Here is a 68725-nt window from a genome sequence, read left to right as displayed (position 1 = left end):
TTCGTGGCTGTGAGGTGTTTTTAATTTCGTGGCTGTGAGGTGTTTTTATTCCGTGTTTTATCGCTGTGAGGTGTTTTCAATTTTGTGGTGGTGAGGTGTTTTTAATTTCGTGGTGGTGAGGTGTTTTTATTACGTGTTTTTTGGCTGTGAGGTGTTTTTCATTTCGTGGTGGTGAGGTGTTTTTAATTTCGTGGTGGTGAGGTGTTTTTATTACGTGTTTTATGGCTGTGAGGTGTTTTTAATTTCGTGGTGGTGAGGTGTTTTTAATTTCGTGGTGGTGAAGTGTTTTTATTGCATGTTTTATGGCTGTGAGGTGTTTTTAATTTCGTGGCTGTGAGGTGTTTTTAATTTCGTGGCTGTGAGGTGTTTTTATGACGTGTTTTGTTGCTGTGAGGTGTTTTCAATTTTGTGGTGGTGAGGTGTTTTTAATTTCGTGGTGGTGAGGTGTTTTTATTACATGTTTTTATGGCTGTGATGTGTTTTAATTTTGTGGTGGTGAGGTGTTTTTAATTTCGTGGCTGTGATGTGTTTTTAATTTCGTGGCTGTGAGGTATTTTTAATTTTGTGGCTGTGAGGTGTTTTTATTACGTGTTTTATCGCTGTGAGGTGTTTTCAATTTTGTGGTGGTGAGGTGTTTTTAATTTCGTGGTGGTGAGGTGTTTTTATTACGTGTTTTATGGCTGTGAGGTGTTTTTAATTTCGTGGTGGTGAGGTCTTTTTAATTTCGTGGCTGTGAGGTGTTTTTAATTTCGTGGATGTGAGGTGTTTTTAATTTCATGGCTGTGAGGTGTTTTTAATTTCGTGGCTGTGAGGTGTTTTTAATTTCGTGGCTATGAGGTGTTTTTATTACGTGTTTTATGGCTGTGAGGTGTTTTTAATTTTGTGGTGGTTCGGTGTTTTTATTACGTGTTTTATGGCTGTGATGTGTTTTAATTTTGTGGTGGTGAGGTGTTTTTAATTTCGTGGCTATGAGGTGTTTTTATTACGTGTTTTATGGCTGTGAGGTGTTTTTAATTTCGTGGTGGTGAGGTGTTTTTATTGCGTGTTTTATGGCTGTGATGTGTTTTTATTACGTGTTTTATGACTGTGAGGTGTTTTTATTACGTGTTTTATGGCTGTGAGGTGTTTTCAATTTTGTGGTGGTGAGGTGTTTTAAATTACTTGGTGGTGAGGTGTTTTTATTGCGCGTTTTATGGCTGTGAGGTGTTTTCAATTTTGTGGTGGTGAGGTGTTTTAAATTACTTAGTGGTGAGGTGTTTTTATTGCGTGTTTTATGGCTGTGAGGTGTTTTTAATTTCGTGGCTGTGAGGTGTTTTTAATTTCGTGGCTGTGAGGTGTTTTTAATTTCGTGGCGGTGAGGTGTTTTTAATTTCATGGTGGTGAGGTGTTTTTATTACGTGTTTTATGGCTGTGATGTGTTTTTAATTTTGTGGTGGTGAGGTGTTTTTAATTTCGTGGCTGTGAGGTGTTTTTAATTTCGTGGCTGTGAGGTGTTTTTAATTTCGTGGCTGTGAGGTGTTTTTAATTTCGTGGCTGTGAGGTGTTTTTAATTTCGTGGCGGTGAGGTGTTTTTAATTTCATGGTGTTGAGGTCTTTTTATTACGTGTTTTATGGCTGTGATGTGTTTTTAATTTTGTGGTGGTGAGGTGTTTTTAATTTCGTGGCTGTGAGGTGTTTTTAATTTCGTGGCTGTGAGGTGTTTTTATTCCGTGTTTTATCGCTGTGAGGTATTTTCAATTTTGTGGTGGTGAGGTGTTTTTAATTTCGTGGTGGTGAGGTGTTTTTATTACGTGTTTTTTGGCTGTGAGGTGTTTTTAATTTCGTGGTGAGGTGTTTTTAATTTCGTGGTGGTGAGGTGTTTTTATTACGTGTTTTATGGCTGTGAGGTGTTTTTAATTTCGTGGTGGTGAGGTGTTTTTAATTTCGTGGTGGTGAAGTGTTTTTATTGCATGTTTTATGGCTGTGAGGTGTTTTTAATTTCGTGGCTGTGAGGTGTTTTTAATTTCGTGGTGGTGAGGTGTTTTTAATTTCGTGGTGGTGAAGTGTTTTTATTGCATGTTTTATGGCTGTGAGGTGTTTTTAATTTCGTGGCTGTGAGGTGTTTTTAATTTCGTGGTGGTGAGGTGTTTATAATTTTGTGGTGGTGAAGTGTTTTCAATTTCGTGGTGGTGAGGTCTTTTTAATTTTGTGGTGGTGAGGTGTGTTTATTACGTGTTTTATGGCTGTGAGGTGTTTTTTTAATTTCGTGTTGGTGAGGTTTTTTTAATTTCGTGGCTGTGAGGTGTTTTTAATTTCGTGGCTGTGATGTTTTTAATGTCGTGGCTGTGAGGTATTTTTAATTTTGTGGCGGTGAGGTGTTTTTATTACGTGTTTTATCGCTGTGAGGTGTTTTTAATTTCGTGGTGGTGAGGTGTTTTTATTACGTGTTTTATGGCTGTGAGGTGTTTTTAATTTTGTGGTGGTGAGGTGTTTTTAATTTTGTGGTGGTGAAGTGTTTTTATTACGTGTTTTATGGCTGTGAGGTTTTTAAAATTACTTGGTGGTGAGGTGTTTTTAATTTTGTGGTCGTGGTGTTTTTATTTCGTGTTTTTTGGCTGTGAGGTGTTTTTATTACATGTTTTATGGCTGTGAGGTGTTTTTATTCCTCTTTTTATGGCTGTGGGGTGTTTTCAATTTTGTGGTGGTGAGGTGTTTTTATTGCATGTTTTATGGCTGGGAGGTGTTTTAAATTACTTGGTGGTGAGGTGTTTTTAATTTCGTGGCTGTGAGGTGTTTTTAATTTCGTGGCTGTGAGGTGTTTTTAATTTCATGGATGTGAGGTGTTTTTAATTTCGTGGATGTGAGGTGTTTTTAATTTCGTTGCTGTGAGGTGTTTTTAATTTCGTGGCTATGAGGTGTTTTTATTACGTGTTTTATGGCTGTGAGGTGTTTTTAATTTCGTGGCTTTAGGTGTTTTTATTTCGTGTTTTATGGCTGTGAGGTGTTTTTAATTTCGTGGTGGTGAGGTGTTTGTATTGCGTGTTTTATGGCTGTGAGGTGTTTTTAATTTCGTGGTGGTGAGGTCTTTTTAATTTCGTGGTGGTGAGATGTTTTTATTACGTGTTTTTATGGCTGTGAGGTGTTTTTAATTTCGTGGTGGTGATGTGTTTTTAATTTCGTGGCTGTGAGGTGTTTTTAATTTCATGGCTGTGAGGTGTTTTTAATTTCATGGCTGTGAGGTGTTTTTATATTCGTGGCTGTGAGGTGTTTTTAATTTCGTGGCTGTGAGGTGTTTTAAATTTCGTGGTGGTGAGGTGTTTATAATTTCGTGGTGGTGATGTGTTTTCAATTTCGTGGTGGTGAGGTCTTTTTCATTTTGTGGTGGTGAGGTGTGTTTATTACGTGTTTTATGGCTGTGAGGTGTTTTTAATTTCGTGGTGGTGAGGTGTTTTAAATTTTGTGGTGGTGAGGTGTTTTTAATTTCGTGGTGGTGAGGTGTTTTTATTACGTGTTTTATGATTGTGAGGTGTTTTAAATTTTGTGGTGGTGATGTGTTTTTTATTTCGTGGCTGTGAGGTGTTTTTCATTTCGTGGCTGTGAGGTGTTTTTAATTTCGTGGCTGTGAGGTGTTTTTCATTTCGTGGCTGTGAGGTGTTTTTATTTCGTGGCTGTGAGGTGTTTTTCATTTCGTGGCTGTGAGGTGTTTTTAATTTTGTGGCTGTGAGGTGTTTTTAATTTCGTGGCTGTGAGGTGTTTTTAATTTCGTGGCTGTGAGGTGTTTTTATAACATGTTTTATGGCTGTGAGGTGTTTTTAATTTCGTGGTGGTGAGGTGTTTTTATTACGTGGTGGTGAGGTGTTTTTATTACTCGATTTATGGCTGTGATGTGTTTTAAATTACTTGGTGGTGAGGTGTTTTTAATTTCGTGGTGGTGAAGTGTTTTTATTACGTGTTTTATGGCTGTGATGTGTTTTAATTTTGTGGTGGTGAGGTGTTTTTAATTTCGTGGCTGTGATGTGTTTTTAATTTCGTGGCTGTGAGGTATTTTTATTTTTGTGGCTGTGAGGTGTTTTTATTACGTATTTTATGGCTGTGATGTGTTTTAATTTTGTGGTGGTGAGGTGTTTTTAATTTCGTGGCTATGAGGTGTTTTTATTACGTGTTTTATGGCTGTGAGGTGTTTTTAATTTCGTGGTGGTGAGGTGTTTTTATTGCGTGTTTTATGGCTGTGATGTTTTTACTACATGTTTTATGGCTGTGAGGTGTTTTTATTACGTGTTTTATGGCTGTGAGGTGTTTTCAATTTTGTGGTGGTGAGGTGTTTTAAATTACTTGGTGGTGAGGTGTTTTTATTGCGCGTTTTATGGCTGTGAGGTGTTTTCAATTTTGTGGTGGTGAGGTGTTTTAAATTACTTGGTGGTGAGGTGTTTTTATTGCGTGTTTTATGGCTGTGAGGTGTTTTTAATTTCGTGGCTGTGAGGTGTTTTTAATTTCGTGGCTGTGAGGTGTTTTTAATTTCGTGGCGGTGAGGTGTTTTTATTACGTGTTTTATGGCTGTGATGTGTTTTTAATTTTGTGGTGGTGAGGTGTTTTTAATTTCGTGGCTGTGAGGTGTTTTTAATTTCGTGGCTGTGAGGTGTTTTTAATTTCGTGGCTGTGAGGTGTTTTTATTACGTGTTTTATCACTGTGAGGTGTTTTCAATTTTGTGGTGGTGAGGTGTTTTTAATTTCGTGGTGGTGAGGTGTTTTTATTACGTGTTTTATGGCTGTGAGGTGTTTTAATTTTGTGGTGGTGAGGTGTTTTTAATTTCGTGGCTGTGATGTGTTTTTAATTTCGTGGCTGTGAGGTATTTTTATTTTTGTGGCTGTGAGGTGTTTTTATTACGTGTTTTATCGCTGTGAGGTGTTTTCAATTTTGTGGTGGTGAGGTGTTTTTAATTTCGTGGTGGTGAGGTGTTTTTATTACGTGTTTTATGGCTGTGAGGTGTTTTTAATTTCGTGGTGGTGAGGTCTTTTTAATTTCGTGGCTGTGTTGTGTTTTTAATTTCGTGGATGTGAGGTGTTTTTAATTTCGTGGCTGTGAGGTGTTTTTAATTTCGTGGCTGTGAGGTGTTTTTAATTTCGTGGCTATGAGGTGTTTTTATTACGTGTTTTATGGCTGTGAGGTGTTTTTAATTTCGTGGTGGTGATGTGTTTTTATTACGTATTTTATGGCTGTGATGTGTTTTAATTTTGTGGTGGTGAGGTGTTTTTAATTTCGTGGCTATGAGGTGTTTTTATTACGTGTTTTATGGCTGTGAGGTGTTTTTAATTTCGTGGTGGTGAGGTGTTTTTATTGCGTGTTTTATGGCTGTGATGTTTTTATTACATGTTTTATGGCTGTGAGGTGTTTTTATTACGTGTTTTATGGCTGTGAGGTGTTTTCAATTTTGTGGTGGTGAGGTGTTTTAAATTACTTGGTGGTGAGGTGTTTTTATTGCGCGTTTTATGGCTGTGAGGTGTTTTCAATTTTGTGGTGGTGAGGTGTTTTAAATTACTTGGTGGTGAGGTGTTTTTATTGCGTGTTTTATGGCTGTGAGGTGTTTTTAATTTCGTGCCTGTGAGGTGTTTTTAATTTCGTGGCTGTGAGGTGTTTTTAATTTCGTGGCGGTGAGGTGTTTTTATTACGTGTTTTATGGCTGTGATGTGTTTTTAATTTTGTGGTGGTGAGGTGTTTTTAATTTCGTGGCTGTGAGGTGTTTTTAATTTCGTGGCTGTGAGGTGTTTTTAATTTCGTGGCTGTGAGGTGTTTTTATTACGTGTTTTATCACTGTGAGGTGTTTTCAATTTTGTGGTGGTGAGGTGTTTTTAATTTCGTGGTGTGAGGTGTTTTTATTACGTGTTTTATGGCTGTGAGGTGTTTTTAATTTCGTGGTGGTGAGGTGTTTTTAATTTCGTGGTGGTGAGGTGTTTTTATTATGTGTTTTATGGCTGTGAGGTGTTTTTAATTGCGTGGTGGTGAGGTGTTTTTAATTTCGTGGTGGTGAGGTGTTTTATTACGTGTTTTATGGCTGTGAGGTGTTTTTAATTTCGTGGCTGTGAGGTGTTTTTAATTTCGTGGTTGTGAGGTGTTTTTAATTTCGTGGCTGTGAGGTGTTTTTAATTTCGTGGCTGTGAGGTGTTTTTAATTTCGTGGCTATGAGGTGTTTTTATTTCGTGTTTTATGGCTGTGAGGTGTTTTTAATTTCGGGGTGGTAAGGTGTTTTTATTGCATGTTTTATGGATGTGAGGTGTTTTAAATTACTTGGTGGTGAGGTCTTTTTAAAATCGTGGTGGTGAGATGTTTTTATTACGTGTTTTATGGCTGTGAGGTGTTTTTAATTTCGTGGTGATGAGGTGTTTATAATTTTGTGGTGGTGAGGTGTTTTCAATTTCGTGGTGGTGAGGTGTTTTTAATTTTGTGGTGGTGAGGTGTGTTTATTACGTGTTTTATGGCTGTGAGGTGTTTTTAATTTTGTGGTGGTGAGGTGTTTTTAATTTCGTGGCTGTGAGGTGTTTTTAATTTCGTGGCTGTGAGGTGTTTTTAATTTGTGTTGGTGAGGTGTTTTTAATTTCGTGGCTGTGAGGTGTTTTTAATTTCGTGGCTGTGAGGTGTTTTTATTACATGTTTTATGGCTGTGTGTGTTTTCAATTTTGTGGTGGTGAGGTATTTTTAATTTCGTGGTCATGAGGTGTTTTTATTGTGTGTTTTATGGCTGTGAGGTGTTTTCAATTTTGAGGTGGCGAGGTGTTTTTAATTTCATGGTCGTGAGGTGTTTTTATTGCGTGTTTTATGGCTGTCAGGTGTTTTCAATTTTGTGGTGGTGAAGTGTTTTTATTACGTGTTTTATGGCTGTGAGGTGTTTTAAATGACTTGGTGGTGAGGTGTTTTTAATTTTGTGGTGGTGAAGTATTTATTACGTGTTTTATGGCTGTGAGGTGTTTTTATTACATGTTTTATGGCTGTGAGGTGTTTTTATTACATGTTTTATGGCTGTGAGGTGTTTTTATTACGTGTTTTATGGCTGTGGGGTGTTTTCAATTTTGTGGTGGTGAGGTGTTTTAAATTACTTGGTGGTGAGGTGTTTTTATTGCATGTTTTATGGCTGGGAGGTGTTTTAAATTACTTGGTGGTGAGGTGTTTTTATTGCGTGTTTTATAGCTGTGAGGTGTTTTAAATGACTTGGTGGTGAGGTGTTTTTATTACGTGTTTTATAGCTGTGAGGTGCTTTTAATTTTGTGGTGGTGAGGTGTTTTTAATTTTGTGGTGGTGAGGTGTTTTTAATTTCGTTGTGGTGAGGTGTTTTTATTACGTGTTTTATGGCTGAGGTGTTTTAAATTTTGTGGTGGTGAGTTGTTTTTAATTTCGTGGTGGTGAGGTGTTTTTATTCCTTTTTATGGCTGTGAGGTGTTTTAAATTTTGTGGTGGTGAGGTGTTTTTAATTTCGTGGTGGTGAGGTGTTTTTATTACGTGTTTTATGGCTGTGAGGTGTTTTTAATTTCGTGGTGGTGAGGTGTTTGTATTGCGTGTTTTATGGCTGTGAGGTGTTTTTAATTTCGTGGCTATGAGGTGTTTTTATTACGTGTTTTATGGCTGTGAGGTGTTTTTAATTTCGTGGTGGTGAGGTGTTTGTATTGCGTGTTTTATGGCTGTGAGGTGTTTTTTATTTCGTGGTGGTGAGGTTTTTTTTAATTTCGTGGTGGTGAGATGTTTTTATTACGTGTTTTATGGCTGTGATGTGTTTTTAATTTCGTGGTGGTGAGGTGTTTTTAATTTCGTGGCTGTGATGTGTTTTTAATTTCATGGCTGTGAGGTGTTTTTATATTCGTGGCTGTGAGGTGTTTTTAATTTCGTGGTGGTGAGGTGTTTTCAATTTCGTGGTGGTGAGGTCTTTTTAATTTTGTGGTGGTGAGGTGTGTTTATTACGTGTTTTATGGCTGTGAGGTGTTTTTAATTTCGTGGTGGTGAGGTGTTTTTAATTTCGTGGCTGTGAGGTGTTTTTAATTTCGTGGCTGTGAGGTGTTTTTAATTTCGTGGATGTGAGGTGTTTTTAATTTCGTGGCTGTGAGGTGTTTTTATTACATGTTTTATGGTGTGTGTTTTCAATTTTGTGGTGGTGAGGTATTTTTAATTTCGTGGTCATGAGGTGTTTTTATTGTGTGTTTTATGGCTGAGGTGTTTTCGATTTTGAGGTGGCAAGGTGTTTTTAATTTTGTGGTGGTGAAGTGTTTTTATTACGTGTTTTATGGCTGTGAGGTTTTTAAAATTACTTGGTGGTGAGGTGTTTTTAATTTTGTGGTAGTGGTGTTTTTATTTCGTGTTTTTTGGCTGTGAGGTGTTTTTATTACATGTTTTATGGCTGTGAGGTGTTTTTATTCCTCTTTTTATGGCTGTGGGGTGTTTTCAATTTTGTGGTGGTGAGGTGTTTTTATTGCATGTTTTATGGCTGGGAGGTGTTTTAAATTACTTGGTGGTGAGGTGTTTTTAATTTCGTGGCTGTGAGGTGTTTTTAATTTCGTGGCTGTGAGGTGTTTTTAATTTCATGGATGTGAGGTGTTTTTAATTTCGTGGATGTGAGGTGTTTTTAATTTCGTTGCTGTGAGGTGTTTTTAATTTCGTGGCTATGAGGTGTTTTTATTACGTGTTTTATGGCTGTGAGGTGTTTTTAATTTTGTGGTGGTGAGGTGTTTTTAATTTCGTGGCTGTGATGTGTTTTTAATTTCGTGGCTGTGAGGTATTTTTATTTTTGTGGCTGTGAGGTGTTTTTATTACGTATTTTATGGCTGTGATGTGTTTTAATTTTGTGGTGGTGAGGTGTTTTTAATTTCGTGGCTATGAGGTGTTTTTATTACGTGTTTTATGGCTGTGAGGTGTTTTTAATTTCGTGGTGGTGAGGTGTTTTTATTGCGTGTTTTATGGCTGTGATGTTTTTACTACATGTTTTATGGCTGTGAGGTGTTTTTATTACGTGTTTTATGGCTGTGAGGTGTTTTCAATTTTGTGGTGGTGAGGTGTTTTAAATTACTTGGTGGTGAGGTGTTTTTATTGCGCGTTTTATGGCTGTGAGGTGTTTTCAATTTTGTGGTGGTGAGGTGTTTTAAATTACTTGGTGGTGAGGTGTTTTTATTGCGTGTTTTATGGCTGTGAGGTGTTTTTAATTTCGTGGCTGTGAGGTGTTTTTAATTTCGTGGCTGTGAGGTGTTTTTAATTTCGTGGCGGTGAGGTGTTTTTATTATGTGTTTTATGGCTGTGATGTGTTTTTAATTTTGTGGTGGTGAGGTGTTTTTAATTTCGTGGCTGTGAGGTGTTTTTAATTTCGTGGCTGTGAGGTGTTTTTAATTTCGTGGCTGTGAGGTGTTTTTATTACGTGTTTTATCACTGTGAGGTGTTTTCAATTTTGTGGTGGTGAGGTGTTTTTAATTTCGTGGTGGTGAGGTGTTTTTATTACGTGTTTTATGGCTGTGAGGTGTTTTAATTTTGTGGTGGTGAGGTGTTTTTAATTTCGTGGCTGTGATGTGTTTTTAATTTCGTGGCTGTGAGGTATTTTTATTTTTGTGGCTGTGAGGTGTTTTTATTACGTGTTTTATCGCTGTGAGGTGTTTTCAATTTTGTGGTGGTGAGGTGTTTTTAATTTCGTGGTGGTGAGGTGTTTTTATTACGTGTTTTATGGCTGTGAGGTGTTTTTAATTTTGTGGTGGTGAGGTGTTTTTAATTTCGTGGTGGTGAGGTGTTTTTATTACGTGTTTTATCGCTGTGAGGTGTTTTCAATTTTGTGGTGGTGAGGTGTTTTTAATTTTGTGGTGGTGAGGTCTTTTTAATTTCGTGGCTGTGTTGTGTTTTTAATTTCGTGGATGTGAGGTGTTTTTAATTTCGTGGCTGTGAGGTGTTTTTAATTTCGTGGCTGTGAGGTGTTTTTAATTTCGTGGCTATGAGGTGTTTTTATTACGTGTTTTATGGCTGTGAGGTGTTTTTAATTTCGTGGTGGTGATGTGTTTTTATTACGTATTTTATGGCTGTGATGTGTTTTAATTTTGTGGTGGTGAGGTGTTTTTAATTTCGTGGCTATGAGGTGTTTTTATTACGTGTTTTATGGCTGTGAGGTGTTTTTAATTTCGTGGTGGTGAGGTGTTTTTATTGCGTGTTTTATGGCTGTGATGTTTTTATTACATGTTTTATGGCTGTGAGGTGTTTTTATTACGTGTTTTATGGCTGTGAGGTGTTTTATTTTTGTGGCTGTGAGGTGTTTTTATTACGTATTTTATGGCTGTGATGTGTTTTAATTTTGTGGTGGTGAGGTGTTTTTAATTTCGTGGCTATGAGGTGTTTTTATTACGTGTTTTATGGCTGTGAGGTGTTTTTAATTTCGTGGTGGTGAGGTGTTTTTATTGCGTGTTTTATGGCTGTGATGTTTTTACTACATGTTTTATGGCTGTGAGGTGTTTTTATTACGTGTTTTATGGCTGTGAGGTGTTTTCAATTTTGTGGTGGTGAGGTGTTTTAAATTACTTGGTGGTGAGGTGTTTTTATTGCACGTTTTATGGCTGTGAGGTGTTTTCAATTTTGTGGTGGTGAGGTGTTTTAAATTACTTGGTGGTGAGGTGTTTTTATTGCGTGTTTTATGGCTGTGAGGTGTTTTTAATTTCGTGGCTGTGAGGTGTTTTTAATTTCGTGGCTGTGAGGTGTTTTTAATTTCGTGGCGGTGAGGTGTTTTTATTACGTGTTTTATGGCTGTGATGTGTTTTTAATTTTGTGGTGGTGAGGTGTTTTTAATTTCGTGGCTGTGAGGTGTTTTTAATTTCGTGGCTGTGAGGTGTTTTTAATTTCGTGGCTGTGAGGTGTTTTTATTACGTGTTTTATCACTGTGAGGTGTTTTCAATTTTGTGGTGGTGAGGTGTTTTTAATTTCGTGGTGGTGAGGTGTTTTTATTACGTGTTTTATGGCTGTGAGGTGTTTTAATTTTGTGGTGGTGAGGTGTTTTTAATTTCGTGGCTGTGATGTGTTTTTAATTTCGTGGCTGTGAGGTATTTTTATTTTTGTGGCTGTGAGGTGTTTTTATTACGTGTTTTATCGCTGTGAGGTGTTTTCAATTTTGTGGTGGTGAGGTGTTTTTAATTTCGTGGTGGTGAGGTGTTTTTATTACGTGTTTTATGGCTGTGAGGTGTTTTTAATTTTGTGGTGGTGAGGTGTTTTTAATTTCGTGGTGGTGAGGTGTTTTTATTACGTGTTTTATCGCTGTGAGGTGTTTTCAATTTTGTGGTGGTGAGGTGTTTTTAATTTCGTGGTGGTGAGGTGTTTTTATTACGTGTTTTATCGCTGTGAGGTGTTTTCAATTTTGTGGTGGTGAGGTGTTTTTAATTTTGTGGTGGTGAGGTCTTTTTAATTTCGTGGCTGTGTTGTGTTTTTAATTTCGTGGATGTGAGGTGTTTTTAATTTCGTGGCTGTGAGGTGTTTTTAATTTCGTGGCTGTGAGGTGTTTTTAATTTCGTGGCTATGAGGTGTTTTTATTACGTGTTTTATGGCTGTGAGGTGTTTTTAATTTCGTGGTGGTGATGTGTTTTTATTACGTATTTTATGGCTGTGATGTGTTTTAATTTTGTGGTGGTGAGGTGTTTTTAATTTCGTGGCTATGAGGTGTTTTTATTACGTGTTTTATGGCTGTGAGGTGTTTTTAATTTCGTGGTGGTGAGGTGTTTTTATTGCGTGTTTTATGGCTGTGATGTTTTTATTACATGTTTTATGGCTGTGAGGTGTTTTTATTACGTGTTTTATGGCTGTGAGGTGTTTTCAATTTTGTGGTGGTGAGGTGTTTTAAATTACTTGGTGGTGAGGTGTTTTTATTGCGCGTTTTATGGCTGTGAGGTGTTTTCAATTTTGTGGTGGTGAGGTGTTTTAAATTACTTGGTGGTGAGGTGTTTTTATTGCGTGTTTTATGGCTGTGAGGTGTTTTTAATTTCGTGGCTGTGAGGTGTTTTTAATTTCGTGGCTGTGAGGTGTTTTTAATTTCGTGGCGGTGAGGTGTTTTTATTACGTGTTTTATGGCTGTGATGTGTTTTTAATTTTGTGGTGGTGAGGTGTTTTTAATTTCGTGGCTGTGAGGTGTTTTTAATTTCGTGGCTGTGAGGTGTTTTTAATTTCGTGGCTGTGAGGTGTTTTTATTACGTGTTTTATCACTGTGAGGTGTTTTCAATTTTGTGGTGGTGAGGTGTTTTTAATTTCGTGGTGTGAGGTGTTTTTATTACGTGTTTTATGGCTGTGAGGTGTTTTTAATTTCGTGGTGGTGAGGTGTTTTTAATTTCGTGGTGGTGAGGTGTTTTTATTATGTGTTTTATGGCTGTGAGGTGTTTTTAATTGCGTGGTGGTGAGGTGTTTTTAATTTCGTGGTGGTGAGGTGTTTTATTACGTGTTTTATGGCTGTGAGGTGTTTTTAATTTCGTGGCTGTGAGGTGTTTTTAATTTCGTGGTTGTGAGGTGTTTTTAATTTCGTGGCTGTGAGGTGTTTTTAATTTCGTGGCTGTGAGGTGTTTTTAATTTCGTGGCTATGAGGTGTTTTTATTTCGTGTTTTATGGCTGTGAGGTGTTTTTAATTTCGGGGTGGTAAGGTGTTTTTATTGCATGTTTTATGGATGTGAGGTGTTTTAAATTACTTGGTGGTGAGGTCTTTTTAAAATCGTGGTGGTGAGATGTTTTTATTACGTGTTTTATGGCTGTGAGGTGTTTTTAATTTCGTGGTGATGAGGTGTTTATAATTTTGTGGTGGTGAGGTGTTTTCAATTTCGTGGTGGTGAGGTGTTTTTAATTTTGTGGTGGTGAGGTGTGTTTATTACGTGTTTTATGGCTGTGAGGTGTTTTTAATTTTGTGGTGGTGAGGTGTTTTTAATTTCGTGGCTGTGAGGTGTTTTTAATTTCGTGGCTGTGAGGTGTTTTTAATTTGTGTTGGTGAGGTGTTTTTAATTTCGTGGCTGTGAGGTGTTTTTAATTTCGTGGCTGTGAGGTGTTTTTATTACATGTTTTATGGCTGTGTGTGTTTTCAATTTTGTGGTGGTGAGGTATTTTTAATTTCGTGGTCATGAGGTGTTTTTATTGTGTGTTTTATGGCTGTGAGGTGTTTTCAATTTTGAGGTGGCGAGGTGTTTTTAATTTCATGGTCGTGAGGTGTTTTTATTGCGTGTTTTATGGCTGTCAGGTGTTTTCAATTTTGTGGTGGTGATGTTTTTAATTTTGTGGTGGTGAAGTGTTTTTATTACGTGTTTTATGGCTGTGAGGTGTTTTAAATGACTTGGTGGTGAGGTGTTTTTAATTTTGTGGTGGTGAAGTATTTATTACGTGTTTTATGGCTGTGAGGTGTTTTTATTACATGTTTTATGGCTGTGAGGTGTTTTTATTACATGTTTTATGGCTGTGAGGTGTTTTTATTACGTGTTTTATGGCTGTGGGGTGTTTTCAATTTTGTGGTGGTGAGGTGTTTTAAATTACTTGGTGGTGAGGTGTTTTTATTGCATGTTTTATGGCTGGGAGGTGTTTTAAATTACTTGGTGGTGAGGTGTTTTTATTGCGTGTTTTATAGCTGTGAGGTGTTTTAAATGACTTGGTGGTGAGGTGTTTTTATTACGTGTTTTATAGCTGTGAGGTGCTTTTAATTTTGTGGTGGTGAGGTGTTTTTAATTTTGTGGTGGTGAGGTGTTTTTAATTTCGTTGTGGTGAGGTGTTTTTATTACGTGTTTTATGGCTGAGGTGTTTTAAATTTTGTGGTGGTGAGTTGTTTTTAATTTCGTGGTGGTGAGGTGTTTTTATTCCTTTTTATGGCTGTGAGGTGTTTTAAATTTTGTGGTGGTGAGGTGTTTTTAATTTCGTGGTGGTGAGGTGTTTTTATTACGTGTTTTATGGCTGTGAGGTGTTTTTAATTTCGTGGTGGTGAGGTGTTTGTATTGCGTGTTTTATGGCTGTGAGGTGTTTTTAATTTCGTGGCTGAGGTGTTTTTATTACGTGTTTTATGGCTGTGAGGTGTTTTTAATTTCGTGGTGGTGAGGTGTTTGTATTGCGTGTTTTATGGCTGTGAGGTGTTTTTTATTTCGTGGTGGTGAGGTTTTTTTTAATTTCGTGGTGGTGAGATGTTTTTATTACGTGTTTTATGGCTGTGAGGTGTTTTTAATTTCGTGGTGGTGAGGTGTTTTTAATTTCGTGGCTGTGATGTGTTTTTAATTTCATGGCTGTGAGGTGTTTTTATATTCGTGGCTGTGAGGTGTTTTTAATTTCGTGGTGGTGAGGTGTTTTCAATTTCGTGGTGGTGAGGTCTTTTTAATTTTGTGGTGGTGAGGTGTGTTTATTACGTGTTTTATGGCTGTGAGGTGTTTTTAATTTCGTGGTGGTGAGGTGTTTTTAATTTCGTGGCTGTGAGGTGTTTTTAATTTCGTGGCTGTGAGGTGTTTTTAATTTCGTGGATGTGAGGTGTTTTTAATTTCGTGGCTGTGAGGTGTTTTTATTACATGTTTTATGGTGTGTGTTTTCAATTTTGTGGTGGTGAGGTATTTTTAATTTCGTGGTCATGAGGTGTTTTTATTGTGTGTTTTATGGCTGAGGTGTTTTCAATTTTGAGGTGGCAAGGTGTTTTTAATTTTGTGGTGGTGAAGTGTTTTTATTACGTGTTTTATGGCTGTGAGGTTTTTAAAATTACTTGGTGGTGAGGTGTTTTTAATTTTGTGGTAGTGGTGTTTTTATTTCGTGTTTTTTGGCTGTGAGGTGTTTTTATTACATGTTTTATGGCTGTGAGGTGTTTTTATGCCTCTTTTTATGGCTGTGGGGTGTTTTCAATTTTGTGGTGGTGAGGTGTTTTTATTGCATGTTTTATGGCTGGGAGGTGTTTTAAATTACTTGGTGGTGAGGTGTTTTTAATTTCGTGGCTGTGAGGTGTTTTTAATTTCGTGGCTGTGAGGTGTTTTTAATTTCATGGATGTGAGGTGTTTTTAATTTCGTGGATGTGAGGTGTTTTTAATTTCGTTGCTGTGAGGTGTTTTTAATTTCGTGGCTATGAGGTGTTTTTATTACGTGTTTTATGGCTGTGAGGTGTTTTTAATTTCGTGGCTTTAGGTGTTTTTATTTCGTGTTTTATGGCTGTGAGGTGTTTTTAATTTCGTGGTGGTGAGGTGTTTGTATTGCGTGTTTTATGGCTGTGAGGTGTTTTTAATTTCGTGGTGGTGAGGTCTTTTTAATTTCGTGGTGGTGAGATGTTTTTATTACGTGTTTTTATGGCTGAGGTGTTTTTAATTTCGTGGTGGTGATGTGTTTTTAATTTCGTGGCTGTGAGGTGTTTTTAATTTCATGGCTGTGAGGTGTTTTTAATTTCATGGCTGTGAGGTGTTTTTATATTCGTGGCTGTGAGGTGTTTTTAATTTCGTGGCTGTGAGGTGTTTTAAATTTCGTGGTGGTGAGGTGTTTATAATTTCGTGGTGGTGATGTGTTTTCAATTTCGTGGTGGTGAGGTCTTTTTCATTTTGTGGTGGTGAGGTGTGTTTATTACGTGTTTTATGGCTGTGAGGTGTTTTTAATTTCGTGGTGGTGAGGTGTTTTAAATTTTGTGGTGGTGAGGTGTTTTTAATTTCGTGGTGGTGAGGTGTTTTAAATTTTGTGGTGGTGAGGTGTTTTTAATTTTGTGGTGGTGATGTTTTTTATTTCGTGGCTGTGAGGTGTTTTTCATTTCGTGGCTGTGAGGTGTTTTTAATTTCGTGGCTGTGAGGTGTTTTTCATTTCGTGGCTGTGAGGTGTTTTTATTTCGTGGCTGTGAGGTGTTTTTTATTTTGTGGCTGTGAGGTGTTTTTAATTTTGTGGCTGTGAGGTGTTTTTAATTTCGTGGCTGTGAGGTGTTTTTAATTTCCTGGCTGTGAGGTGTTTTTATAACATGTTTTATGGCTGTGAGGTGTTTTTAATTTCGTGGTGGTGAGGTGTTTTTATTACGTGGTGGTGAGGTGTTTTTATTACTCGATTTATGGCTGTGATGTGTTTTAAATTACTTGGTGGTGAGGTGTTTTTAATTTCGTGGTGGTGAAGTGTTTTTATTACGTGTTTTATGGCTGTGATGTGTTTTAATTTTGTGGTGGTGAGGTGTTTTTAATTTCGTGGCTGTGATGTGTTTTTAATTTCGTGGCTGTGAGGTATTTTTATTTTTGTGGCTGTGAGGTGTTTTTATTACGTGTTTTATCGCTGTGAGGTGTTTTCAATTTTGTGGTGGTGAGGTGTTTTTAATTTCGTGGTGGTGAGGTGTTTTTATTACGTGTTTTATGGCTGTGAGGTGTTTTTAATTTCGTGGTGGTGAGGTCTTTTTAATTTCGTGGCTGTGTTGTGTTTTTAATTTCGTGGATGTGAGGTGTTTTTAATTTCGTGGCTGTGAGGTGTTTTTAATTTCGTGGCTGTGAGGTGTTTTTAATTTCGTGGCTATGAGGTGTTTTTATTACGTGTTTTATGGCTGTGAGGTGTTTTTAATTTCGTGGTGGTGATGTGTTTTTATTACGTATTTTATGGCTGTGATGTGTTTTAATTTTGTGGTGGTGACGTGTTTTTAATTTCGTGGTGGTGAGGTGTTTTTATTGCGTGTTTTATGGCTGTGATGTTTTTATTACATGTTTTATGGCTGTGAGGTGTTTTTATTACGTGTTTTATGGCTGTGAGGTGTTTTCAATTTTGTGGTGGTGAGGTGTTTTAAATTACTTGGTGGTGAGGTGTTTTTATTGCGCGTTTTATGGCTGTGAGGTGTTTTCAATTTTGTGGTGGTGAGGTGTTTTAAATTACTTGGTGGTGAGGTGTTTTTATTACGTGTTTTATGGCTGTGATGTGTTTTTAATTTTGTGGTGGTGAGGTGTTTTTAATTTCGTGGCTGTGAGGTGTTTTTAATTTCGTGGCTGTGAGGTGTTTTTAATTTCGTGGCTGTGAGGTGTTTTTATTATGTGTTTTATGGCTGTGAGGTGTTTTTAATTGCGTGGTGGTGTGTTTTTAATTTCGTGGTGGTGAGGTGTTTTATTACGTGTTTTATGGCTGTGAGGTGTTTTTAATTTCGTGGCTGTGAGGTGTTTTTAATTTCGTGGTTGTGAGGTGTTTTTAATTTCGTGGCTGTGAGGTGTTTTTAATTTCGTGGCTGTGAGGTGTTTTTAATTTCGTGGCTATGAGGTGTTTTTATTTCGTGTTTTATGGCTGTGAGGTGTTTTTAATTTCGTGGTGGTAAGGTGTTTTTATTGCATGTTTTATGGATGTGAGGTGTTTTAAATTACTTGGTGGTGAGGTCTTTTTAATTTCGTGGTGGTGAGATGTTTTTATTACGTGTTTTATGGCTGTGAGGTGTTTTTAATTTCGTGGTGGTGAGGTGTTTTTAATTTCGTGGCTGTGAGGTGTTTTTAATTTCGTGGCTGTGAGGTGTTAATTTCGTGGCTGTGAGGTGTTAATTTCGTGGCTGTGAGGTGTTTTTAATTTCGTGGTGATGAGGTGTTTATAATTTTGTGGTGGTGAGGTGTTTTCAATTTCGTGGTGGTGAGGTGTTTTTAATTTTGTGGTGGTGAGGTGTGTTTATTACGTGTTTTATGGCTGTGAGGTGTTTTTAATTTTGTGGTGGTGAGGTGTTTTTAATTTCGTGGCTGTGAGGTGTTTTTAATTTCGTGGCTGTGAGGTGTTTTTAATTTCGTGTTGGTGAGGTGTTTATAATTTCGTGGCTGTGAGGTGTTTTTAATTTCGTTGTGGTGAGGTGTTTTTATTACGTGTTTTATGGCTGAGGTGTTTTCAATTTCGTGGTGGTGAGGTGTTTTTAATTTTGTGGTGGTGAGGTGTGTTTATTACGTGTTTTATGGCTGTGAGGTGTTTTAAATTTTGTGGTGGTGAGGTGTTTTTAATTTCGTGGTGGTGAGGTGTTTTTATTACGTGTTTTATGGCTGTGAGGTGTTTTTAATTTCGTGGTGGTGAGGTGTTTGTATTGCGTGTTTTATGGCTGTGAGGTGTTTTTAATTTCGTGGCTATGAGGTGTTTTTATTACGTGTTTTATGGCTGTGAGGTGTTTTTAATTTCGTGGTGGTGAGGTGTTTTTATTATGTGTTTTATGGCTGTGAGGTGTTTTTAATTGCGTGGTGGTGAGGTGTTTTTAATTTCGTGGTGGTGAGGTGTTTTATTACGTGTTTTATGGCTGTGAGGTGTTTTTAATTTCGTGGTGGTGAGGTGTTTGTATTGCGTGTTTTATGGCTGTGAGGTGTTTTTAATTTCGTGGCTATGAGGTGTTTTTATTACGTGTTTTATGGCTGTGAGGTGTTTTTAATTTCGTGGTGGTGAGGTGTTTTTAATTTCGTGGTGGTGAGGTGTTTTTATTATGTGTTTTATGGCTGTGAGGTGTTTTTAATTGCGTGGTGGTGAGGTATTTTTAATTTTGTGGTGGTGAGGTGTTTTATTACGTGTTTTATGGCTGTGAGGTGTTTTTAATTTCGTGGCTGTGAGGTGTTTTTAATTTCGTGGTTGTGAGGTGTTTTTAATTTCGTGGCTGTGAGGTGTTTTTAATTTCGTGGCTGTGAGGTGTTTTTAATTTCGTGGCTATGAGGTGTTTTTATTTCGTGTTTTATGGCTGTGAGGTGTTTTTAATTTCGTGGTGGTAAGGTGTTTTTATTGCATGTTTTATGGATGTGAGGTGTTTTAAATTACTTGGTGGTGAGGTCTTTTTAATTTCGTGGTGGTGAGATGTTTTTATTACGTGTTTTATGGCTGTGAGGTGTTTTTAATTTCGTGGTGGTGAGGTGTTTTTAATTTCGTGGCTGTGAGGTGTTTTTAATTTTGTGGCTGTGAGGTGTTAATTTCGTGGCTGTGAGGTGTTTTTAATTTCGTGGTGATGAGGTGTTTATAATTTTGTGGTGGTGAGGTGTTTTCAATTTCGTGGTGGTGAGGTGTTTTTAATTTTGTGGTGGTGAGGTGTGTTTATTACGTGTTTTATGGCTGTGAGGTGTTTTTAATTTTGTGGTGGTGAGGTGTTTTTAATTTCGTGGCTGTGAGGTGTTTTTAATTTCGAGGCTGTGAGGTGTTTTTAATTTCGTGTTGGTGAGGTGTTTATAATTTCGTGGCTGTGAGGTGTTTTTAATTTCGTTGTGGTGAGGTGTTTTTATTACGTGTTTTATGGCTGAGGTGTTTTCAATTTCGTGGTGGTGAGGTGTTTTTAATTTTGTGGTGGTGAGGTGTGTTTATTACGTGTTTTATGGCTGTGAGGTGTTTTAAATTTTGTGGTGGTGAGGTGTTTTTAATTTCGTGGTGGTGAGGTGTTTTTATTACGTGTTTTATGGCTGTGAGGTGTTTTTAATTTCGTGGTGGTGAGGTGTTTGTATTGCGTGTTTTATGGCTGTGAGGTGTTTTTAATTTCGTGGCTATGAGGTGTTTTTATTATGTGTTTTATGGCTGTGAGGTGTTTTTAATTTCGTGGTGGTGAGGTGTTTGTATTGCGTGTTTTATGGCTGTGAGGTGTTTTTAATTTCGTGGTGGTGAGGTGTTTTTAATTTCGTGGTGGTGAGATGTTTTTATTACGTGTTTTATGGCTGTGAGGTGTTTTTAATTTCGTGGTGGTGAGGTGTTTTTAATTTCGTGGCTGTGAGGTGTTTTTAATTTCATGGCTGTGAGGTGTTTTTATATTCGTGGCTGTGAGGTGTTTTTAATTTCGTGGTGGTGAGGTGTTTTCAATTTCGTGGTGGTGAGGTCTTTTTAATTTTGTGGTGGTGAGGTGTGTTTATTACGTGTTTTATGGCTGTGAGGTGTTTTTAATTTCGTGGTGGTGAGGTGTTTTTAATTTCGTGGCTGTGAGGTGTTTTTAATTTCGTGGCTGTGAGGTGTTTTTAATTTCGTGGATGTGAGGTGTTTTTAATTTCGTGGCTGTGAGGTGTTTTTATTACATGTTTTATGGTGTGTGTTTTCAATTTTGTGGTGGTGAGGTATTTTTAATTTCGTGGTCATGAGGTGTTTTTATTGTGTGTTTTATGGCTGAGGTGTTTTCAATTTTGAGGTGGCAAGGTGTTTTTAATTTCATGGTCGTGAGGTGTTTTTATTGCGTGTTTTATGGCTGTCAGGTGTTTTCAATTTTGTGGTGGTGAGGTGTTTTTAATTTTGTGGTGGTGAAGTGTTTTTATTACGTGTTTTATGGCTGTGAGGTTTTTAAAATTACTTGGTGGTGAGGTGTTTGTAATTTTGTGGTCGTGGTGTTTTTATTTCGTGTTTTTTGGCTGTGAGGTGTTTTTATTACATGTTTTATGGCTGTGAGGTGTTTTTATTCCTCTTTTTATGGCTGTGGGGTGTTTTCAATTTTGTGGTGGTGAGGTGTTTTTATTGCATGTTTTATGGCTGGGAGGTGTTTTAAATTACTTGGTGGTGAGGTGTTTTTAATTTCGTGGCTGTGAGGTGTTTTTAATTTCGTGGCTTTGAGGTGTTTTTAATTTCATGGATGTGAGGTGTTTTTAATTTCGTGGATGTGAGGTGTTTTTAATTTCGTTGCTGTGAGGTGTTTTTAATTTCGTGGCTATGAGGTGTTTTTATTACGTGTTTTATGGCTGTGAGGTGTTTTTAATTTCGTGGCTTTAGGTGTTTTTATTTCGTGTTTTATGGCTGTGAGGTGTTTTTAATTTCGTGGTGGTGAGGTGTTTGTATTGCGTGTTTTATGGCTGTGAGGTGTTTTTAATTTCGTGGTGGTGAGGTCTTTTTAATTTCGTGGTGGTGAGATGTTTTTATTACGTGTTTTTATGGCTGTGAGGTGTTTTTAATTTCGTGGTGGTGATGTGTTTTTAATTTCGTGGCTGTGAGGTGTTTTTAATTTCATGGCTGTGAGGTGTTTTTAATTTCATGGCTGTGAGGTGTTTTTATATTCGTGGCTGTGAGGTGTTTTTAATTTCGTGGCTGTGAGGTGTTTTAATTTCGTGGTGGTGAGGTGTTTATAATTTCGTGGTGGTGATGTGTTTTCAATTTCGTGGTGGTGAGGTCTTTTTCATTTTGTGGTGGTGAGGTGTGTTTATTACGTGTTTTATGGCTGTGAGGTGTTTTTAATTTCGTGGTGGTGAGGTGTTTTAAATTTTGTGGTGGTGAGGTGTTTTTAATTTCGTGGTGGTGAGGTGTTTTTATTACGTGTTTTATGATTGTGAGGTGTTTTAAATTTTGTGGTGGTGATGTGTTTTTTATTTCGTGGCCGTGAGGTGTTTTTCATTTCGTGGCTGTGAGGTGTTTTTAATTTCGTGGCTGTGAGGTGTTTTTCATTTCGTGGATGTGAGGTGTTTTTATTTCGTGGCTGTGAGGTGTTTTTCATTTCGTGGCTGTGAGGTGTTTTTAATTTTGTGGCTGTGAGGTGTTTTTAATTTCGTGGCTGTGAGGTGTTTTTAATTTTGTGGCTGTGAGGTGTTTTTATAACATGTTTTATGGCTGTGAGGTGTTTTTAATTTCGTGGTGGTGAGGTGTTTTTATTACGTGGTGGTGAGGTGTTTTTATTACTCGATTTATGGCAGTGATGTGTTTTAAATTACTTGGTGGTGAGGTGTTTTTAATTTCGTGGTGGTGAAGTGTTTTTATTACGTGTTTTATGGCTGTGAGGTGTTTTAATTTTGTGGTGGTGAGGTGTTTTTAATTTCGTGGCTGTGATGTGTTTTTAATTTCGTGGCTGTGAGGTATTTTTATTTTTGTGGCTGTGAGGTGTTTTTATTACGTGTTTTATCGCTGTGAGGTGTTTTCAATTTTGTGGTGGTGAGGTGTTTTTAATTTCGTGGTGGTGAGGTGTTTTTATTACGTGTTTTATGGCTGTGAGGTGTTTTTAATTTCGTGGTGGTGAGGTCTTTTTAATTTCGTGGCTGTGTTGTGTTTTTAATTTCGTGGATGTGAGGTGTTTTTAATTTCGTGGCTGTGAGGTGTTTTTAATTTCGTGGCTGTGAGGTGTTTTTAATTTCGTGGCTATGAGGTGTTTTTATTACGTGTTTTATGGCTGTGAGGTGTTTTTAATTTCGTGGTGGTGATGTGTTTTTATTACGTATTTTATGGCTGTGATGTGTTTTAATTTTGTGGTGGTGAGGTGTTTTTAATTTCGTGGCTATGAGGTGTTTTTATTACGTGTTTTATGGCTGTGAGGTGTTTTTAATTTCGTGGTGGTGAGGTGTTTTTATTGCGTGTTTTATGGCTGTGATGTTTTTATTACATGTTTTATGGCTGTGAGGTGTTTTTATTACGTGTTTTATGGCTGTGAGGTGTTTTCAATTTTGTGGTGGTGAGGTGTTTTAAATTACTTGGTGGTGAGGTGTTTTTATTGCGCGTTTTATGGCTGTGAGGTGTTTTCAATTTTGTGGTGGTGAGGTGTTTTAAATTACTTGGTGGTGAGGTGTTTTTATTACGTGTTTTATGGCTGTGATGTGTTTTTAATTTTGTGGTGGTGAGGTGTTTTTAATTTCGTGGCTGTGAGGTGTTTTTAATTTCGTGGCTGTGAGGTGTTTTTAATTTCGTGGCTGTGAGGTGTTTTTATTACGTGTTTTATCACTGTGAGGTGTTTTCAATTTTGTGGTGGTGAGGTGTTTTTAATTTCGTGGTGGTGAGGTGTTTTTATTACATGTTTTATGGCTGTGAGGTGTTTTTAATTTCGTGGTGGTGAGGTGTTTTTAATTTCGTGGTGGTGAGGTGTTTTTATTATGTGTTTTATGGCTGTGAGGTGTTTTTAATTGCGTGGTGGTGTGTTTTTAATTTCGTGGTGGTGAGGTGTTTTATTACGTGTTTTATGGCTGTGAGGTGTTTTTAATTTCGTGGCTGTGAGGTGTTTTTAATTTCGTGGTTGTGAGGTGTTTTTAATTTCGTGGCTGTGAGGTGTTTTTAATTTCGTGGCTGTGAGGTGTTTTTAATTTCGTGGCTATGAGGTGTTTTTATTTCGTGTTTTATGGCTGTGAGGTGTTTTTAATTTCGTGGTGGTAAGGTGTTTTTATTGCATGTTTTATGGATGTGAGGTGTTTTAAATTACTTGGTGGTGAGGTCTTTTTAATTTCGTGGTGGTGAGATGTTTTTATTACGTGTTTTATGGCTGTGAGGTGTTTTTAATTTCGTGGTGGTGAGGTGTTTTTAATTTCGTGGCTGTGAGGTGTTTTTAATTTCGTGGCTGTGAGGTGTTAATTTCGTGGCTGTGAGGTGTTAATTTCGTGGCTGTGAGGTGTTTTTAATTTCGTGGTGATGAGGTGTTTATAATTTTGTGGTGGTGAGGTGTTTTCAATTTCGTGGTGGTGAGGTGTTTTTAATTTTGTGGTGGTGAGGTGTGTTTATTACGTGTTTTATGGCTGTGAGGTGTTTTTAATTTTGTGGTGGTGAGGTGTTTTTAATTTCGTGGCTGTGAGGTGTTTTTAATTTCGTGGCTGTGAGGTGTTTTTAATTTCGTGTTGGTGAGGTGTTTATAATTTCGTGGCTGTGAGGTGTTTTTAATTTCGTTGTGGTGAGGTGTTTTTATTACGTGTTTTATGGCTGAGGTGTTTTCAATTTCGTGGTGGTGAGGTGTTTTTAATTTTGTGGTGGTGAGGTGTGTTTATTACGTGTTTTATGGCTGTGAGGTGTTTTAAATTTTGTGGTGGTGAGGTGTTTTTAATTTCGTGGTGGTGAGGTGTTTTTATTACGTGTTTTATGGCTGTGAGGTGTTTTTAATTTCGTGGTGGTGAGGTGTTTGTATTGCGTGTTTTATGGCTGTGAGGTGTTTTTAATTTCGTGGCTATGAGGTGTTTTTATTACGTGTTTTATGGCTGTGAGGTGTTTTTAATTTCGTGGTGGTGAGGTGTTTTTATTATGTGTTTTATGGCTGTGAGGTGTTTTTAATTGCGTGGTGGTGAGGTGTTTTTAATTTCGTGGTGGTGAGGTGTTTTATTACGTGTTTTATGGCTGTGAGGTGTTTTTAATTTCGTGGTGGTGAGGTGTTTGTATTGCGTGTTTTATGGCTGTGAGGTGTTTTTAATTTCGTGGCTATGAGGTGTTTTTATTACGTGTTTTATGGCTGTGAGGTGTTTTTAATTTCGTGGTGGTGAGGTGTTTTTAATTTCGTGGTGGTGAGGTGTTTTTATTATGTGTTTTATGGCTGTGAGGTGTTTTTAATTGCGTGGTGGTGAGGTATTTTTAATTTTGTGGTGGTGAGGTGTTTTATTACGTGTTTTATGGCTGTGAGGTGTTTTTAATTTCGTGGCTGTGAGGTGTTTTTAATTTCGTGGTTGTGAGGTGTTTTTAATTTCGTGGCTGTGAGGTGTTTTTAATTTCGTGGCTGTGAGGTGTTTTTAATTTCGTGGCTATGAGGTGTTTTTATTTCGTGTTTTATGGCTGTGAGGTGTTTTTAATTTCGTGGTGGTAAGGTGTTTTTATTGCATGTTTTATGGATGTGAGGTGTTTTAAATTACTTGGTGGTGAGGTCTTTTTAATTTCGTGGTGGTGAGATGTTTTTATTACGTGTTTTATGGCTGTGAGGTGTTTTTAATTTCGTGGTGGTGAGGTGTTTTTAATTTCGTGGCTGTGAGGTGTTTTTAATTTTGTGGCTGTGAGGTGTTAATTTCGTGGCTGTGAGGTGTTTTTAATTTCGTGGTGATGAGGTGTTTATAATTTTGTGGTGGTGAGGTGTTTTCAATTTCGTGGTGGTGAGGTGTTTTTAATTTTGTGGTGGTGAGGTGTGTTTATTACGTGTTTTATGGCTGTGAGGTGTTTTTAATTTTGTGGTGGTGAGGTGTTTTTAATTTCGTGGCTGTGAGGTGTTTTTAATTTCGAGGCTGTGAGGTGTTTTTAATTTCGTGTTGGTGAGGTGTTTATAATTTCGTGGCTGTGAGGTGTTTTTAATTTCGTTGTGGTGAGGTGTTTTTATTACGTGTTTTATGGCTGAGGTGTTTTCAATTTCGTGGTGGTGAGGTGTTTTTAATTTTGTGGTGGTGAGGTGTGTTTATTACGTGTTTTATGGCTGTGAGGTGTTTTAAATTTTGTGGTGGTGAGGTGTTTTTAATTTCGTGGTGGTGAGGTGTTTTTATTACGTGTTTTATGGCTGTGAGGTGTTTTTAATTTCGTGGTGGTGAGGTGTTTGTATTGCGTGTTTTATGGCTGTGAGGTGTTTTTAATTTCGTGGCTATGAGGTGTTTTTATTATGTGTTTTATGGCTGTGAGGTGTTTTTAATTTCGTGGTGGTGAGGTGTTTGTATTGCGTGTTTTATGGCTGTGAGGTGTTTTTAATTTCGTGGTGGTGAGGTGTTTTTAATTTCGTGGTGGTGAGATGTTTTTATTACGTGTTTTATGGCTGTGAGGTGTTTTTAATTTCGTGGTGGTGAGGTGTTTTTAATTTCGTGGCTGTGAGGTGTTTTTAATTTCATGGCTGTGAGGTGTTTTTATATTCGTGGCTGTGAGGTGTTTTTAATTTCGTGGTGGTGAGGTGTTTTCAATTTCGTGGTGGTGAGGTCTTTTTAATTTTGTGGTGGTGAGGTGTGTTTATTACGTGTTTTATGGCTGTGAGGTGTTTTTAATTTCGTGGTGGTGAGGTGTTTTTAATTTCGTGGCTGTGAGGTGTTTTTAATTTCGTGGCTGTGAGGTGTTTTTAATTTCGTGGATGTGAGGTGTTTTTAATTTCGTGGCTGTGAGGTGTTTTTATTACATGTTTTATGGTGTGTGTTTTCAATTTTGTGGTGGTGAGGTATTTTTAATTTCGTGGTCATGAGGTGTTTTTATTGTGTGTTTTATGGCTGAGGTGTTTTCAATTTTGAGGTGGCAAGGTGTTTTTAATTTCATGGTCGTGAGGTGTTTTTATTGCGTGTTTTATGGCTGTCAGGTGTTTTCAATTTTGTGGTGGTGAGGTGTTTTTAATTTTGTGGTGGTGAAGTGTTTTTATTACGTGTTTTATGGCTGTGAGGTTTTTAAAATTACTTGGTGGTGAGGTGTTTGTAATTTTGTGGTCGTGGTGTTTTTATTTCGTGTTTTTTGGCTGTGAGGTGTTTTTATTACATGTTTTATGGCTGTGAGGTGTTTTTATTCCTCTTTTTATGGCTGTGGGGTGTTTTCAATTTTGTGGTGGTGAGGTGTTTTTATTGCATGTTTTATGGCTGGGAGGTGTTTTAAATTACTTGGTGGTGAGGTGTTTTTAATTTCGTGGCTGTGAGGTGTTTTTAATTTCGTGGCTTTGAGGTGTTTTTAATTTCATGGATGTGAGGTGTTTTTAATTTCGTGGATGTGAGGTGTTTTTAATTTCGTTGCTGTGAGGTGTTTTTAATTTCGTGGCTATGAGGTGTTTTTATTACGTGTTTTATGGCTGTGAGGTGTTTTTAATTTCGTGGCTTTAGGTGTTTTTATTTCGTGTTTTATGGCTGTGAGGTGTTTTTAATTTCGTGGTGGTGAGGTGTTTGTATTGCGTGTTTTATGGCTGTGAGGTGTTTTTAATTTCGTGGTGGTGAGGTCTTTTTAATTTCGTGGTGGTGAGATGTTTTTATTACGTGTTTTTATGGCTGTGAGGTGTTTTTAATTTCGTGGTGGTGATGTGTTTTTAATTTCGTGGCTGTGAGGTGTTTTTAATTTCATGGCTGTGAGGTGTTTTTAATTTCATGGCTGTGAGGTGTTTTTATATTCGTGGCTGTGAGGTGTTTTTAATTTCGTGGCTGTGAGGTGTTTTAATTTCGTGGTGGTGAGGTGTTTATAATTTCGTGGTGGTGATGTGTTTTCAATTTCGTGGTGGTGAGGTCTTTTTCATTTTGTGGTGGTGAGGTGTGTTTATTACGTGTTTTATGGCTGTGAGGTGTTTTTAATTTCGTGGTGGTGAGGTGTTTTAAATTTTGTGGTGGTGAGGTGTTTTTAATTTCGTGGTGGTGAGGTGTTTTTATTACGTGTTTTATGATTGTGAGGTGTTTTAAATTTTGTGGTGGTGATGTGTTTTTTATTTCGTGGCCGTGAGGTGTTTTTCATTTCGTGGCTGTGAGGTGTTTTTAATTTCGTGGCTGTGAGGTGTTTTTCATTTCGTGGCTGTGAGGTGTTTTTATTTCGTGGCTGTGAGGTGTTTTTCATTTCGTGGCTGTGAGGTGTTTTTAATTTTGTGGCTGTGAGGTGTTTTTAATTTCGTGGCTGTGAGGTGTTTTTAATTTTGTGGCTGTGAGGTGTTTTTATAACATGTTTTATGGCTGTGAGGTGTTTTTAATTTCGTGGTGGTGAGGTGTTTTTATTACGTGGTGGTGAGGTGTTTTTATTACTCGATTTATGGCAGTGATGTGTTTTAAATTACTTGGTGGTGAGGTGTTTTTAATTTCGTGGTGGTGAAGTGTTTTTATTACGTGTTTTATGGCTGTGAGGTGTTTTAATTTTGTGGTGGTGAGGTGTTTTTAATTTCGTGGCTGTGATGTGTTTTTAATTTCGTGGCTGTGAGGTATTTTTATTTTTGTGGCTGTGAGGTGTTTTTATTACGTGTTTTATCGCTGTGAGGTGTTTTCAATTTTGTGGTGGTGAGGTGTTTTTAATTTCGTGGTGGTGAGGTGTTTTTATTACGTGTTTTATGGCTGTGAGGTGTTTTTAATTTCGTGGTGGTGAGGTCTTTTTAATTTCGTGGCTGTGTTGTGTTTTTAATTTCGTGGATGTGAGGTGTTTTTAATTTCGTGGCTGTGAGGTGTTTTTAATTTCGTGGCTGTGAGGTGTTTTTAATTTCGTGGCTATGAGGTGTTTTTATTACGTGTTTTATGGCTGTGAGGTGTTTTTAATTTCGTGGTGGTGATGTGTTTTTATTACGTATTTTATGGCTGTGATGTGTTTTAATTTTGTGGTGGTGAGGTGTTTTTAATTTCGTGGCTATGAGGTGTTTTTATTACGTGTTTTATGGCTGTGAGGTGTTTTTAATTTCGTGGTGGTGAGGTGTTTTTATTGCGTGTTTTATGGCTGTGATGTTTTTATTACATGTTTTATGGCTGTGAGGTGTTTTTATTACGTGTTTTATGGCTGTGAGGTGTTTTCAATTTTGTGGTGGTGAGGTGTTTTAAATTACTTGGTGGTGAGGTGTTTTTATTGCGCGTTTTATGGCTGTGAGGTGTTTTCAATTTTGTGGTGGTGAGGTGTTTTAAATTACTTGGTGGTGAGGTGTTTTTATTGCGTGTTTTATGGCTGTGAGGTGTTTTTAATTTTGTGGCTGTGAGGTGTTTTTAATTTCGTGGCTGTGAGGTGTTTTTAATTTCGTGGCGGTGAGGTGTTTTTATTACGTGTTTTATGGCTGTGATGTGTTTTTAATTTTGTGGTGGTGAGGTGTTTTTAATTTCGTGGCTGTGAGGTGTTTTTAATTTCGTGGCTGTGAGGTGTTTTTAATTTCGTGGCTGTGAGGTGTTTTTATTACGTGTTTTATCACTGTGAGGTGTTTTCAATTTTGTGGTGGTGAGGTGTTTTTAATTTCGTGGTGGTGAGGTGTTTTTATTGCGCGTTTTATGGCTGTGAGGTGTTTTTAATTTCGTGGTGGTGAGGTGTTTTTAATTTCGTGGCTGTGAGGTGTTTTTAATTTCGTGGCTGTGAGGTGTTTTTAATTTCGTGGATGTGAGGTGTTTTTAATTTCGTGGCTGTGAGGTGTTTTTATTACATGTTTTATGGTGTGTGTTTTCAATTTTGTGGTGGTGAGGTATTTTTAATTTCGTGGTCATGAGGTGTTTTTATTGTGTGTTTTATGGCTGAGGTGTTTTCAATTTTGAGGTGGCAAGGTGTTTTTAATTTCATGGTCGTGAGGTGTTTTTATTGCGTGTTTTATGGCTGTCAGGTGTTTTCAATTTTGTGGTGGTGAGGTGTTTTTAATTTTGTGGTGGTGAAGTGTTTTTATTACGTGTTTTATGGCTGTGAGGTTTTTAAAATTACTTGGTGGTGAGGTGTTTGTAATTTTGTGGTCGTGGTGTTTTTATTTCGTGTTTTTTGGCTGTGAGGTGTTTTTATTACATGTTTTATGGCTGTGAGGTGTTTTTATTCCTCTTTTTATGGCTGTGGGTGTTTTCAATTTTGTGGTGGTGAGGTGTTTTTATTGCATGTTTTATGGCTGGGAGGTGTTTTAAATTACTTGGTGGTGAGGTGTTTTTAATTTCGTGGCTGTGAGGTGTTTTTAATTTCGTGGCTTTGAGGTGTTTTTAATTTCATGGATGTGAGGTGTTTTTAATTTCGTGGATGTGAGGTGTTTTTAATTTCGTTGCTGTGAGGTGTTTTTAATTTCGTGGCTATGAGGTGTTTTTATTACGTGTTTTATGGCTGTGAGGTGTTTTTAATTTCGTGGCTTTAGGTGTTTTTATTTCGTGTTTTATGGCTGTGAGGTGTTTTTAATTTCGTGGTGGTGAGGTGTTTGTATTGCGTGTTTTATGGCTGTGAGGTGTTTTTAATTTCGTGGTGGTGAGGTCTTTTTAATTTCGTGGTGGTGAGATGTTTTTATTACGTGTTTTTATGGCTGTGAGGTGTTTTTAATTTCGTGGTGGTGATGTGTTTTTAATTTCGTGGCTGTGAGGTGTTTTTAATTTCATGGCTGTGAGGTGTTTTTATATTCGTGGCTGTGAGGTGTTTTTAATTTCGTGGCTGTGAGGTGTTTTAAATTTCGTGGTGGTGAGGTGTTTATAATTTCGTGGTGGTGATGTGTTTTCAATTTCGTGGTGGTGAGGTCTTTTTCATTTTGTGGTGGTGAGGTGTGTTTATTACGTGTTTTATGGCTGTGAGGTGTTTTTAATTTCGTGGTGGTGAGGTGTTTTAAATTTTGTGGTGGTGAGGTGTTTTTAATTTCGTGGTGGTGAGGTGTTTTTATTACGTGTTTTATGATTGTGAGGTGTTTTAAATTTTGTGGTGGTGATGTGTTTTTTATTTCGTGGCCGTGAGGTGTTTTTCATTTCGTGGCTGTGAGGTGTTTTTAATTTCGTGGCTGTGAGGTGTTTTTCATTTCGTGGCTGTGAGGTGTTTTTATTTCGTGGCTGTGAGGTGTTTTTCATTTCGTGGCTGTGAGGTGTTTTTAATTTTGTGGCTGTGAGGTGTTTTTAATTTCGTGGCTGTGAGGTGTTTTTAATTTCGTGGCTGTGAGGTGTTTTTATAACATGTTTTATGGCTGTGAGGTGTTTTTAATTTCGTGGTGGTGAGGTGTTTTTATTACGTGGTGGTGAGGTGTTTTTATTACTCGATTTATGGCAGTGATGTGTTTTAAATTACTTGGTGGTGAGGTGTTTTTAATTTCGTGGTGGTGAAGTGTTTTTATTACGTGTTTTATGGCTGTGAGGTGTTTTAATTTTGTGGTGGTGAGGTGTTTTTAATTTCGTGGCTGTGATGTGTTTTTAATTTCGTGGCTGTGAGGTATTTTTATTTTTGTGGCTGTGAGGTGTTTTTATTACGTGTTTTATCGCTGTGAGGTGTTTTCAATTTTGTGGTGGTGAGGTGTTTTTAATTTCGTGGTGGTGAGGTGTTTTTATTACGTGTTTTATGGCTGTGAGGTGTTTTTAATTTCGTGGTGGTGAGGTCTTTTTAATTTCGTGGCTGTGTTGTGTTTTTAATTTCGTGGATGTGAGGTGTTTTTAATTTCGTGGCTGTGAGGTGTTTTTAATTTCGTGGCTGTGAGGTGTTTTTAATTTCGTGGCTATGAGGTGTTTTTATTACGTGTTTTATGGCTGTGAGGTGTTTTTAATTTCGTGGTGGTGATGTGTTTTTATTACGTATTTTATGGCTGTGATGTGTTTTAATTTTGTGGTGGTGAGGTGTTTTTAATTTCGTGGCTATGAGGTGTTTTTATTACGTGTTTTATGGCTGTGAGGTGTTTTTAATTTCGTGGTGGTGAGGTGTTTTTATTGCGTGTTTTATGGCTGTGATGTTTTTATTACATGTTTTATGGCTGTGAGGTGTTTTTATTACGTGTTTTATGGCTGTGAGGTGTTTTCAATTTTGTGGTGGTGAGGTGTTTTAAATTACTTGGTGGTGAGGTGTTTTTATTGCGCGTTTTATGGCTGTGAGGTGTTTTCAATTTTGTGGTGGTGAGGTGTTTTAAATTACTTGGTGGTGAGGTGTTTTTATTGCGTGTTTTATGGCTGTGAGGTGTTTTTAATTTCGTGGCTGTGAGGTGTTTTTAATTTCGTGGCTGTGAGGTGTTTTTAATTTCGTGGCGGTGAGGTGTTTTTATTACGTGTTTTATGGCTGTGATGTGTTTTTAATTTTGTGGTGGTGAGGTGTTTTTAATTTCGTGGCTGTGAGGTGTTTTTAATTTCGTGGCTGTGAGGTGTTTTTAATTTCGTGGCTGTGAGGTGTTTTTATTACGTGTTTTATCACTGTGAGGTGTTTTCAATTTTGTGGTGGTGAGGTGTTTTTAATTTCGTGGTGGTGAGGTGTTTTTATTACGTGTTTTATGGCTGTGAGGTGTTTTTAATTTCGTGGTGGTGAGGTGTTTTTAATTTCGTGGTGGTGAGGTGTTTTTATTATGTGTTTTATGGCTGTGAGGTGTTTTTAATTGCGTGGTGGTGAGGTGTTTTTAATTTCGTGGTGGTGAGGTGTTTTATTACGTGTTTTATGGCTGTGAGGTGTTTTTAATTTCGTGGCTGTGAGGTGTTTTTAATTTCGTGGTTGTGAGGTGTTTTTAATTTCGTGGCTGTGAGGTGTTTTTAATTTCGTGGCTGTGAGGTGTTTTTAATTTCGTGGCTATGAGGTGTTTTTATTTCGTGTTTTATGGCTGTGAGGTGTTTTTAATTTCGTGGTGGTAAGGTGTTTTTATTGCATGTTTTATGGATGTGAGGTGTTTTAAATTACTTGGTGGTGAGGTCTTTTTAATTTCGTGGTGGTGAGATGTTTTTATTACGTGTTTTATGGCTGTGAGGTGTTTTTAATTTCGTGGTGGTGAGGTGTTTTTAATTTCGTGGCTGTGAGGTGTTTTTAATTTCGTGGCTGTGAGGTGTTAATTTCGTGGCTGTGAGGTGTTTTTAATTTCGTGGTGATGAGGTGTTTATAATTTTGTGGTGGTGAGGTGTTTTCAATTTCGTGGTGGTGAGGTGTTTTTAATTTTGTGGTGGTGAGGTGTGTTTATTACGTGTTTTATGGCTGTGAGGTGTTTTTAATTTTGTGGTGGTGAGGTGTTTTTAATTTCGTGGCTGTGAGGTGTTTTTAATTTCGTGGCTGTGAGGTGTTTTTAATTTCGTGTTGGTGAGGTGTTTATAATTTCGTGGCTGTGAGGTGTTTTTAATTTCGTGGCTGTGAGGTGTTTTTAATTTCGTGGCTGTGAGGTGTTTTTATTACATGTTTTATGGCTGTGTGTGTTTTCAATTTTGTGGTGGTGAGGTATTTTTAATTTCGTGGTCATGAGGTGTTTTTATTGTGTGTTTTATGGCTGTGAGGTGTTTTCAATTTTGAGGTGGCGAGGTGTTTTTAATTTCATGGTCGTGAGGTGTTTTTATTGCGTGTTTTATGGCTGTCAGGTGTTTTCAATTTTGTGGTGGTGATGTTTTTAATTTTGTGGTGGTGAAGTGTTTTTATTACGTGTTTTATGGCTGTGAGGTGTTTTAAATGACTTGGTGGTGAGGTGTTTTTAATTTTGTGGTGGTGAAGTATTTATTACGTGTTTTATGGCTGTGAGGTGTTTTTATTACATGTTTTATGGCTGTGAGGTGTTTTTATTACATGTTTTATGGCTGTGAGGTGTTTTTATTACGTGTTTTATGGCTGTGGGGTGTTTTCAATTTTGTGGTGGTGAGGTGTTTTAAATTACTTGGTGGTGAGGTGTTTTTATTGCATGTTTTATGGCTGGGAGGTGTTTTAAATTACTTGGTGGTGAGGTGTTTTTATTGCGTGTTTTATAGCTGTGAGGTGTTTTAAATGACTTGGTGGTGAGGTGTTTTTATTACGTGTTTTATAGCTGTGAGGTGCTTTTAATTTTGTGGTGGTGAGGTGTTTTTTAATTTTGTGGTGGTGAGGTGTTTTTAATTTCGTTGTGGTGAGGTGTTTTTATTACGTGTTTTATGGCTGAGGTGTTTTAAATTTTGTGGTGGTGAGTTGTTTTTAATTTCGTGGTGGTGAGGTGTTTTTATTCCTTTTTATGGCTGTGAGGTGTTTTAAATTTTGTGGTGGTGAGGTGTTTTTAATTTCGTGGTGGTGAGGTGTTTTTATTATGTTTTATGATTGTGAGGTGTTTCAAATTTTGTGGTGGTGAGGTGTTTTTAATTTCGTTGCTGTGAGGTGTTTTTAATTTCGTGGCTATGAGGTGTTTTTATTACGTGTTTTATGGCTGTGAGGTGTTTTTAATTTCGTGGCTTTAGGTGTTTTTATTTCGTGTTTTATGGCTGTGAGGTGTTTTTAATTTCGTGGTGGTGAGGTGTTTGTATTGCGTGTTTTATGGCTGTGAGGTGTTTTTAATTTCGTGGTGGTGAGGTCTTTTTAATTTCGTGGTGGTGAGATGTTTTTATTACGTGTTTTTATGGCTGTGAGGTGTTTTTAATTTCGTGGTGGTGATGTGTTTTTAATTTCGTGGCTGTGAGGTGTTTTTAATTTCATGGCTGTGAGGTGTTTTTATATTCGTGGCTGTGAGGTGTTTTTAATTTCGTGGCTGTGAGGTGTTTTAAATTTCGTGGTGGTGAGGTGTTTATAATTTCGTGGTGGTGATGTGTTTTCAATTTCGTGGTGGTGAGGTCTTTTTCATTTTGTGGTGGTGAGGTGTGTTTATTACGTGTTTTATGGCTGTGAGGTGTTTTTAATTTCGTGGTGGTGAGGTGTTTTAAATTTTGTGGTGGTGAGGTGTTTTTAATTTCGTGGTGGTGAGGTGTTTTTATTACGTGTTTTATGATTGTGAGGTGTTTTAAATTTTGTGGTGGTGATGTGTTTTTTATTTCGTGGCTGTGAGGTGTTTTTCATTTCGTGGCTGTGAGGTGTTTTTAATTTCGTGGCTGTGAGGTGTTTTTCATTTCGTGGCTGTGAGGTGTTTTTATTTCGTGGCTGTGAGGTGTTTTTCATTTCGTGGCTGTGAGGTGTTTTTAATTTTGTGGCTGTGAGGTGTTTTTAATTTCGTGGCTGTGAGGTGTTTTTAATTTCGTGGCTGTGAGGTGTTTTTAATTTCGTGGCTGTGAGGTGTTTTTATAACATGTTTTATGGCTGTGAGGTGTTTTTAATTTCGTGGTGGTGAGGTGTTTTTATTACGTGGTGGTGAGGTGTTTTTATTACTCGATTTATGGCTGTGATGTGTTTTAAATTACTTGGTGGTGAGGTGTTTTTAATTTCGTGGTGGTGAAGTGTTTTTATTACGTGTTTTATGGCTGTGATGTGTTTTAATTTTGTGGTGGTGAGGTGTTTTTAATTTCGTGGCTTTGATGTGTTTTTAATTTCGTGGCTGTGAGGTATTTTTATTTTTGTGGCTGTGAGGTGTTTTTTTACGTGTTTTATCGCTGTGAGGTGTTTTCAATTTTGTGGTGGTGAGGTGTTTTTAATTTCGTGGTGGTGAGGTGTTTTTAATTTCGTTGTGGTGAGGTGTTTTTATTACGTGTTTTATGGCTGAGGTGTTTTCAATTTCGTGGTGGTGAGGTGTTTTTAATTTTGTGGTGGTGAGGTGTGTTTATTACGTGTTTTATGGCTGTGAGGTGTTTTAAATTTTGTGGTGGTGAGGTGTTTTTAATTTCGTGGTGGTGAGGTGTTTTTATTACGTGTTTTATGGCTGTGAGGTGTTTTTAATTTCGTGGTGGTGAGGTGTTTGTATTGCGTGTTTTATGGCTGTGAGGTGTTTTTAATTTCGTGGCTATGAGGTGTTTTTATTACGTGTTTTATGGCTGTGAGGTGTTTTTAATTTCGTGGTGGTGAGGTGTTTTTATTATGTGTTTTATGGCTGTGAGGTGTTTTTAATTGCGTGGTGGTGAGGTGTTTTTAATTTCGTGGTGGTGAGGTGTTTTATTACGTGTTTTATGGCTGTGAGGTGTTTTTAATTTCGTGGTGGTGAGGTGTTTGTATTGCGTGTTTTATGGCTGTGAGGTGTTTTTAATTTCGTGGCTATGAGGTGTTTTTATTACGTGTTTTATGGCTGTGAGGTGTTTTTAATTTCGTGGTGGTGAGGTGTTTTTAATTTCGTGGTGGTGAGGTGTTTTTATTATGTGTTTTATGGCTGTGAGGTGTTTTTAATTGCGTGGTGGTGAGGTGTTTTTAATTTTGTGGTGGTGAGGTGTTTTATTACGTGTTTTATGGCTGTGAGGTGTTTTTAATTTCGTGGCTGTGAGGTGTTTTTAATTTCGTGGTTGTGAGGTGTTTTTAATTTCGTGGCTGTGAGGTGTTTTTAATTTCGTGGCTGTGAGGTGTTTTTAATTTCGTGGCTATGAGGTGTTTTTATTTCGTGTTTTATGGCTGTGAGGTGTTTTTAATTTCGTGGTGGTAAGGTGTTTTTATTGCATGTTTTATGGATGTGAGGTGTTTTAAATTACTTGGTGGTGAGGTCTTTTTAATTTCGTGGTGGTGAGATGTTTTTATTACGTGTTTTATGGCTGTGAGGTGTTTTTAATTTCGTGGTGGTGAGGTGTTTTTAATTTCGTGGCTGTGAGGTGTTTTTAATTTTGTGGCTGTGAGGTGTTAATTTCGTGGCTGTGAGGTGTTTTTAATTTCGTGGTGATGAGGTGTTTATAATTTTGTGGTGGTGAGGTGTTTTCAATTTCGTGGTGGTGAGGTGTTTTTAATTTTGTGGTGGTGAGGTGTGTTTATTACGTGTTTTATGGCTGTGAGGTGTTTTTAATTTTGTGGTGGTGAGGTGTTTTTAATTTCGTGGCTGTGAGGTGTTTTTAATTTCGAGGCTGTGAGGTGTTTTTAATTTCGTGTTGGTGAGGTGTTTATAATTTCGTGGCTGTGAGGTGTTTTTAATTTCGTTGTGGTGAGGTGTTTTTATTACGTGTTTTATGGCTGAGGTGTTTTCAATTTCGTGGTGGTGAGGTGTTTTTAATTTTGTGGTGGTGAGGTGTGTTTATTACGTGTTTTATGGCTGTGAGGTGTTTTAAATTTTGTGGTGGTGAGGTGTTTTTAATTTCGTGGTGGTGAGGTGTTTTTATTACGTGTTTTATGGCTGTGAGGTGTTTTTAATTTCGTGGTGGTGAGGTGTTTGTATTGCGTGTTTTATGGCTGTGAGGTGTTTTTAATTTCGTGGCTATGAGGTGTTTTTATTATGTGTTTTATGGCTGTGAGGTGTTTTTAATTTCGTGGTGGTGAGGTGTTTGTATTGCGTGTTTTATGGCTGTGAGGTGTTTTTAATTTCGTGGTGGTGAAGTGTTTTTAATTTCGTGGTGGTGAGATGTTTTTATTACGTGTTTTATGGCTGTGAGGTGTTTTTAATTTCGTGGTGGTGAGGTGTTTTTAATTTCGTGGCTGTGAGGTGTTTTTAATTTCATGGCTGTGAGGTGTTTTTATATTCGTGGCTGTGAGGTGTTTTTAATTTCGTGGTGGTGAGGTGTTTTCAATTTCGTGGTGGTGAGGTCTTTTTAATTTTGTGGTGGTGAGGTGTGTTTATTACGTGTTTTATGGCTGTGAGGTGTTTTTAATTTCGTGGTGGTGAGGTGTTTTTAATTTCGTGGCTGTGAGGTGTTTTTAATTTCGTGGCTGTGAGGTGTTTTTAATTTCGTGGATGTGAGGTGTTTTTAATTTCGTGGCTGTGAGGTGTTTTTATTACATGTTTTATGGTGTGTGTTTTAAATTTTGTGGTGGTGATGTGTTTTTTATTTCGTGGCCGTGAGGTGTTTTTCATTTCGTGGCTGTGAGGTGTTTTTAATTTCGTGGCTGTGAGGTGTTTTTCATTTCGTGGCTGTGAGGTGTTTTTATTTCGTGGCTGTGAGGTGTTTTTCATTTCGTGGCTGTGAGGTGTTTTTAATTTTGTGGCTGTGAGGTGTTTTTAATTTCGTGGCTGTGAGGTGTTTTTAATTTTGTGGCTGTGAGGTGTTTTTATAACATGTTTTATGGCTGTGAGGTGTTTTTAATTTCGTGGTGGTGAGGTGTTTTTATTACGTGGTGGTGAGGTGTTTTTATTACTCGATTTATGGCAGTGATGTGTTTTAAATTACTTGGTGGTGAGGTGTTTTTAATTTCGTGGTGGTGAAGTGTTTTTATTACGTGTTTTATGGCTGTGAGGTGTTTTAATTTTGTGGTGGTGAGGTGTTTTTAATTTCGTGGCTGTGATGTGTTTTTAATTTCGTGGCTGTGAGGTATTTTTATTTTTGTGGCTGTGAGGTGTTTTTATTACGTGTTTTATCGCTGTGAGGTGTTTTCAATTTTGTGGTGGTGAGGTGTTTTTAATTTCGTGGTGGTGAGGTGTTTTTATTACGTGTTTTATGGCTGTGAGGTGTTTTTAATTTCGTGGTGGTGAGGTCTTTTTAATTTCTTGGCTGTGTTGTGTTTTTAATTTCGTGGATGTGAGGTGTTTTTAATTTCGTGGCTGTGAGGTGTTTTTAATTTCGTGGCTGTGAGGTGTTTTTAATTTCGTGGCTATGAGGTGTTTTTATTACGTGTTTTATGGCTGTGAGGTGTTTTTAATTTCGTGGTGGTGATGTGTTTTTATTACGTATTTTATGGCTGTGATGTGTTTTAATTTTGTGGTGGTGAGGTGTTTTTAATTTCGTGGCTATGAGGTGTTTTTATTACGTGTTTTATGGCTGTGAGGTGTTTTTAATTTCGTGGTGGTGAGGTGTTTTTATTGCGTGTTTTATGGCTGTGATGTTTTTATTACATGTTTTATGGCTGTGAGGTGTTTTTATTACGTGTTTTATGGCTGTGAGGTGTTTTCAATTTTGTGGTGGTGAGGTGTTTTAAATTACTTGGTGGTGAGGTGTTTTTATTGCGCGTTTTATGGCTGTGAGGTGTTTTCAATTTTGTGGTGGTGAGGTGTTTTAAATTACTTGGTGGTGAGGTGTTTTTATTGCGTGTTTTATGGCTGTGAGGTGTTTTTAATTTCGTGGCTGTGAGGTGTTTTTAATTTCGTGGCTGTGAGGTGTTTTTAATTTCGTGGCGGTGAGGTGTTTTTATTACGTGTTTTATGGCTGTGATGTGTTTTTAATTTTGTGGTGGTGAGGTGTTTTTAATTTCGTGGCTGTGAGGTGTTTTTAATTTCGTGGCTGTGAGGTGTTTTTAATTTCGTGGCTGTGAGGTGTTTTTATTACGTGTTTTATCACTGTGAGGTGTTTTCAATTTTGTGGTGGTGAGGTGTTTTTAATTTCGTGGTGGTGAGGTGTTTCTATTGCGCGTTTTATGGCTGTGAGGTGTTTTTAATTTCGTGGTGGTGAGGTGTTTTTAATTTCGTGGCTGTGAGGTGTTTTTAATTTCGTGGCTGTGAGGTGTTTTTAATTTCGTGGATGTGAGGTGTTTTTAATTTCGTGGCTGTGAGGTGTTTTTATTACATGTTTTATGGTGTGTGTTTTCAATTTTGTGGTGGTGAGGTATTTTTAATTTCGTGGTCATGAGGTGTTTTTATTGTGTGTTTTATGGCTGAGGTGTTTTCAATTTTGAGGTGGCAAGGTGTTTTTAATTTCATGGTCGTGAGGTGTTTTTATTGCGTGTTTTATGGCTGTCAGGTGTTTTCAATTTTGTGGTGGTGAGGTGTTTTTAATTTTGTGGTGGTGAAGTGTTTTTATTACGTGTTTTATGGCTGTGAGGTTTTTAAAATTACTTGGTGGTGAGGTGTTTGTAATTTTGTGGTCGTGGTGTTTTTATTTCGTGTTTTTTGGCTGTGAGGTGTTTTTATTACATGTTTTATGGCTGTGAGGTGTTTTTATTCCTCTTTTTATGGCTGTGGGGTGTTTTCAATTTTGTGGTGGTGAGGTGTTTTTATTGCATGTTTTATGGCTGGGAGGTGTTTTAAATTACTTGGTGGTGAGGTGTTTTTAATTTCGTGGCTGTGAGGTGTTTTTAATTTCGTGGCTTTGAGGTGTTTTTAATTTCATGGATGTGAGGTGTTTTTAATTTCGTGGATGTGAGGTGTTTTTAATTTCGTTGCTGTGAGGTGTTTTTAATTTCGTGGCTATGAGGTGTTTTTATTACGTGTTTTATGGCTGTGAGGTGTTTTTAATTTCGTGGCTTTAGGTGTTTTTATTTCGTGTTTTATGGCTGTGAGGTGTTTTTAATTTCGTGGTGGTGAGGTGTTTGTATTGCGTGTTTTATGGCTGTGAGGTGTTTTTAATTTCGTGGTGGTGAGGTCTTTTTAATTCCGTGGTGGTGAGATGTTTTTATTACGTGTTTTTATGGCTGTGAGGTGTTTTTAATTTCGTGGTGGTGATGTGTTTTTAATTTCGTGGCTGTGAGGTGTTTTTAATTTCATGGCTGTGAGGTGTTTTTAATTTCATGGCTGTGAGGTGTTTTTATATTCGTGGCTGTGAGGTGTTTTTAATTTCGTGGCTGTGAGGTGTTTTAAATTTCGTGGTGGTGAGGTGTTTATAATTTCGTGGTGGTGATGTGTTTTCAATTTCGTGGTGGTGAGGTCTTTTTCATTTTGTGGTGGTGAGGTGTGTTTATTACGTGTTTTATGGCTGTGAGGTGTTTTTAATTTCGTGGTGGTGAGGTGTTTTAAATTTTGTGGTGGTGAGGTGTTTTTAATTTCGTGGTGGTGAGGTGTTTTTATTACGTGTTTTATGATTGTGAGGTGTTTTAAATTTTGTGGTGGTGATGTGTTTTTTATTTCGTGGCCGTGAGGTGTTTTTCATTTCGTGGCTGTGAGGTGTTTTTAATTTCGTGGCTGTGAGGTGTTTTTCATTTCGTGGCTGTGAGGTGTTTTTATTTCGTGGCTGTGAGGTGTTTTTCATTTCGTGGCTGTGAGGTGTTTTTAATTTTGTGGCTGTGAGGTGTTTTTAATTTCGTGGCTGTGAGGTGTTTTTAATTTCGTGGCTGTGAGGTGTTTTTATAACATGTTTTATGGCTGTGAGGTGTTTTTAATTTCGTGGTGGTGAGGTGTTTTTATTACGTGGTGGTGAGGTGTTTTTATTACTCGATTTATGGCAGTGATGTGTTTTAAATTACTTGGTGGTGAGGTGTTTTTAATTTCGTGGTGGTGAAGTGTTTTTATTACGTGTTTTATGGCTGTGAGGTGTTTTAATTTTGTGGTGGTGAGGTGTTTTTAATTTCGTGGCTGTGATGTGTTTTTAATTTCGTGGCTGTGAGGTATTTTTATTTTTGTGGCTGTGAGGTGTTTTTATTACGTGTTTTATCGCTGTGAGGTGTTTTCAATTTTGTGGTGGTGAGGTGTTTTTAATTTCGTGGTGGTGAGGTGTTTTTATTACGTGTTTTATGGCTGTGAGGTGTTTTTAATTTCGTGGTGGTGAGGTCTTTTTAATTTCGTGGCTGTGTTGTGTTTTTAATTTCGTGGATGTGAGGTGTTTTTAATTTCGTGGCTGTGAGGTGTTTTTAATTTCGTGGCTGTGAGGTGTTTTTAATTTCGTGGCTATGAGGTGTTTTTATTACGTGTTTTATGGCTGTGAGGTGTTTTTAATTTCGTGGTGGTGATGTGTTTTTATTACGTATTTTATGGCTGTGATGTGTTTTAATTTTGTGGTGGTGAGGTGTTTTTAATTTCGTGGCTATGAGGTGTTTTTATTACGTGTTTTATGGCTGTGAGGTGTTTTTAATTTCGTGGTGGTGAGGTGTTTTTATTGCGTGTTTTATGGCTGTGATGTTTTTATTACATGTTTTATGGCTGTGAGGTGTTTTTATTACGTGTTTTATGGCTGTGAGGTGTTTTCAATTTTGTGGTGGTGAGGTGTTTTAAATTACTTGGTGGTGAGGTGTTTTTATTGCGCGTTTTATGGCTGTGAGGTGTTTTCAATTTTGTGGTGGTGAGGTGTTTTAAATTACTTGGTGGTGAGGTGTTTTTATTGCGTGTTTTATGGCTGTGAGGTGTTTTTAATTTCGTGGCTGTGAGGTGTTTTTAATTTCGTGGCTGTGAGGTGTTTTTAATTTCGTGGCGGTGAGGTGTTTTTATTACGTGTTTTATGGCTGTGATGTGTTTTTAATTTTGTGGTGGTGAGGTGTTTTTAATTTCGTGGCTGTGAGGTGTTTTTAATTTCGTGGCTGTGAGGTGTTTTTAATTTCGTGGCTGTGAGGTGTTTTTATTACGTGTTTTATCACTGTGAGGTGTTTTCAATTTTGTGGTGGTGAGGTGTTTTTAATTTCGTGGTGGTGAGGTGTTTTTATTACGTGTTTTATGGCTGTGAGGTGTTTTTAATTTCGTGGTGGTGAGGTGTTTTTAATTTCGTGGTGGTGAGGTGTTTTTATTATGTGTTTTATGGCTGTGAGGTGTTTTTAATTGCGTGGTGGTGAGGTGTTTTTAATTTCGTGGTGGTGAGGTGTTTTATTACGTGTTTTATGGCTGTGAGGTGTTTTTAATTTCGTGGCTGTGAGGTGTTTTTAATTTCGTGGTTGTGAGGTGTTTTTAATTTCGTGGCTGTGAGGTGTTTTTAATTTCGTGGCTGTGAGGTGTTTTTAATTTCGTGGCTATGAGGTGTTTTTATTTCGTGTTTTATGGCTGTGAGGTGTTTTTAATTTCGTGGTGGTAAGGTGTTTTTATTGCATGTTTTATGGATGTGAGGTGTTTTAAATTACTTGGTGGTGAGGTCTTTTTAATTTCGTGGTGGTGAGATGTTTTTATTACGTGTTTTATGGCTGTGAGGTGTTTTTAATTTCGTGGTGGTGAGGTGTTTTTAATTTCGTGGCTGTGAGGTGTTTTTAATTTCGTGGCTGTGAGGTGTTAATTTCGTGGCTGTGAGGTGTTTTTAATTTCGTGGTGATGAGGTGTTTATAATTTTGTGGTGGTGAGGTGTTTTCAATTTCGTGGTGGTGAGGTGTTTTTAATTTTGTGGTGGTGAGGTGTGTTTATTACGTGTTTTATGGCTGTGAGGTGTTTTTAATTTTGTGGTGGTGAGGTGTTTTTAATTTCGTGGCTGTGAGGTGTTTTTAATTTCGTGGCTGTGAGGTGTTTTTAATTTCGTGTTGGTGAGGTGTTTATAATTTCGTGGCTGTGAGGTGTTTTTAATTTCGTGGCTGTGAGGTGTTTTTAATTTCGTGGCTGTGAGGTGTTTTTATTACATGTTTTATGGCTGTGTGTGTTTTCAATTTTGTGGTGGTGAGGTATTTTTAATTTCGTGGTCATGAGGTGTTTTTATTGTGTGTTTTATGGCTGTGAGGTGTTTTCAATTTTGAGGTGGCGAGGTGTTTTTAATTTCATGGTCGTGAGGTGTTTTTATTGCGTGTTTTATGGCTGTCAGGTGTTTTCAATTTTGTGGTGGTGATGTTTTTAATTTTGTGGTGGTGAAGTGTTTTTATTACGTGTTTTATGGCTGTGAGGTGTTTTAAATGACTTGGTGGTGAGGTGTTTTTAATTTTGTGGTGGTGAAGTATTTATTACGTGTTTTATGGCTGTGAGGTGTTTTTATTACATGTTTTATGGCTGTGAGGTGTTTTTATTACATGTTTTATGGCTGTGAGGTGTTTTTATTACGTGTTTTATGGCTGTGGGGTGTTTTCAATTTTGTGGTGGTGAGGTGTTTTAAATTACTTGGTGGTGAGGTGTTTTTATTGCATGTTTTATGGCTGGGAGGTGTTTTAAATTACTTGGTGGTGAGGTGTTTTTATTGCGTGTTTTATAGCTGTGAGGTGTTTTAAATGACTTGGTGGTGAGGTGTTTTTATTACGTGTTTTATAGCTGTGAGGTGCTTTTAATTTTGTGGTGGTGAGGTGTTTTTTAATTTTGTGGTGGTGAGGTGTTTTTAATTTCGTTGTGGTGAGGTGTTTTTATTACGTGTTTTATGGCTGAGGTGTTTTAAATTTTGTGGTGGTGAGTTGTTTTTAATTTCGTGGTGGTGAGGTGTTTTTATTCCTTTTTATGGCTGTGAGGTGTTTTAAATTTTGTGGTGGTGAGGTGTTTTTAATTTCGTGGTGGTGAGGTGTTTTTATTATGTTTTATGATTGTGAGGTGTTTCAAATTTTGTGGTGGTGAGGTGTTTTTAATTTCGTTGCTGTGAGGTGTTTTTAATTTCGTGGCTATGAGGTGTTTTTATTACGTGTTTTATGGCTGTGAGGTGTTTTTAATTTCGTGGCTTTAGGTGTTTTTATTTCGTGTTTTATGGCTGTGAGGTGTTTTTAATTTCGTGGTGGTGAGGTGTTTGTATTGCGTGTTTTATGGCTGTGAGGTGTTTTTAATTTAGTGGTGGTGAGGTCTTTTTAATTTCGTGGTGGTGAGATGTTTTTATTACGTGTTTTTATGGCTGTGAGGTGTTTTTAATTTCGTGGTGGTGATGTGTTTTTAATTTCGTGGCTGTGAGGTGTTTTTAATTTCATGGCTGTGAGGTGTTTTTATATTCGTGGCTGTGAGGTGTTTTTAATTTCGTGGCTGTGAGGTGTTTTAAATTTCGTGGTGGTGAGGTGTTTATAATTTCGTGGTGGTGATGTGTTTTCAATTTCGTGGTGGTGAGGTCTTTTTCATTTTGTGGTGGTGAGGTGTGTTTATTACGTGTTTTATGGCTGTGAGGTGTTTTTAATTTCGTGGTGGTGAGGTGTTTTAAATTTTGTGGTGGTGAGGTGTTTTTAATTTCGTGGTGGTGAGGTGTTTTTATTACGTGTTTTATGATTGTGAGGTGTTTTAAATTTTGTGGTGGTGATGTGTTTTTTATTTCGTGGCTGTGAGGTGTTTTTCATTTCGTGGCTGTGAGGTGTTTTTAATTTCGTGGCTGTGAGGTGTTTTTCATTTCGTGGCTGTGAGGTGTTTTTATTTCGTGGCTGTGAGGTGTTTTTCATTTCGTGGCTGTGAGGTGTTTTTAATTTTGTGGCTGTGAGGTGTTTTTAATTTCGTGGCTGTGAGGTGTTTTTAATTTCGTGGCTGTGAGGTGTTTTTAATTTCGTGGCTGTGAGGTGTTTTTATAACATGTTTTATGGCTGTGAGGTGTTTTTAATTTCGTGGTGGTGAGGTGTTTTTATTACGTGGTGGTGAGGTGTTTTTATTACTCGATTTATGGCTGTGATGTGTTTTAAATTACTTGGTGGTGAGGTGTTTTTAATTTCGTGGTGGTGAAGTGTTTTTATTACGTGTTTTATGGCTGTGATGTGTTTTAATTTTGTGGTGGTGAGGTGTTTTTAATTTCGTGGCTTTGATGTGTTTTTAATTTCGTGGCTGTGAGGTATTTTTATTTTTGTGGCTGTGAGGTGTTTTTATTACGTGTTTTATCGCTGTGAGGTGTTTTCAATTTTGTGGTGGTGAGGTGTTTTTAATTTCGTGGTGGTGAGGTGTTTTTAATTTCGTTGTGGTGAGGTGTTTTTATTACGTGTTTTATGGCTGAGGTGTTTTCAATTTCGTGGTGGTGAGGTGTTTTTAATTTTGTGGTGGTGAGGTGTGTTTATTACGTGTTTTATGGCTGTGAGGTGTTTTAAATTTTGTGGTGGTGAGGTGTTTTTAATTTCGTGGTGGTGAGGTGTTTTTATTACGTGTTTTATGGCTGTGAGGTGTTTTTAATTTCGTGGTGGTGAGGTGTTTGTATTGCGTGTTTTATGGCTGTGAGGTGTTTTTAATTTCGTGGCTATGAGGTGTTTTTATTACGTGTTTTATGGCTGTGAGGTGTTTTTAATTTCGTGGTGGTGAGGTGTTTTTATTATGTGTTTTATGGCTGTGAGGTGTTTTTAATTGCGTGGTGGTGAGGTGTTTTTAATTTCGTGGTGGTGAGGTGTTTTATTACGTGTTTTATGGCTGTGAGGTGTTTTTAATTTCGTGGTGGTGAGGTGTTTGTATTGCGTGTTTTATGGCTGTGAGGTGTTTTTAATTTCGTGGCTATGAGGTGTTTTTATTACGTGTTTTATGGCTGTGAGGTGTTTTTAATTTCGTGGTGGTGAGGTGTTTTTAATTTCGTGGTGGTGAGGTGTTTTTATTATGTGTTTTATGGCTGTGAGGTGTTTTTAATTGCGTGGTGGTGAGGTGTTTTTAATTTTGTGGTGGTGAGGTGTTTTATTACGTGTTTTATGGCTGTGAGGTGTTTTTAATTTCGTGGCTGTGAGGTGTTTTTAATTTCGTGGTTGTGAGGTGTTTTTAATTTCGTGGCTGTGAGGTGTTTTTAATTTCGTGGCTGTGAGGTGTTTTTAATTTCGTGGCTATGAGGTGTTTTTATTTCGTGTTTTATGGCTGTGAGGTGTTTTTAATTTCGTGGTGGTAAGGTGTTTTTATTGCATGTTTTATGGATGTGAGGTGTTTTAAATTACTTGGTGGTGAGGTCTTTTTAATTTCGTGGTGGTGAGATGTTTTTATTACGTGTTTTATGGCTGTGAGGTGTTTTTAATTTCGTGGTGGTGAGGTGTTTTTAATTTCGTGGCTGTGAGGTGTTTTTAATTTTGTGGCTGTGAGGTGTTAATTTCGTGGCTGTGAGGTGTTTTTAATTTCGTGGTGATGAGGTGTTTATAATTTTGTGGTGGTGAGGTGTTTTCAATTTCGTGGTGGTGAGGTGTTTTTAATTTTGTGGTGGTGAGGTGTGTTTATTACGTGTTTTATGGCTGTGAGGTGTTTTTAATTTTGTGGTGGTGAGGTGTTTTTAATTTCGTGGCTGTGAGGTGTTTTTAATTTCGAGGCTGTGAGGTGTTTTTAATTTCGTGTTGGTGAGGTGTTTATAATTTCGTGGCTGTGAGGTGTTTTTAATTTCGTTGTGGTGAGGTGTTTTTATTACGTGTTTTATGGCTGAGGTGTTTTCAATTTCGTGGTGGTGAGGTGTTTTTAATTTTGTGGTGGTGAGGTGTGTTTATTACGTGTTTTATGGCTGTGAGGTGTTTTAAATTTTGTGGTGGTGAGGTGTTTTTAATTTCGTGGTGGTGAGGTGTTTTTATTACGTGTTTTATGGCTGTGAGGTGTTTTTAATTTCGTGGTGGTGAGGTGTTTGTATTGCGTGTTTTATGGCTGTGAGATGTTTTTAATTTCGTGGCTATGAGGTGTTTTTATTATGTGTTTTATGGCTGTGAGGTGTTTTTAATTTCGTGGTGGTGAGGTGTTTGTATTGCGTGTTTTATGGCTGTGAGGTGTTTTTAATTTCGTGGTGGTGAGGTGTTTTTAATTTCGTGGTGGTGAGATGTTTTTATTACGTGTTTTATGGCTGTGAGGTGTTTTTAATTTCGTGGTGGTGAGGTGTTTTTAATTTCGTGGCTGTGAGGTGTTTTTAATTTCATGGCTGTGAGGTGTTTTTATATTCGTGGCTGTGAGGTGTTTTTAATTTCGTGGTGGTGAGGTGTTTTCAATTTCGTGGTGGTGAGGTCTTTTTAATTTTGTGGTGGTGAGGTGTGTTTATTACGTGTTTTATGGCTGTGAGGTGTTTTTAATTTCGTGGTGGTGAGGTGTTTTTAATTTCGTGGCTGTGAGGTGTTTTTAATTTCGTGGCTGTGAGGTGTTTTTAATTTCGTGGATGTGAGGTGTTTTTAATTTCGTGGCTGTGAGGTGTTTTTATTACATGTTTTATGGTGTGTGTTTTCAATTTTGTGGTGGTGAGGTATTTTTAATTTCGTGGTCATGAGGTGTTTTTATTGTGTGTTTTATGGCTGAGGTGTTTTCAATTTTGAGGTGGCAAGGTGTTTTTAATTTCATGGTCGTGAGGTGTTTTTATTGCGTGTTTTATGGCTGTCAGGTGTTTTCAATTTTGTGGTGGTGAGGTGTTTTTAATTTTGTGGTGGTGAAGTGTTTTTATTACGTGTTTTATGGCTGTGAGGTTTTTAAAATTACTTGGTGGTGAGGTGTTTGTAATTTTGTGGTCGTGGTGTTTTTATTTCGTGTTTTTTGGCTGTGAGGTGTTTTTATTACATGTTTTATGGCTGTGAGGTGTTTTTATTCCTCTTTTTATGGCTGTGGGGTGTTTTCAATTTTGTGGTGGTGTGTTTTTATTGCATGTTTTATGGCTGGGAGGTGTTTTAAATTACTTGGTGGTGAGGTGTTTTTAATTTCGTGGCTGTGAGGTGTTTTTAATTTCGTGGCTTTGAGGTGTTTTTAATTTCATGGATGTGAGGTGTTTTTAATTTCGTGGATGTGAGGTGTTTTTAATTTCGTTGCTGTGAGGTGTTTTTAATTTCGTGGCTATGAGGTGTTTTTATTACGTGTTTTATGGCTGTGAGGTGTTTTTAATTTCGTGGCTTTAGGTGTTTTTATTTCGTGTTTTATGGCTGTGAGGTGTTTTTAATTTCGTGGTGGTGAGGTGTTTGTATTGCGTGTTTTATGGCTGTGAGGTGTTTTTAATTTCGTGGTGGTGAGGTCTTTTTAATTTCGTGGTGGTGAGATGTTTTTATTACGTGTTTTTATGGCTGTGAGGTGTTTTTAATTTCGTGGTGGTGATGTGTTTTTAATTTCGTGGCTGTGAGGTGTTTTTAATTTCATGGCTGTGAGGTGTTTTTAATTTCATGGCTGTGAGGTGTTTTTATATTCGTGGCTGTGAGGTGTTTTTAATTTCGTGGCTGTGAGGTGTTTTAAATTTCGTGGTGGTGAGGTGTTTATAATTTCGTGGTGGTGATGTGTTTTCAATTTCGTGGTGGTGAGGTCTTTTTCATTTTGTGGTGGTGAGGTGTGTTTATTACGTGTTTTATGGCTGTGAGGTGTTTTTAATTTCGTGGTGGTGAGGTGTTTTAAATTTTGTGGTGGTGAGGTGTTTTTAATTTCGTGGTGGTGAGGTGTTTTTATTACGTGTTTTATGATTGTGAGGTGTTTTAAATTTTGTGGTGGTGATGTGTTTTTTATTTCGTGGCCGTGAGGTGTTTTTCATTTCGTGGCTGTGAGGTGTTTTTAATTTCGTGGCTGTGAGGTGTTTTTCATTTCGTGGCTGTGAGGTGTTTTTATTTCGTGGCTGTGAGGTGTTTTTCATTTCGTGGCTGTGAGGTGTTTTTAATTTTGTGGCTGTGAGGTGTTTTTAATTTCGTGGCTGTGAGGTGTTTTTAATTTTGTGGCTGTGAGGTGTTTTTATAACATGTTTTATGGCTGTGAGGTGTTTTTAATTTCGTGGTGGTGAGGTGTTTTTATTACGTGGTGGTGAGGTGTTTTTATTACTCGATTTATGGCAGTGATGTGTTTTAAATTACTTGGTGGTGAGGTGTTTTTAATTTCGTGGTGGTGAAGTGTTTTTATTACGTGTTTTATGGCTGTGAGGTGTTTTAATTTTGTGGTGGTGAGGTGTTTTTAATTTCGTGGCTGTGATGTGTTTTTAATTTCGTGGCTGTGAGGTATTTTTATTTTTGTGGCTGTGAGGTGTTTTTATTACGTGTTTTATCGCTGTGAGGTGTTTTCAATTTTGTGGTGGTGAGGTGTTTTTAATTTCGTGGTGGTGAGATGTTTTTATTACGTGTTTTATGGCTGTGAGGTGTTTTTAATTTCGTGGTGGTGAGGTCTTTTTAATTTCGTGGCTGTGTTGTGTTTTTAATTTCGTGGATGTGAGGTGTTTTTAATTTCGTGGCTGTGAGGTGTTTTTAATTTCGTGGCTGTGAGGTGTTTTTAATTTCGTGGCTATGAGGTGTTTTTATTACGTGTTTTATGGCTGTGAGGTGTTTTTAATTTCGTGGTGGTGATGTGTTTTTATTACGTATTTTATGGCTGTGATGTGTTTTAATTTTGTGGTGGTGAGGTGTTTTTAATTTCGTGGCTATGAGGTGTTTTTATTACGTGTTTTATGGCTGTGAGGTGTTTTTAATTTCGTGGTGGTGAGGTGTTTTTATTGCGTGTTTTATGGCTGTGATGTTTTTATTACATGTTTTATGGCTGTGAGGTGTTTTTATTACGTGTTTTATGGCTGTGAGGTGTTTTCAATTTTGTGGTGGTGAGGTGTTTTAAATTACTTGGTGGTGAGGTGTTTTTATTGCGCGTTTTATGGCTGTGAGGTGTTTTCAATTTTGTGGTGGTGAGGTGTTTTAAATTACTTGGTGGTGAGGTGTTTTTATTGCGTGTTTTATGGCTGTGAGGTGTTTTTAATTTCGTGGCTGTGAGGTGTTTTTAATTTCGTGGCTGTGAGGTGTTTTTAATTTCGTGGCGGTGAGGTGTTTTTATTACGTGTTTTATGGCTGTGATGTGTTTTTAATTTTGTGGTGGTGAGGTGTTTTTAATTTCGTGGCTGTGAGGTGTTTTTAATTTCGTGGCTGTGAGGTGTTTTTAATTTCGTGGCTGTGAGGTGTTTTTATTACGTGTTTTATCACTGTGAGGTGTTTTCAATTTTGTGGTGGTGAGGTGTTTTTAATTTCGTGGTGGTGAGGTGTTTTTATTGCGCGTTTTATGGCTGTGAGGTGTTTTTAATTTCGTGGTGGTGAGGTGTTTTTAATTTCGTGGCTGTGAGGTGTTTTTAATTTCGTGGCTGTGAGGTGTTTTTAATTTCGTGGATGTGAGGTGTTTTTAATTTCGTGGCTGTGAGGTGTTTTTATTACATGTTTTATGGTGTGTGTTTTCAATTTTGTGGTGGTGAGGTATTTTTAATTTCGTGGTCATGAGGTGTTTTTATTGTGTGTTTTATGGCTGAGGTGTTTTCAATTTTGAGGTGGCAAGGTGTTTTTAATTTCATGGTCGTGAGGTGTTTTTATTGCGTGTTTTATGGCTGTCAGGTGTTTTCAATTTTGTGGTGGTGAGGTGTTTTTAATTTTGTGGTGGTGAAGTGTTTTTATTACGTGTTTTATGGCTGTGAGGTTTTTAAAATTACTTGGTGGTGAGGTGTTTGTAATTTTGTGGTCGTGGTGTTTTTATTTCATGTTTTTTGGCTGTGAGGTGTTTTTATTACATGTTTTATGGCTGTGAGGTGTTTTTATTCCTCTTTTTATGGCTGTGGGGTGTTTTCAATTTTGTGGTGGTGAGGTGTTTTTATTGCATGTTTTATGGCTGGGAGGTGTTTTAAATTACTTGGTGGTGAGGTGTTTTTAATTTCGTGGCTGTGAGGTGTTTTTAATTTCGTGGCTTTGAGGTGTTTTTAATTTCATGGATGTGAGGTGTTTTTAATTTCGTGGATGTGAGGTGTTTTTAATTTCGTTGCTGTGAGGTGTTTTTAATTTCGTGGCTATGAGGTGTTTTTATTACGTGTTTTATGGCTGTGAGGTGTTTTTAATTTCGTGGCTTTAGGTGTTTTTATTTCGTGTTTTATGGCTGTGAGGTGTTTTTAATTTCGTGGTGGTGAGGTGTTTGTATTGCGTGTTTTATGGCTGTGAGGTGTTTTTAATTTCGTGGTGGTGAGGTCTTTTTAATTTCGTGGTGGTGAGATGTTTTTATTACGTGTTTTTATGGCTGTGAGGTGTTTTTAATTTCGTGGTGGTGATGTGTTTTTAATTTCGTGGCTGTGAGGTGTTTTTAATTTCATGGCTGTGAGGTGTTTTTAATTTCATGGCTGTGAGGTGTTTTTATATTCGTGGCTGTGAGGTGTTTTTAATTTCGTGGCTGTGAGGTGTTTTAAATTTCGTGGTGGTGAGGTGTTTATAATTTCGTGGTGGTGATGTGTTTTCAATTTCGTGGTGGTGAGGTCTTTTTCATTTTGTGGTGGTGAGGTGTGTTTATTACGTGTTTTATGGCTGTGAGGTGTTTTTAATTTCGTGGTGGTGAGGTGTTTTAAATTTTGTGGTGGTGAGGTGTTTTTAATTTCGTGGTGGTGAGGTGTTTTTATTACGTGTTTTATGATTGTGAGGTGTTTTAAATTTTGTGGTGGTGATGTGTTTTTTATTTCGTGGCCGTGAGGTGTTTTTCATTTCGTGGCTGTGAGGTGTTTTTAATTTCGTGGCTGTGAGGTGTTTTTCATTTCGTGGCTGTGAGGTGTTTTTATTTCGTGGCTGTGAGGTGTTTTTCATTTCGTGGCTGTGAGGTGTTTTTAATTTTGTGGCTGTGAGGTGTTTTTAATTTCGTGGCTGTGAGGTGTTTTTAATTTCGTGGCTGTGAGGTGTTTTTATAACATGTTTTATGGCTGTGAGGTGTTTTTAATTTCGTGGTGGTGAGGTGTTTTTATTACGTGGTGGTGAGGTGTTTTTATTACTCGATTTATGGCAGTGATGTGTTTTAAATTACTTGGTGGTGAGGTGTTTTTAATTTCGTGGTGGTGAAGTGTTTTTATTACGTGTTTTATGGCTGTGAGGTGTTTTAATTTTGTGGTGGTGAGGTGTTTTTAATTTCGTGGCTGTGATGTGTTTTTAATTTCGTGGCTGTGAGGTATTTTTATTTTTGTGGCTGTGAGGTGTTTTTATTACGTGTTTTATCGCTGTGAGGTGTTTTCAATTTTGTGGTGGTGAGGTGTTTTTAATTTCGTGGTGGTGAGGTGTTTTTATTACGTGTTTTATGGCTGTGAGGTGTTTTTAATTTCGTGGTGGTGAGGTCTTTTTAATTTCGTGGCTGTGTTGTGTTTTTAATTTCGTGGATGTGAGGTGTTTTTAATTTCGTGGCTGTGAGGTGTTTTTAATTTCGTGGCTGTGAGGTGTTTTTAATTTCGTGGCTATGAGGTGTTTTTATTACGTGTTTTATGGCTGTGAGGTGTTTTTAATTTCGTGGTGGTGATGTGTTTTTATTACGTATTTTATGGCTGTGATGTGTTTTAATTTTGTGGTGGTGAGGTGTTTTTAATTTCGTGGCTATGAGGTGTTTTTATTACGTGTTTTATGGCTGTGAGGTGTTTTTAATTTCGTGGTGGTGAGGTGTTTTTATTGCGTGTTTTATGGCTGTGATGTTTTTATTACATGTTTTATGGCTGTGAGGTGTTTTTATTACGTGTTTTATGGCTGTGAGGTGTTTTCAATTTTGTGGTGGTGAGGTGTTTTAAATTACTTGGTGGTGAGGTGTTTTTATTGCGCGTTTTATGGCTGTGAGGTGTTTTCAATTTTGTGGTGGTGAGGTGTTTTAAATTACTTGGTGGTGAGGTGTTTTTATTGCGTGTTTTATGGCTGTGAGGTGTTTTTAATTTCGTGGCTGTGAGGTGTTTTTAATTTCGTGGCTGTGAGGTGTTTTTAATTTCGTGGCGGTGAGGTGTTTTTATTACGTGTTTTATGGCTGTGATGTGTTTTTAATTTTGTGGTGGTGAGGTGTTTTTAATTTCGTGGCTGTGAGGTGTTTTTAATTTCGTGGCTGTGAGGTGTTTTTAATTTCGTGGCTGTGAGGTGTTTTTATTACGTGTTTTATGGCTGTGAGGTGTTTTTAATTTCGTGGTGGTGAGGTGTTTTTAATTTCGTGGTGGTGAGGTGTTTTTATTATGTGTTTTATGGCTGTGAGGTGTTTTTAATTGCGTGGTGGTGAGGTGTTTTTAATTTCGTGGTGGTGAGGTGTTTTATTACGTGTTTTATGGCTGTGAGGTGTTTTTAATTTCGTGGCTGTGAGGTGTTTTTAATTTCGTGGTTGTGAGGTGTTTTTAATTTCGTGGCTGTGAGGTGTTTTTAATTTCGTGGCTGTGAGGTGTTTTTAATTTCGTGGCTATGAGGTGTTTTTATTTCGTGTTTTATGGCTGTGAGGTGTTTTTAATTTCGTGGTGGTAAGGTGTTTTTATTGCATGTTTTATGGATGTGAGGTGTTTTAAATTACTTGGTGGTGAGGTCTTTTTAATTTCGTGGTGGTGAGATGTTTTTATTACGTGTTTTATGGCTGTGAGGTGTTTTTAATTTCGTGGTGGTGAGGTGTTTTTAATTTCGTGGCTGTGAGGTGTTTTTAATTTCGTGGCTGTGAGGTGTTAATTTCGTGGCTGTGAGGTGTTTTTAATTTCGTGGTGATGAGGTGTTTATAATTTTGTGGTGGTGAGGTGTTTTCAATTTCGTGGTGGTGAGGTGTTTTTAATTTTGTGGTGGTGAGGTGTGTTTATTACGTGTTTTATGGCTGTGAGGTGTTTTTAATTTTGTGGTGGTGAGGTGTTTTTAATTTCGTGGCTGTGAGGTGTTTTTAATTTCGTGGCTGTGAGGTGTTTTTAATTTCGTGTTGGTGAGGTGTTTATAATTTCGTGGCTGTGAGGTGTTTTTAATTTCGTGGCTGTGAGGTGTTTTTAATTTCGTGGCTGTGAGGTGTTTTTATTACATGTTTTATGGCTGTGTGTGTTTTCAATTTTGTGGTGGTGAGGTATTTTTAATTTCGTGGTCATGAGGTGTTTTTATTGTGTGTTTTATGGCTGTGAGGTGTTTTCAATTTTGAGGTGGCGAGGTGTTTTTAATTTCATGGTCGTGAGGTGTTTTTATTGCGTGTTTTATGGCTGTCAGGTGTTTTCAATTTTGTGGTGGTGATGTTTTTAATTTTGTGGTGGTGAAGTGTTTTTATTACGTGTTTTATGGCTGTGAGGTGTTTTAAATGACTTGGTGGTGAGGTGTTTTTAATTTTGTGGTGGTGAAGTATTTATTACGTGTTTTATGGCTGTGAGGTGTTTTTATTACATGTTTTATGGCTGTGAGGTGTTTTTATTACATGTTTTATGGCTGTGAGGTGTTTTTATTACGTGTTTTATGGCTGTGGGGTGTTTTCAATTTTGTGGTGGTGAGGTGTTTTAAATTACTTGGTGGTGAGGTGTTTTTATTGCATGTTTTATGGCTGGGAGGTGTTTTAAATTACTTGGTGGTGAGGTGTTTTTATTGCGTGTTTTATAGCTGTGAGGTGTTTTAAATGACTTGGTGGTGAGGTGTTTTTATTACGTGTTTTATAGCTGTGAGGTGCTTTTAATTTTGTGGTGGTGAGGTGTTTTTTAATTTTGTGGTGGTGAGGTGTTTTTAATTTCGTTGTGGTGAGGTGTTTTTATTACGTGTTTTATGGCTGAGGTGTTTTAAATTTTGTGGTGGTGAGTTGTTTTTAATTTCGTGGTGGTGAGGTGTTTTTATTCCTTTTTATGGCTGTGAGGTGTTTTAAATTTTGTGGTGGTGAGGTGTTTTTAATTTCGTGGTGGTGAGGTGTTTTTATTATGTTTTATGATTGTGAGGTGTTTCAAATTTTGTGGTGGTGAGGTGTTTTTAATTTCGTTGCTGTGAGGTGTTTTTAATTTCGTGGCTATGAGGTGTTTTTATTACGTGTTTTATGGCTGTGAGGTGTTTTTAATTTCGTGGCTTTAGGTGTTTTTATTTCGTGTTTTATGGCTGTGAGGTGTTTTTAATTTCGTGGTGGTGAGGTGTTTGTATTGCGTGTTTTATGGCTGTGAGGTGTTTTTAATTTCGTGGTGGTGAGGTCTTTTTAATTTCGTGGTGGTGAGATGTTTTTATTACGTGTTTTTATGGCTGTGAGGTGTTTTTAATTTCGTGGTGGTGATGTGTTTTTAATTTCGTGGCTGTGAGGTGTTTTTAATTTCATGGCTGTGAGGTGTTTTTATATTCGTGGCTGTGAGGTGTTTTTAATTTCGTGGCTGTGAGGTGTTTTAAATTTCGTGGTGGTGAGGTGTTTATAATTTCGTGGTGGTGATGTGTTTTCAATTTCGTGGTGGTGAGGTCTTTTTCATTTTGTGGTGGTGAGGTGTGTTTATTACGTGTTTTATGGCTGTGAGGTGTTTTTAATTTCGTGGTGGTGAGGTGTTTTAAATTTTGTGGTGGTGAGGTGTTTTTAATTTCGTGGTGGTGAGGTGTTTTTATTACGTGTTTTATGATTGTGAGGTGTTTTAAATTTTGTGGTGGTGATGTGTTTTTTATTTCGTGGCTGTGAGGTGTTTTTCATTTCGTGGCTGTGAGGTGTTTTTAATTTCGTGGCTGTGAGGTGTTTTTCATTTCGTGGCTGTGAGGTGTTTTTATTTCGTGGCTGTGAGGTGTTTTTCATTTCGTGGCTGTGAGGTGTTTTTAATTTTGTGGCTGTGAGGTGTTTTTAATTTCGTGGCTGTGAGGTGTTTTTAATTTCGTGGCTGTGAGGTGTTTTTAATTTCGTGGCTGTGAGGTGTTTTTATAACATGTTTTATGGCTGTGAGGTGTTTTTAATTTCGTGGTGGTGAGGTGTTTTTATTACGTGGTGGTGAGGTGTTTTTATTACTCGATTTATGGCTGTGATGTGTTTTAAATTACTTGGTGGTGAGGTGTTTTTAATTTCGTGGTGGTGAAGTGTTTTTATTACGTGTTTTATGGCTGTGATGTGTTTTAATTTTGTGGTGGTGAGGTGTTTTTAATTTCGTGGCTTTGATGTGTTTTTAATTTCGTGGCTGTGAGGTATTTTTATTTTTGTGGCTGTGAGGTGTTTTTATTACGTGTTTTATCGCTGTGAGGTGTTTTCAATTTTGTGGTGGTGAGGTGTTTTTAATTTCGTGGTGGTGAGGTGTTTTTATTACGTGTTTTATGGCTGTGAGGTGTTTTTAATTTCGTGGTGGTGAGGTCTTTTTAATTTCGTGGCTGTGTTGTGTTTTTAATTTCGTGGATGTGAGGTGTTTTTAATTTCGTGGCTGTGAGGTGTTTTTAATTTCGTGGCTGTGAGGTGTTTTTAATTTCGTGGCTATGAGGTGTTTTTATTACGTGTTTTATGGCTGTGAGGTGTTTTTAATTTCGTGGTGGTGATGTGTTTTTATTACGTATTTTATGGCTGTGATGTGTTTTAATTTTGTGGTGGTGAGGTGTTTTTAATTTCGTGGCTATGAGGTGTTTTTATTACGTGTTTTATGGCTGTGAGGTGTTTTTAATTTCGTGGTGGTGAGGTGTTTTTATTGCGTGTTTTATGGCTGTGATGTTTTTATTACATGTTTTATGGCTGTGAGGTGTTTTTATTACGTGTTTTATGGCTGTGAGGTGTTTTCAATTTTGTGGTGGTGAGGTGTTTTAAATTACTTGGTGGTGAGGTGTTTTTATTGCGCGTTTTATGGCTGTGAGGTGTTTTCAATTTTGTGGTGGTGAGGTGTTTTAAATTACTTGGTGGTGAGGTGTTTTTATTGCGTGTATTATGGCTGTGAGGTGTTTTTTATTTCGTGGCTGTGAGGTGTTTTTAATTTCGTGGCTGTGAGGTGTTTTTAATTTCGTGGCGGTGAGGTGTTTTTATTACGTGTTTTATGGCTGTGATGTGTTTTTAATTTTGTGGTGGTGAGGTGTTTTTAATTTCGTGGCTGTGAGGTGTTTTTAATTTCGTGGCTGTGAGGTGTTTTTAATTTCGTGGCTGTGAGGTGTTTTTATTACGTGTTTTATCACTGTGAGGTGTTTTCAATTTTGTGGTGGTGAGGTGTTTTTAATTTCGTGGTGGTGAGGTGTTTTTATTACGTGTTTTATGGCTGTGAGGTGTTTTTAATTTCGTGGTGGTGAGGTGTTTTTAATTTCGTGGTGGTGAGGTGTTTTTATTATGTGTTTTATGGCTGTGAGGTGTTTTTAATTGCGTGGTGGTGAGGTGTTTTTAATTTCGTGGTGGTGAGGTGTTTTATTACGTGTTTTATGGCTGTGAGGTGTTTTTAATTTCGTGGCTGTGAGGTGTTTTTAATTTCGTGGTTGTGAGGTGTTTTTAATTTCGTGGCTGTGAGGTGTTTTTAATTTCGTGGCTGTGAGGTGTTTTTAATTTCGTGGCTATGAGGTGTTTTTATTTCGTGTTTTATGGCTGTGAGGTGTTTTTAATTTCGTGGTGGTAAGGTGTTTTTATTGCATGTTTTATGGATGTGAGGTGTTTTAAATTACTTGGTGGTGAGGTCTTTTTAATTTCGTGGTGGTGAGATGTTTTTATTACGTGTTTTATGGCTGTGAGGTGTTTTTAATTTCGTGGTGGTGAGGTGTTTTTAATTTCGTGGCTGTGAGGTGTTAATTTCGTGGCTGTGAGGTGTTTTTAATTTCGTGGTGATGAGGTGTTTATAATTTTGTGGTGGTGAGGTGTTTTCAATTTCGTGGTGGTGAGGTGTTTTTAATTTTGTGGTGGTGAGGTGTGTTTATTACGTGTTTTATGGCTGTGAGGTGTTTTTAATTTTGTGGTGGTGAGGTGTTTTTAATTTCGTGGCTGTGAGGTGTTTTTAATTTCGTGGCTGTGAGGTGTTTTTAATTTCGTGTTGGTGAGGTGTTTTTAATTTCGTGGCTGTGAGGTGTTTTTAATTTCGTGGCTGTGAGGTGTTTTTAATTTCGTGGCTGTGAGGTGTTTTTATTACATGTTTTATGGCTGTGTGTGTTTTCAATTTTGTGGTGGTGAGGTATTTTTAATTTCGTGGTCATGAGGTGTTTTTATTGTGTGTTTTATGGCTGTGAGGTGTTTTCAATTTTGAGGTGGCGAGGTGTTTTTAATTTCATGGTCGTGAGGTGTTTTTATTGCGTGTTTTATGGCTGTCAGGTGTTTTCAATTTTGTGGTGGTGATGTTTTTAATTTTGTGGTGGTGAAGTGTTTTTATTACGTGTTTTATGGCTGTGAGGTGTTTTAAATGACTTGGTGGTGAGGTGTTTTTAATTTTGTGGTGGTGAAGTATTTATTACGTGTTTTATGGCTGTGAGGTGTTTTTATTACATGTTTTATGGCTGTGAGGTGTTTTTATTACATGTTTTATGGCTGTGAGGTGTTTTTATTACGTGTTTTATGGCTGTGGGGTGTTTTCAATTTTGTGGTGGTGAGGTGTTTTTATTGCATGTTTTATGGCTGGGAGGTGTTTTAAATTACTTGGTGGTGAGGTGTTTTTATTGCGTGTTTTATAGCTGTGAGGTGTTTTAAATGACTTGGTGGTGAGGTGTTTTTATTACGTGTTTTATAGCTGTGAGGTGCTTTTAATTTTGTGGTGGTGAGGTGTTTTTAATTTTGTGGTGGTGAGGTGTTTTTAATTTCGTTGTGGTGAGGTGTTTTTATTACGTGTTTTATGGCTGAGGTGTTTTAAATTTTGTGGTGGTGAGTTGTTTTTAATTTCGTGGTGGTGAGGTGTTTTTATTCCTTTTTATGGCTGTGAGGTGTTTTAAATTTTGTGGTGGTGAGGTGTTTTTAATTTCGTGGTGGTGAGGTGTTTTTATTATGTTTTATGATTGTGAGGTGTTTCAAATTTTGTGGTGGTGAGGTGTTTTTAATTTCGTGGTGGTGAGGTGTTTTTATTACGTGTTTTATGATTGTGAGGTGTTTTAAATTTTGTGGTGGTGATGTGTTTTTTATTTCGTGGCTGTGAGGTGTTTTTCATTTCGTGGCTGTGAGGTGTTTTTAATTTCATGGCTGTGAGGTGTTTTTCATTTCGTGGCTGTGAGGTGTTTTTAATTTCGTGGCTCTGAGGTGTTTTTAATTTCGTGGCTGTGAGGTGTTTTTAATTTCGTGTTTTGTCGCTGTGAGGTGTTTTCAATTTTGTGGTGGTGAGGTGTTTTTAATTTCGTGGTGGTGAGGTGTTTTTATTACGTGTTTTATGGCTGTGAGGTGTTTTTAATTTCGTGGTGGTGAGGTGTTTTTCTTACGTGTTTTATGGCTGTGAGGTGTTTTTAATTTCGTGGTGGTGAGGTGTTTTTATTACGTGTTTTATGGCTGTGAGGTGTTTTTAATTTCGTGGTGGCGAGGTGTTTTTAATTTCGTGGCTATGAGGTGTTTTTATTACGTGGTTTATGGCTGTGAGGTGTTTTTAATTTCGTGGCTGTGAGGTGTTTTTAATTTCGTGGCTGTGAGGTGTTTTTAATATCGTGGCTGTGAGGTGTTTTTAATTTCGTGGCTATGAGGTGTTTTTATTACGTGGTTTATGGCTGTGAGGTGTTTTTAATTTCGTGGTGGCGAGGTGTTTTTAATTTCGTGGCTATGAGGTGTTTTTATTACGTGGTTTATGGCTGTGAGGTGTTTTTAATTTCGTGGTGGTGAGGTGTTTTTATTGCGTGTTTTATGGCTGTGGGGTGTTTTAAATTACTTGGTGGTGAGGTGTTTTTAATTTTGTGGTCGTGGTGTTTTTATTTCGTGTTTTTTGGCTGTGAGGTGTTTTTATTACATGTTTTATGGCTGTGAGGTGTTTTTATTCCTCTTTTTATGGCTGTGGGGTGTTTTCAATTTTGTGGTGGTGAGGTGTTTTTATTGCATGTTTTATGGCTGTGAGGTGTTTTAAATTACTTGGTGGTGAGGTGTTTTTAATTTCGTGGCTGTGAGGTGTTTTTAATTTCGTGGCTTTGAGGTGTTTTTAATTTCATGGATGTGAGGTGTTTTTAATTTCGTGGATGTGAGGTGTTTTTAATTTCGTTGCTGTGAGGTGTTTTTAATTTCGTGGCTATGAGGTGTTTTTATTACGTGTTTTATGGCTGTGAGGTGTTTTTAATTTCGTGGCTTTAGGTGTTTTTATTTCGTGTTTTATGGCTGTGAGGTGTTTTTAATTTCGTGGTGGTGAGGTGTTTGTATTGCGTGTTTTATGGCTGTGAGGTGTTTTTAATTTCGTGGTGGTGAGGTCTTTTTAATTTCGTGGTGGTGAGATGTTTTTATTACGTGTTTTTATGGCTGTGAGGTGTTTTTAATTTCGTGGTGGTGATGTGTTTTTAATTTCGTGGCTGTTAGGTGTTTTTAATTTCATGGCTGTGAGGTGTTTTTAATTTCATGGCTGTGAGGTGTTTTTATATTCGTGGCTGTGAGGTGTTTTTAATTTCGTGGCTGTGAGGTGTTTTAAATTTCGTGGTGGTGAGGTGTTTATAATTTCGTGGTGGTGATGTGTTTTCAATTTCGTGGTGGTGAGGTCTTTTTCATTTTGTGGTGGTGAGGTGTGTTTATTACGTGTTTTATGGCTGTGAGGTGTTTTTAATTTCGTGGTGGTGAGGTGTTTTAAATTTTGTGGTGGTGAGGTGTTTTTAATTTCGTGGTGGTGAGGTGTTTTGATTACGTGTTTTATGATTGTGAGGTGTTTTAAATTTTGTGGTGGTGATGTGTTTTTTATTTCGTGGCCGTGAGGTGTTTTTCATTTCGTGGCTGTGAGGTGTTTTTAATTTCGTGGCTGTGAGTTGTTTTTCATTTCGTGGCTGTGAGGTGTTTTTATTTCGTGGCTGTGAGGTGTTTTTCATTTCGTGGCTGTGAGGTGTTTTTAATTTTGTGGCTGTGAGGTGTTTTTAATTTCGTGGCTGTGAGGTGTTTTTAATTTCGTGGCTGTGAGGTGTTTTTATAACATGTTTTATGGCTGTGAGGTGTTTTTAATTTCGTGGTGGTGAGGTGTTTTTATTACGTGGTGGTGAGGTGTTTTTATTACTCGATTTATGGCTGTGATGTGTTTTAAATTACTTGGTGGTGAGGTGTTTTTAATTTCGTGGTGGTGAAGTGTTTTTATTACGTGTTTTATGGCTGTGAGGTGTTTTAATTTTGTGGTGGTGAGGTGTTTTTAATTTCGTGGCTGTGATGTGTTTTTAATTTCGTGGCTGTGAGGTATTTTTATTTTTGTGGCTGTGAGGTGTTTTTATTACGTGTTTTATCGCTGTGAGGTGTTTTCAATTTTGTGGTGGTGAGGTGTTTTTAATTTCGTGGTGGTGAGGTGTTTTTATTACGTGTTTTATGGCTGTGAGGTGTTTTTAATTTCGTGGTGGTGAGGTCTTTTTAATTTCGTGGCTGTGTTGTGTTTTTAATTTCGTGGATGTGAGGTGTTTTTAATTTCGTGGCTGTGAGGTGTTTTTAATTTCGTGGCTGTGAGGTGTTTTTAATTTCGTGGCTATGAGGTGTTTTTATTACGTGTTTTATGGCTGTGAGGTGTTTTTAATTTCGTGGTGGTGATGTGTTTTTATTACGTATTTTATGGCTGTGATGTGTTTTAATTTTGTGGTGGTGAGGTGTTTTTAATTTCGTGGCTATGAGGTGTTTTTATTACGTGTTTTATGGCTGTGAGGTGTTTTTAATTTCGTGGTGGTGAGGTGTTTTTATTGCGTGTTTTATGGCTGTGATGTTTTTATTACATGTTTTATGGCTGTGAGGTGTTTTTATTACGTGTTTTATGGCTGTGAGGTGTTTTCAATTTTGTGGTGGTGAGGTGTTTTAAATTACTTGGTGGTGAGGTGTTTTTATTGCGCGTTTTATGGCTGTGAGGTGTTTTCAATTTTGTGGTGGTGAGGTGTTTTAAATTACTTGGTGGTGAGGTGTTTTTATTGCGTGTTTTATGGCTGTGAGGTGTTTTTAATTTCGTGGCTATGAGGTGTTTTTAATTTCGTGGCTGTGAGGTGTTTTTAATTTCGTGGCGGTGAGGTGTTTTTATTACGTGTTTTATGGCTGTGATGTGTTTTTAATTTTGTGGTGGTGAGGTGTTTTTAATTTCGTGGCTGTGAGGTGTTTTTAATTTCGTGGCTGTGAGTTGTTTTTAATTTCGTGGCTGTGAGGTGTTTTTATTACGTGTTTTATCACTGTGAGGTGTTTTCAATTTTGTGGTGGTGAGGTGTTTTTAATTTCGTGGTGGTGAGGTGTTTTTATTACGTGTTTTATGGCTGTGAGGTGTTTTTAATTTCGTGGTGGTGAGGTGTTTTTAATTTCGTGGTGGTGAGGTGTTTTTATTATGTGTTTTATGGCTGTGAGGTGTTTTTAATTGCGTGGTGGTGAGGTTTTTAATTTCGTGGTGGTGAGGTGTTTTATTACGTGTTTTATGGCTGTGAGGTGTTTTTAATTTCGTGGCTGTGAGGTGTTTTTAATTTCGTGGTTGTGAGGTGTTTTTAATTTCGTGGCTGTGAGGTGTTTTTAATTTCGTGGCTGTGAGGTGTTTTTAATTTCGTGGCTATGAGGTGTTTTTATTTCGTGTTTTATGGCTGTGAGGTGTTTTTAATTTCGTGGTGGTAAGGTGTTTTTATTGCATGTTTTATGGATGTGAGGTGTTTTAAATTACTTGGTGGTGAGGTATTTTTAATTTCGTGGTGGTGAGATGTTTTTATTACGTGTTTTATGGCTGTGAGGTGTTTTTAATTTCGTGGTGGTGAGGTGTTTTTAATTTCGTGGCTGTGAGGTGTTTTTAATTTCGTGGCTGTGAGGTGTTAATTTCGTGGCTGTGAGGTGTTTTTAATTTCGTGGTGATGAGGTGTTTATAATTTTGTGGTGGTGAGGTGTTTTAAATTTTGTGGTGGTGAGTTGTTTTTAATTTCGTGGTGGTGAGGTATTTTTATTCCTTTTTATGGCTGTGAGGTGTTTTAAATTTTGTGGTGGTGAGGTGTTTTTAATTTCGTGGTGGTGAGGTGTTTTTATTATGTTTTATGATTGTGAGGTGTTTCAAATTTTGTGGTGGTGAGGTGTTTTTAATTTCGTGGTGGTGAGGTGTTTTTATTACGTGTTTTATGATTGTGAGGTGTTTTAAATTTTGTGGTGGTGATGTGTTTTTTATTTCGTGGCTGTGAGGTGTTTTTCATTTCGTGGCTGTGAGGTGTTTTTAATTTCATGGCTGTGAGGTGTTTTTCATTTCGTGGCTGTGAGGTGTTTTTAATTTCGTGGCTGTGAGGTGTTTTTAATTTCGTGGCTGTGAGGTGTTTTTAATTTCGTGGCTGTGAGGTGTTTTTAATTTCGTGGCTGTGAGGTGTTTTTAATTTCGTGGCTGTGAGGTGTTTTTATTACATGTTTTATGGCTGTGTGTGTTTTCAATTTTGTGGTGGTGAGGTATTTTTAATTTCGTGGTCATGAGGTGTTTTTATTGTGTGTTTTATGGCTGTGAGGTGTTTTCAATTTTGAGGTGGCGAGGTGTTTTTAATTTCATGGTCGTGAGGTGTTTTTATTGCGTGTTTTATGGCTGTCAGGTGTTTTCAATTTTGTGGTGGTGATGTTTTTAATTTTGTGGTGGTGAAGTGTTTTTATTACGTGTTTTATGGCTGTGAGGTGTTTTAAATGACTTGGTGGTGAGGTGTTTTTAATTTTGTGGTGGTGAAGTATTTATTACGTGTTTTATGGCTGTGAGGTGTTTTTATTACATGTTTTATGGCTGTGAGGTGTTTTTATTACATGTTTTATGGCTGTGAGGTGTTTTTATTACGTGTTTTATGGCTGTGGGGTGCTTTCAATTTTGTGGTGGTGAGGTGTTTTAAATTACTTGGTGGTGAGGTGTTTTTATTGCATGTTTTATGGCTGGGAGGTGTTTTAAATTACTTGGTGGTGAGGTGTTTTTATTGCGTGTTTTATAGCTGTGAGGTGTTTTAAATGACTTGGTGGTGAGGTGTTTTTATTACGTGTTTTATAGCTGTGAGGTGCTTTTAATTTTGTGGTGGTGAGGTGTTTTTAATTTTGTGGTGGTGAGGTGTTTTTAATTTCGTTGTGGTGAGGTGTTTTTATTACGTGTTTTATGGCTGAGGTGTTTTAAATTTTGTGGTGGTGAGTTGTTTTTAATTTCGTGGTGGTGAGGTGTTTTTATTCCTTTTTATGGTTGTGAGGTGTTTTAGATTTTGTGGTGGTGAGGTGTTTTTAATTTCGTGGTGGTGAGGTGTTTTTATTATGTTTTATGATTGTGAGGTGTTTCAAATTTTGTGGTGGTGAGGTGTTTTTAATTTCGTGGTGGTGAGGTGTTTTTATTACGTGTTTTATGATTGTGAGGTGTTTTAAATTTTGTGGTGGTGATGTGTTTTTTATTTCGTGGCTGTGAGGTGTTTTTAATTTCGTGGCTATGAGGTGTTTTTATTACGTGTTTTATGGCTGTGAGGTGTTTTTAATTTCGTGGTGGTGAGGTGTTTTTATTGCGTGTTTTATGGCTGTGATGTTTTTATTACATGTTTTATGGCTGTGAGGTGTTTTTATTACGTGTTTTATGGCTGTGAGGTGTTTTCAATTTTGTGGTGGTGAGGTGTTTTAAATTACTTGGTGGTGAGGTGTTTTTATTGCGCGTTTTATGGCTGTGAGGTGTTTTCAATTTTGTGGTGGTGAGGTGTTTTAAATTACTTGGTGGTGAGGTGTTTTTATTGCGTGTTTTATGGCTGTGAGGTGTTTTTAATTTCGTGGCTGTGAGGTGTTTTTAATTTCGTGGCTGTGAGGTGTTTTTAATTTCGTGGCGGTGAGGTGTTTTTATTACGTGTTTTATGGCTGTGATGTGTTTTTAATTTTGTGGTGGTGAGGTGTTTTTAATTTCGTGGCTGTGAGGTGTTTTTAATTTCGTGGCTGTGAGTTGTTTTTAATTTCGTGGCTGTGAGGTGTTTTTATTACGTGTTTTATCACTGTGAGGTGTTTTCAATTTTGTGGTGGTGAGGTGTTTTTAATTTCGTGGTGGTGAGGTGTTTTTATTACGTGTTTTATGGCTGTGAGGTGTTTTTAATTTCGTGGTGGTGAGGTGTTTTTAATTTCGTGGTGGTGAGGTGTTTTTATTATGTGTTTTATGGCTGTGAGGTGTTTTTAATTGCGTGGTGGTGAGGTTTTTAATTTCGTGGTGGTGAGGTGTTTTATTACGTGTTTTATGGCTGTGAGGTGTTTTTAATTTCGTGGCTGTGAGGTGTTTTTAATTTCGTGGTTGTGAGGTGTTTTTAATTTCGTGGCTGTGAGGTGTTTTTAATTTCGTGGCTGTGAGGTGTTTTTAATTTCGTGGCTATGAGGTGTTTTTATTTCGTGTTTTATGGCTGTGAGGTGTTTTTAATTTCGTGGTGGTAAGGTGTTTTTATTGCATGTTTTATGGATGTGAGGTGTTTTAAATTACTTGGTGGTGAGGTCTTTTTAATTTCGTGGTGGTGAGATGTTTTTATTACGTGTTTTATGGCTGTGAGGTGTTTTTAATTTCGTGGTGGTGAGGTGTTTTTAATTTCGTGGCTGTGAGGTGTTTTTAATTTCGTGGCTGTGAGGTGTTAATTTCGTGGCTGTGAGGTGTTTTTAATTTCGTGGTGATGAGGTGTTTATAATTTTGTGGTGGTGAGGTGTTTTAAATTTTGTGGTGGTGAGTTGTTTTTAATTTCGTGGTGGTGAGGTATTTTTATTCCTTTTTATGGCTGTGAGGTGTTTTAAATTTTGTGGTGGTGAGGTGTTTTTAATTTCGTGGCTGTGAGGTGTTTTTAATTTCGTGGCTGTGAGGTGTTTTAAATTTCGTGTTGGTGAGGTGTTTATAATTTCGTGGCTGTGAGGTGTTTTTAATTTCGTGGCTGTGAGGTGTTTTTAATTTCGTGGCTGTGAGGTGTTTTTATTACATGTTTTATGGCTGTGTGTGCTTTCAATTTTGTGGTGGTGAGGTATTTTTAATTTCGTGGTCATGAGGTGTTTTTATTGTGTGTTTTATGGCTGTGAGGTGTTTTCAATTTTGAGGTGGCGAGGTGTTTTTAATTTCATGGTCGTGAGGTGTTTTTATTGCGTGTTTTATGGCTGTCAGGTGTTTTCAATTTTGTGGTGGTGATGTTTTTAATTTTGTGGTGGTGAAGTGTTTTTATTACGTGTTTTATGGCTGTGAGGTGTTTTAAATGACTTGGTGGTGAGGTGTTTTTAATTTTGTGGTGGTGAAGTATTTATTACGTGTTTTATGGCTGTGAGGTGTTTTTATTACATGTTTTATGGCTGTGAGGTGTTTTTATTACATGTTTTATGGCTGTGAGGTGTTTTTATTACGTGTTTTATGGCTGTGGGGTGCTTTCAATTTTGTGGTGGTGAGGTGTTTTAAATTACTTGGTGGTGAGGTGTTTTTATTGCATGTTTTATGGCTGGGAGGTGTTTTAAATTACTTGGTGGTGAGGTGTTTTTATTGCGTGTTTTATAGCTGTGAGGTGTTTTAAATGACTTGGTGGTGAGGTGTTTTTATTACGTGTTTTATAGCTGTGAGGTGCTTTTAATTTTGTGGTGGTGAGGTGTTTTTAATTTTGTGGTGGTGAGGTGTTTTTAATTTCGTTGTGGTGAGGTGTTTTTATTACGTGTTTTATGGCTGAGGTGTTTTAAATTTTGTGGTGGTGAGTTGTTTTTAATTTCGTGGTGGTGAGGTGTTTTTATTCCTTTTTATGGCTGTGAGGTGTTTTAAATTTTGTGGTGGTGAGGTGTTTTTAATTTCGTGGTGGTGAGGTGTTTTTATTATGTTTTATGATTGTGAGGTGTTTCAAATTTTGTGGTGGTGAGGTGTTTTTAATTTCGTGGTGGTGAGGTGTTTTTATTACGTGTTTTATGATTGTGAGGTGTTTTAAATTTTGTGGTGGTGATGTGTTTTTTATTTCGTGGCTGTGAGGTGTTTTTCATTTCGTGGCTGTGAGGTGTTTTTAATTTCATGGCTGTGAGGTGTTTTTCATTTCGTGGCTGTGAGGTGTTTTTAATTTCGTGGCTGTGAGGTGTTTTTAATTTCGTGGCTGTGAGGTGTTTTTAATTTCGTGGCTGTGAGGTGTTTTTAATTTCGTGGCTGTGAGGTGTTTTTAATTTCGTGGCTGTGAGGTGTTTTTATTACATGTTTTATGGCTGTGTGTGTTTTCAATTTTGTGGTGGTGAGGTATTTTTAATTTCGTGGTCATGAGGTGTTTTTATTGTGTGTTTTATGGCTGTGAGGTGTTTTCAATTTTGAGGTGGCGAGGTGTTTTTAATTTCATGGTCGTGAGGTGTTTTTATTGCGTGTTTTATGGCTGTCAGGTGTTTTCAATTTTGTGGTGGTGATGTTTTTAATTTTGTGGTGGTGAAGTGTTTTTATTACGTGTTTTATGGCTGTGAGGTGTTTTAAATGACTTGGTGGTGAGGTGTTTTTAATTTTGTGGTGGTGAAGTATTTATTACGTGTTTTATGGCTGTGAGGTGTTTTTATTACATGTTTTATGGCTGTGAGGTGTTTTTATTACATGTTTTATGGCTGTGAGGTGTTTTTATTACGTGTTTTATGGCTGTGGGGTGCTTTCAATTTTGTGGTGGTGAGGTGTTTTAAATTACTTGGTGGTGAGGTGTTTTTATTGCATGTTTTATGGCTGGGAGGTGTTTTAAATTACTTGGTGGTGAGGTGTTTTTATTGCGTGTTTTATAGCTGTGAGGTGTTTTAAATGACTTGGTGGTGAGGTGTTTTTATTACGTGTTTTATAGCTGTGAGGTGCTTTTAATTTTGTGGTGGTGAGGTGTTTTTAATTTTGTGGTGGTGAGGTGTTTTTAATTTCGTTGTGGTGAGGTGTTTTTATTACGTGTTTTATGGCTGAGGTGTTTTAAATTTTGTGGTGGTGAGTTTTTAATTTCGTGGTGGTGAGGTGTTTTTATTCCTTTTTATGGCTGTGAGGTGTTTTAAATTTTGTGGTGGTGAGGTGTTTTTAATTTTGTGGTGGTGAGGTGTTTTTATTATGTTTTATGATTGTGAGGTGTTTCAAATTTTGTGGTGGTGAGGTGTTTTTAATTTCGTGGTGGTGAGGTGTTTTTATTACGTGTTTTATGATTGTGAGGTGTTTTAAATTTTGTGGTGGTGATGTGTTTTTTATTTCGTGGCTGTGAGGTGTTTTTAATTTCATGGCTGTGAGGTGTTTTTCATTTCGTGGCTGTGAGGTGTTTTTAATTTCGTGGCTGTGAGGTGTTTTTAATTTCGTGGCTGTGAGGTGTTTTTAATTTCGTGTTTTGTCGCTGTGAGGTGTTTTCAATTTTGTGGTGGTGAGGTGTTTTTAATTTCGTGGTGGTGAGGTGTTTTTATTACGTGTTTTATGGCTGTGAGGTGTTTTTAATTTCGTGGTGGTGAGGTGTTTTTCTTACGTGTTTTATGGCTGTGAGGTGTTTTTAATTTCGTGGTGGTGAGGTGTTTTTATTACGTGTTTTATGGCTGTGAGGTGTTTTTAATTTCGTGGTGGTGAGGTGTTTTTAATTTCGTGGTGGTGAGGTGTTTTTATTATGTGTTTTATGGCTGTGAGGTGTTTTTAATTGCGTGGTGGTGAGGTGTTTTTAATTTCGTGGTGGTGAGGTGTTTTATTACGTGTTTTATGGCTGTGAGGTGTTTTTAATTTCGTGGCTGTGAGGTGTTTTTAATTTCGTGGTTGTGAGGTGTTTTTAATTTCGTGGCTGTGAGGTGTTTTTAATTTCGTGGCTGTGAGGTGTTTTTAATTTCGTGGCTATGAGGTGTTTTTATTTCGTGTTTTATGGCTGTGAGGTGTTTTTAATTTCGTGGTGGTAAGGTGTTTTTATTGCATGTTTTATGGATGTGAGGTGTTTTAAATTACTTGGTGGTGAGGTCTTTTTAATTTCGTGGTGGTGAGATGTTTTTATTACGTGTTTTATGGCTGTGAGGTGTTTTTAATTTCGTGGTGGTGAGGTGTTTTTAATTTCGTGGCTGTGAGGTGTTTTTAATTTCGTGGCTGTGAGGTGTTAATTTCGTGGCTGTGAGGTGTTTTTAATTTCGTGGTGATGAGGTGTTTATAATTTTGTGGTGGTGAGGTGTTTTCAATTTCGTGGTGGTGAGGTGTTTTTAATTTTGTGGTGGTGAGGTGTGTTTATTACGTGTTTTATGGCTGTGAGGTGTTTTTAATTTTGTGGTGGTGAGGTGTTTTTAATTTCGTGGCTGTGAGGTGTTTTTAATTTCGTGGCTGTGAGGTGTTTTTAATTTCGTGTTGGTGAGGTGTTTATAATTTCGTGGCTGTGAGGTGTTTTTAATTTCGTGGCTGTGAGGTGTTTTTAATTTCGTGGCTGTGAGGTGTTTTTATTACATGTTTTATGGCTGTGTGTGTTTTCAATTTTGTGGTGGTGAGGTATTTTTAATTTCGTGGTCATGAGGTGTTTTTATTGTGTGTTTTATGGCTGTGAGGTGTTTTCAATTTTGAGGTGGCGAGGTGTTTTTAATTTCATGGTCGTGAGGTGTTTTTATTGCGTGTTTTATGGCTGTCAGGTGTTTTCAATTTTGTGGTGGTGATGTTTTTAATTTTGTGGTGGTGAAGTGTTTTTATTACGTGTTTTATGGCTGTGAGGTGTTTTAAATGACTTGGTGGTGAGGTGTTTTTAATTTTGTGGTGGTGAAGTATTTATTACGTGTTTTATGGCTGTGAGGTGTTTTTATTACATGTTTTATGGCTGTGAGGTGTTTTTATTACATGTTTTATGGCTGTGAGGTGTTTTTATTACGTGTTTTATGGCTGTGGGGTGTTTTCAATTTTGTGGTGGTGAGGTGTTTTAAATTACTTGGTGGTGAGGTGTTTTTATTGCATGTTTTATGGCTGGGAGGTGTTTTAAATTACTTGGTGGTGAGGTGTTTTTATTGCGTGTTTT

General features: G+C 37.3%; 1 long non-coding RNA gene across 1 annotated transcript; it reads left to right on the top strand.

The window, feature by feature from the left end:
• The first annotated feature begins 15646 nt into the window (after nt 1–15646).
• Nucleotides 15647–58582, top strand: LOC144888906 (uncharacterized). The gene is made up of 3 exons (XR_013621463.1): nt 15647–15703; nt 57876–58225; nt 58413–58582. It is a non-coding gene; the product is annotated as an uncharacterized LOC144888906 (long non-coding RNA).
• Nucleotides 58583–68725: the final 10143 nt, after the last annotated feature.

Source organism: Myxine glutinosa (assembly GCF_964187855.1).
Source record: "Myxine glutinosa chromosome 6 unlocalized genomic scaffold, kmMyxGlut1.1 SUPER_6_unloc_1, whole genome shotgun sequence".
NCBI lineage: Eukaryota > Metazoa > Chordata > Myxini > Myxiniformes > Myxinidae > Myxine > Myxine glutinosa.
Note: the sequence above shows the minus strand (reverse complement) of the source record. Positions and strands in the feature narration are given on the sequence as shown.